This window comes from Diceros bicornis, chromosome 9, assembly GCF_020826845.1.
Source record: "Diceros bicornis minor isolate mBicDic1 chromosome 9, mDicBic1.mat.cur, whole genome shotgun sequence".
NCBI classification, from domain to species: Eukaryota; Metazoa; Chordata; class Mammalia; order Perissodactyla; family Rhinocerotidae; genus Diceros; species Diceros bicornis.
In genome coordinates this window covers 46,642,996-46,715,084 of record NC_080748.1, presented here as the reverse complement: position 1 = coordinate 46,715,084, position 72,089 = coordinate 46,642,996, and positions in this window count along the sequence as shown.

The window sequence follows — 72,089 nt, the reverse complement described above, 5'->3', positions numbered from 1 at the left end:
ATGTTAGCTCAGGGCTGATCTTCCTCACAAAAAAAAATAAAATAAGATAAATAAAAATTAAAAAAAAACCTCTCACCATAGAACACTGCAAAAAGTATATATTCAACTCCCATATTCAAGCAACTCTGTTCTCAAATTTGGACTTAAAATTTTATTCTCTTAGTTATGTAATTTTCCATTTCTGACCAACATTTTCCCCCATTAACAACCATTTTAGGTCAGCTGTTGAAATATAAATATTTTGTATTTTAAAAGACAAAATTTTCTAGAGGCTAAATTACCACTTGATCTTGAGCTTTCCCCTTCTCTGAAACAGAAGATATTTGTGTGTGTGTGTGTGTGTGTGTGTATGTGTGTGTGTGTGTGTGTGTGTGTGTGTTTTAAGCATGAAGCTGGTCTGAAGACTAGAAGAAAAATAATTGGCAATTATTCATTTTGAAAATTTGACACAAAAAGCAGAAATACTTCACTTCAGGAGAAATATATATTTTTTTTCCTGAGGCTATTTCAACTTCACTTAGTAAAGTTGCCATTGTATCTTTTCCTTAAACATAGTTCTCCTCAGAAAAGAATGTTTCATTCTTAGGAAAAAAAAATGGCTATGTAATTCAAATTAAAATATAGTAGACGTTCTAGATATAAGTGAAATTAAAAACATGTTCAAATATTACTGTCGAACTTTTATTTTAAATTCAAGATATACTTAATTTAAATACAAATTGAAATATAATTATAAACAAATAATAATAAAAACAAATGATATATAATATTTTCATAATGAAAAGAGTGTATTGTTATTTTTTGCGATAATTTGAAATCTTTAATGTAAACGTTTATAAACACGATTTTCCAAGGTTGGTTGCTTACCAGTCACCTAAATGCTTTAAAACTAGTATACAGCTTCCTGGGTCCCATTTTAGAGATTGTGATTCAATAGCTCTGAGATAAGGGCCTGGAATAAGTAATTTAAAAAAATATTACAGTTTTTCTGACTCAAATGGAACGCAAATTCATGTAGGGAATATTGTTCTTTCTACATGTTAGAGTTCATGAATAAATACTAACTCAGCTACTATATTTGAAAGGCAGAGGGAATGCTTAACTTGGGAAAGAGTTTGTTCAATCATGAGTTAGAATAATAAATATCACTGTCAAAGAGACTGTATTCAATTCCATTTTCACTGTATACACAGAGAGTACATGCATAATTGTATTCTAATCAAGTTTACATACCTATATGCCTATTGTAAAGTATCTGTGTATGTATACAAATATCTATATGCATATATGCAGACAGAGATCAAGATGTGCATGTATGTATACAATTAAAGTATATATAGATACCTGGTGATGTATCGTTAAAAATTAGGTTTGTTTTGTTTGTATGTGTGTTTTTTAATTTGCATAATTTGTATTGTGTTATTGTGTTCTCCACATTTTATTTTATATTTTTTGGCTGAGGAAGAGTCACCCTGAGTTAACATCTGTTGCCAGCCTTCTTCCATTTTGTATGTGGGTTGCCACCACAGCATGGCTGACAAGTGGTGTAGGTCCGTGCTCAGGATCCAGATCCATGAACCCAGGCCACTGAAATGGAGCACACCAAACTTAACCACTATTCCACGGGGCAAGCCCCCTGAAAATTTTATTTTTTAGATCAGTTAGTGGTACTCAATGGAGCCCTAACTCAGTCTGTCTGTCTGCTGCATAGATACCCATCACACACAGATACATAGTGTTCTTATCACTTATTGATGAAAACCTATATTATGTCCAACTCTTTGCTCTCATGTGTGTGATGGTGTGATGAGTCATTTTAAAAATCTGTTAGTTTCTCTCTGGTAAATACCTGAGAAGGAAATTGCTAGTATGTAGGGTATTTGGATCCATAACTTTACTAAATGGGGTTATATTACTCTTCAAAATTATATCACCCATTTAACTTCTGAAGTATATGCCCTCCCCAACTCTTAATCTTACTCCACATTCTAATTTCTTGCTAATCTAATTGTTGTAAAGTGGTGCCTTGGTGCTATTTTTAATTCAAATTTCTCTGAACACTTATAATTTTGTAATGTCCTAATGATTACATATGAAGCTCCCAAGTACATTTGTTTATAACTCTGAACTATATATTTTATTCAACTGATTCTGAGCCATACTAAATGACTGTTAATATGTCTCCATATATGATAAAGTGAACTTTTGTCATTTGCTATTCTTTTTCAAAATTGTATCAGCTCTTTATTGATCTTTATTACTTGATATAAATTTTAGAAGGAGCTTGTCTAGATTATCCAAAAATCTTGCTGTAATTCTGATATGGAATTAATTACCTTTATTGATTGATTTAGGAAAATTTGACACATTTACAATATTTAGTGATCCTATAACAATGTAGGTCTCCTCTGTTATTAAAATATTCCTTTTATACAAGAATAGAATTTTAAAATATTCTCTATAAAGATCAAATTTTAATATTTATTAGCATTTTAATGTTGTTACTGTAGCAAACATTGTGTTTTTTCTTTTATATTTTCTTATTGGTTATTTTTGATATAAATATCTTTGACTTCTTAGTACTGATCTTTTTTCAATCAAAATTGCTTAACTCTCTTATTAGTCTATTATTTGGTTCATTGATTCTCTTGAGTTTTCTATTTAAATCGTTGTCTCCAAATAATAAAGTTTTGACTTTTCACTTCCAGACATTATACTACTTACATTGTTTTGTTATTTTAGTGACATAATCAGTATATTTATTATATTTCTGTATATATCATCTACATTTCTAAACGTAGTACTGATAACGAATGTCCTTATTTTGTTCCAAACATTAAGCAGTGCTTATAAAACTGTTCCTCTTAAAATAGCATTGTGGTAGTTTTTGATAAATAACTTTCATCAGGTCAATAAAATCATCCTCTATTCCTGCTTCATTAGAGTCTTTGGCTCCAGAGACTATTAGCCATAGACATTGGCCAGTTTCTTTGTTGCTCTTTATTATGAATCCTCTAAAAATTTATCTTTGGATTATCTTTCTTCTTCATAAATGTCCCCCACATTTCTGGTTTTCCTGGCCACCTCTGTTCTTAGCTGAAGATCCCCACTCTCCAACTTGCCCAATCAAGAACTATCTACTTTCTATTATCTCTGATAATAAAAATTTATTATCAATTTTTTATTATTGTTGCTGTTGTTACTGTCATTTTCATTGAGGTTTATTATCAATTTATTGTGGTTGTCTCTATTGCTGCTTCATAAAAAAACACTCTGTCTCTTTCTCCTCTTCTATCTCTGTGGTTCGGTTCTAGGATTAATGCAGAGTCCTGGTTAATGAAACATCCTGTCCTAAACTGCACTTATATTTATAAATTAAATTTTAGAAGACTTAGATATCTCTTGATGCAAAACAGAGAAACAAAAAGTAAATGTGATGGTAAATTCTAGGTTCTGAACAGATCCTTGGCCATTACTAAGAAACAATCAAGGCTGGCTGCCTGCTGTTTCTCAGACACTGAGAGACATTCACTATAGTGCATTCAACACATGCTACCTGGAGAATTTTTTCTCCTGAATTTGGTTTTTGATATCAAAGATGTAGAAACATTTGCCTTGCTCAAAATGCTTTAACCTAAGGAATAATAGCTATTGGTCAATTTCTCTGTCAATCTTTACTAGAAACCCTGAAACAATTTACTTTTGAAGTATCTTTCTTATTCAAGAGTGTTCTTACTTTTGAAATATCTTTCTTATTCAAGAGTGTTCCAGATCAAGTTTTTTGTCTGCCCACAGAAGGGTTTGTCACATTTACTCATGAATAAATAAACCCTAGTTAAAGACGTGCAGTTTCCTGGAGATGTCTTTATTCTTCCTAGACAGTTACCTGATACAAGTTGCTTATATCTTTATTTTGTGTAATTGAGAATAGGACCATTTCATACATTGTCCTTTGTTCAAAAGGCATTCTGCAAGTCTGTGTTCATACTGACTAAAATTTAGTAACTCTGCTCAGTACACACTTACCTCAAAGACACCCAATTAACTTTCATTGTTAAAAAATGATACTGACACAGAATTTGAATAATAAATACAAGGCACAAGTTGTCTTTTGTGTATCTTCATATGCTTTTTAATATAATTACAGCTAGGTTCTTTGTATCAATTCAGTTCAATTACATTGAATTGAGACAATGTATATGTTGCGAGGCAGTAATGTTGGTTTGATAATTTGATTTGATTAAATTTGGTGGATAAACCTGCTGTAATGGAAAGGGCAAGACCCCAGTATAACAATCTTAATTCATTCTTTAATGCATTCAAAATGAACTACCTATATACTTACAATTTGGTATCAGCAACATATTAGCTCCTTTACTAAAGTGAAATAAGATAAATATTGGTCTCAAACATAAAATAATGAGAATTTTACAGTATAAACTTGGCTCTCCTGGTCATTCCTATTTATAGCTGGTAAACATTAATATAATTAATTGCAGTGTCTAGCATGTTTTTCTTAGTTCAATCATAGTCTCCCTCACCATATAAAATTAGAATCAGATATATCTGTGATTAGGTGCATGCAGTCCTCCCAAAGAAAAACAATGTATATTCATTAAAATAACCTTGAAACTAATTTGTATAGAAGAAAAAAATTCCCCAAACATGCTGACACGGTACTTAATAGCCAGAGAAAAACATGGATTATTCAAGTGTTAAACTGATACTCTTCACACAAGATAGATTTCATTATTCACAACAGTATGATAAAATTGTAAGTATATAGGATAAATTTGACAAAATGAGCATTGCTTCAGCAATGCATGTCAGTTTGTGGAAAGCTTAGAAGATTTGAAGTAACATTTTATGTTTCAGTGGCTTGGGCTATCAGCATCCACCTGCAAAGTCAGTTAATTAAGGATGTTGTTGTTTTCTCTGGTGCTTAATATGTCCTTTATTAATGAAACATACATACATACACACCCAGAGATGTCAATTTAATACTTAATAGGAGATTTTTACATCTTCTATTTTCAGTGTCTTAATATTAATGCAAATTTTTATAAAATCGCAAAAGTAAATTTATCTTGAGTAATTTCACCAAGCATCAGAATAAAACAAGATCATTGTCTCTTCCTATTTAGGTTGCAAGTGAGCCTTTAATGGAAAAAGACAGCAATAGCCTGGAGAGAAAATGATACTAGTATTTGTAAATAAGATATGAGTAGTAAACACAGACTTACCTATAAACAGGGTGACTTTGAGCTTTCTTTGATTTAGAATTATAACACCAAGTCCATAAAGAAAAGTTCCTGCATAAGTTAGTCAATACTATGGCTAGAGAATTTAGGATTTTAAAAAATGTAAGTTAGTTAATATACGATTAATTAGGTCTTAGCTAATATTTTGAATACGTACAATATTTAAATGGATACGCAAAACAAAGGATTGAATAAATGTGTATGTGTATATAAAAATCTTAGTAATTTCCTTTAGATATGTGTAACTTTAGCTACTGGTAAATTTGACCTTTTGCTTAAAATCATTACAGTAAGACAACATGTTAAGGAGTCATCTAATATATTTCCATAATGATAAGCCCCAAAGAATGATGATGCTTTTAATTTGCAGAAGCACTCTAATCAATGCTATAATAGAATGTAATTATAATTATCTTTCACATAAACCATTGTATCTTTGGTCCCTTGATATCACTTCATAACTGCTCCCTTCTTTTACCAAGTGTCTCTTACAGAAATATATTGGTAATCTATTACTAAAGAAAAAACTATAGAAACTGAATTGATTAATCTTAAATAAGGTCATAAGAAAGACATACAAACCATGTAGGTATTCATGCATTTAGTGTGAATTCTTGGAGGCAGGTAAACAATGTCATACATCACTATCCATTAAGATAAAGAAATTACTTCTATTCACTGAATACATTTAGTGAAATTTAAATAGCTAATGCAGATCTAACAGATGTGAGGCACTTGAGGATAGCAAGTGTCAGTGTAATGAAACATTAGAAAAATCTCTAATACTAACATCTTGTAGTGGAGTTGTAGAGTTAGAGGGAGACAGTGATTGTGAAAGAGAATTAGAGAATTATAGGGAAATGTTAAAAGAAATAACAACACAAATGATTCACCGTTTGAGAAATGTATGGTTTTTTGCAAGCGATTATTCTATGCTTTAGCTTTCCTATACGTAAATTGGCGATGATAATAACTATCTGATAGTTGTGTGTGTGTATGATGACTAATTGAGTTAACATATGTAAAGTGCTTAGAACAATGATCTCACGATCTTTTGCTAGAAGGGCACATAGGACAAGCATTTTATTAGGGTTCATAAATTTTGCCAAATGAAGTAACTTTAAAATCAAGTTTTTCAGTATTAGAATAATTTAACCAAGCAAGGAGTGGTGGGATGATGAGGCTGGGGAATTTCTTCTAGATGGAACTCAAAGCACACCTGAAATACAGGATGTGATGTGTTCAGAAAATGTTCATAGACAAAAGGGTGCTATTACTGAAGCACCTCCATTATTCTCAGGGAGGAGGTATAACACAGTGATTGAGTCACTAGCTCTGAGAGCTGGACTGCTTGCCTACTCTTGAATTTCTAAATAGAATCACTAAATAGAATAGAAGGTGTACCTTTTGGCACTTGGCAATTTCACTCAACATAGTGATTGTAAGATTCATGTACGTTACTGTGTAAGTAATTTTATTTGTTCTTGCTGCGCAATATTCCATTGTATGAATATACCAAATTTATTTATCACTAATGAACATCTAGATTGTTTACGATGTGTGGCATTTATGAAGAAAGCTGCTATAAATATTTTATGCAAATCTTTTTCTTGGCAAATGTTCTCAATTCTTTGGGGAACTGATGCCTAGGAATATACGCCCAAGGATAAAGGATAGACATATAATCAGCTTCAGTAGACCTTGTCAAACAGGTTTTCAAAATAGTTATGCCAATTTATACTGCCACCAGCAATGTGTGAAAGTTTAACTTCTTTGCTAATAATTGGTTTGGTAAGTTATTTTAGTTTTAGCCATTATGATGGGTTTATGGTTGTAGCCGACTTGGAATTGTGTCTATCAGATATCCTTCAAGAGAGAACCTTACACAAGGAATGTAGTAGGCTAATAGCCACCGGCAGTTGTCCATATTATTTGCCTTAGATTCCGAGCTGAGACCATGCACTTTTCCGGCACTGTCCAGACAATGACTGAGTAGAGCATTGCTACAAGGTCTTACCACTTATCTAAAGTGCAAGGTTTCTCTATGGGCAACATTTGCACTGGAGCTCCTCACTGAGGCTAAAACAGTCTCAGTGCTCCTCTGCCGTCTCATATTCTTCCTTCTCCATCCTCCATTTCTCCCCGTCTGCTTTCACCGACCTGCATTACAATCTTAAGGATTTTACTTGCTTCCTCTACACTTGATCTTTTACAAACATCATCCTGAACAAATTTCATACATCACTCCTCCTCCTGATGTCTGCTTTCCGGAGGAATCGATCAACACAGGAGTGATATTTCACACTGGCCATAATATTCATTTCCCTAATGAAAAAAGAGTTGATGACCGTGTCATATATCCATTAGCTATGTCAATATCTTCTTTTGTAATATGCCAGTTCAAGCCTCTTGCTGACATTGCCATTGGGATATTTGTCTTCTCTTATTGAGAAGGGCTTTGTATATTCTGGATAAGAGTCTTTTATCCAGTATAGTATTACAATTATATTTTACCAGTTTGTGAATTACTGAGTCACAATTTTAGTGTTTTTTGATGAACAGAGTTTCATAATTTTAGTAATGTAATTTTTTTCACACTTTATTATGGATAGTGGGTGTTTTCTCTTGTGTTTTGGTTCTTTTCCTTTTAATTATTTCTTCTTCAATAATATAATATCTTACTATTTTAGTTCCTTTACATTTCCAAATAAATTAACTACACTTACAAAATAAAGGAGAATAAAAACACATGATCCTTGTGTTAGATGCAAAAAAAGTATTTGGAGAAAATTCAACATGCATTTATGAAAAAAACTTCCAGAAAATTGTGAAAAGAAGAGCTCTCACTTAAACACAGAGCCAATGATTATAAAAAGTCTTCAGTGAATACTTCACTTACATGTTAAAATTAAACATTTCTCTCCTAAGTTTAGAACCAAAACAAAGATGTGTACCATCAGTAGTTCTACTAAACATTGAACTGACGATCCTAGGTAGTGCCATAATAGAAGACAAAGAAAGTGTATAATGTTTGAAGAAAAAGAAGTAAAACCATCATGATTTGCAAATTTTGTTATTTTATTTATATATATAGAAAAATACAATAGAATCTATGAATCTATGAACAGATGAATAGAATTAATAAATGAATAAATATATTGCTAGATACAAGGTAAATATATAAAAATCAGTATTATTTTACATATTAGCAATAAACCATCAAAATATGAAACTAAAAGTAATACTATTTTGGTATAAAATATAAAAATGTAAAATAATAGAATATCCAGGAATTTTTTTAAATATGCAACATATCCACACTGAAAAAATCCAAACATTGTTGCTAATGTGGTGCTTTATAAGATTTAAAGACTCTTTTGATAGCATGACACAACACACTGACACTTATATAGAAGAAAGGCAGAACTCTTTGTTATTTACAAGTAACAAAGAGAAGGCCACCAGGTAGGACCACACAGGGAGTCACACCTGGGGACAGGGTAATAGCAAGCTAGGACTGTCGGATGCAGTTTATGAATGGCGGGCAAGGTGAGGTTAGCTGGGTTTTTCAGGCTCACAGTCAATTGACTAATTTGAATAATTTCCCCGTGTTCCGGGGCAAAAGGGCTATCCCTAGTTGCCTGGTAGCTGGCCCAAAGGGCAATGAAGGAGGGTGCGTTATGACCCCTGATGGTGAGATCCTGATAAGGGAAATGGTTGGGGCGTGGACTTAATCAGTTGCTTAGGAAGGGGAAGTATCTAGACTGTACCCAGGCCTCAACACTGAGTCAAGAAACATTTCAAAACAAAACAAAACAAAATAAGAAAACTATATTATGTGTGGTAAATTACATTGATTAATTTTTAAAAAGTTAATCCAACCTTGCATTTCTGAAATATTTTTGGATATGAAGTAGTATTCTCTACATGTCACTAAATTCAATTTTGCTAGATTATGCTTAAGATGTTTGTATTTATAATCATAAAAGATATCGACCTATTATTTTCTTTTTTTGTAATACCCTTTTCAGGTTTTGATATCAGGGTTATATTAGCCTCATAAAATTGATTGGAAAATGCTCTGTCTTCTATTCTTTGAAGTATTTTATGGAATATTAGTATTACTTTTGTCTCAAATGCTTGGATGTGTTCCCCATGAAGGTATTTGGACCTGGCTTTTTCTTTGTGGGATAGTATTCTCTAAGATTTATGAGTCAAATTATTGTATATGTCTTTCATTTTTATTAATTTCAATTCATCTTATGATTTTAGTTGTGTGGATTGCTTTACATCATCAATTTTTCTATAATTTTTTTCTGTTTTCTTCTCAATCTACTGAAAGATGAAATTTATTTTCACCTTAGGATGCCCTTCTTGAACAGTTTTTTCTATAATTCATCTTGTTTGGGGCCTAACTGTCCAATAGTTTTTAAAAAAAGGCTTTTAATATATTGAAATGTTTCTTTCTCTCTCATCTCTAATATTTGATGATAGATGATATTATGCATTTTGATGTGTTTTGAAAAAACAGAACAAAGATCTAATTTATGAGTATCTAACTTATTTCACACATATTTCATATTTCACGTTGAGCATCATTCATTATATAATTCATTGAAAAATATTATTGGCAATAATAACTAATATTTAAAGAATATTTAAAATGTAAAGCATTGGTACCTCATTTAAATCTCATAACAGTTTTATTGCTATCTAGCTAATAACAATATTAGCTATTTTCATTTTACCAATAGGAAAATTGAGGTAAAGAAAGGTTTAATAATTGGTTCAAGACACATACCTAATAAGTGGACACTAGCAAATGACATATCAGGCATTGAAACAAAGCCTGTCTGAGTAAAAATCCCTGTGTTTATCTATTAAATTATTTGACTCCCATAAATGTTAATGTGATCTTTAATTGATTTTGCTTTTTTGAATTGCCTAAACTAATGGATATGCTCTTAATCAAGTTCTACAGCACTGGGCACCGTACTTGATGCTTTATCAAGCATAAACCTTCACCCAAAGAAAGCCAGTGCCTTGTAAAGGATAAAGGAAAATTACGCATGTGTATATGTGTCTACTTTATTTGGTAAAGAAGTAAAAGAGACTGAGAGAGATATTGATTTTGCCAAAAAATAAAATCTAATATCTACTCAAAGTTCCTTTGATATGCACCTCTTTCTGTTGAGAAGTAGAGATGCGGAGATGATTAGATGAGACCTTTATACATATTGGTGTTACTATGCTACAATAATTATATTTTAACCTAATCACAGAAACATCCAGTTCTCACACGTCGTCAGTTTGGTTGACACAGGGTTAGTCAACAATCTGAGACAAGGAGATCTTGATTTTATTATTTTGGATATTTTCACCATGGAATTCACTGTAGATCTAATTCCATTTTTCTAGCTACTTACGGTATACTTCTATGTGGCTGTCCTCATTTACTCTAAACTCATAATAGACAAATCTGGGGGACGTTTTGACTTTACTGAAACTACTTCTCATAGACATTCCCAGCTCTTGACATTTTGCTCACCAAATGTTTCTTCAAATGCCACTTCTAATCCTATATTCTTAAAGCAGTTTTTTCATTTCCCCACTATAAGAAGGAAACTACGTTCATCACTGATTACCATAGTTTCATGTCTCACTTTCTTAGTCGTCGTTCAAGTTTTACTGATAATCCGTCCCTCAGCATCAAAATAACTTTATTCCCATCCCCTAATCCAACATCTCATCCATTCTTACTATTCTCTATCTATAGTAAGGTAGTGCTGTTCACTCTTGGATAATCTCTGGATCATTTTTTTAAAGGAAAAATATGTTTTGAAAACTTGTCTGAAAAACTTTCATTAAAAACTTAAGTATTATACTCAACAAATATTTTACTTGTAAGGTATCACTTCAAAACAAATGGTTTATAATATGTATTCATATGTATATGAATATGAATATATAAAAAATGTATAGTGAATGTTTAGTAGAGCATGTATATATGTGTGTATGATATTTAGTGATCTACAAATTTCACTTTGATAAAACACAGCATCTGTTTCTTTGATTATGCCAACCCTAAATATGAAATTCTATCCTCTTGTAACCATATTTCACCATTTCTTTGAGTCTCAAATATGGAAGTTAAGAAACAATTTGCAGCCAGTCCAATTCCAATGATTTTTACTTTTTGCCCAAATTCCTATTTTTTTATAGCTAAAGAAACCCACTTAACACTTGGTTCTAAATTTAACTATACCACTTCTACTCACCAGGCAAGTAGAATTAGAATGAACCTTGCATTAACTTCTTACAGAATCTAAACTTGTGTACATTTGTACATTATAGTTTCTTAACGAGTATGTCTTCATTATGTGATGTATTGATAAACAAAAGTAGGATTTGAAAAAACATAATCAATCTTGTTTATGAATTAAATAACTTTAATTTCATTGTTCGTTTTGTTTCAAATTGTTTGTCTCGTGAATAACAGGTTTGCTGGATGAGGTGGAGTGTTAGAGAGATCTAAGGGTAATGTTAAATGAAAACACATTCTGGGGCAAAAAAAATTTTTTTAAAATGATGCTGATTGGAAAAATCACAATAAAATATATCAAAATAATTATGAGAAATCTAAAAATTTGTGTATGCATCAGCTGCAGAATCCAGTCCTGGATCTTTGTTTCTAGGTCTTTGCTGTGTATGCATGTGAATACTGTGCAAGATGTTTTTATCTGTTCTCCGTATTTCTATCTGAATTCTTTCCATGCTTTTTTTACAGTTTCCACTAAAACGTCATGCAGTATTAGTTCTCAAGTTCTCAATAGCTTTTAATTGATTGGACATAGAATCAAACAAAATGCTTTAGAACATAAATAAAATATGCTGAATTTATTTTACTTAACAATGAAGACTAATAGAAAGCATAGTATTGGTACACACATTGTGAGAAAGCAGAGATGTGGAAAAGGCTGTTTTAACCAATCCATACATTTGAAGCAGCTATAGGTAATCATTTCAAAATTGAAAATTACAGTCAATCAGATTGATGGTCCACTTTCTGTAAAAGGTACTGCTGAAATTTTAATAACACAAAAGATCAAAAAGCATCACCCTCTAAAATCTCATTTGAAAAAAAATTTATTAAAAATTTACTCCATTTTATAACATGCTTTAATGAAAGTTAATCTGGCTTATGTATTTTATATTGCAGTATTTTTTTAATAGTTCTTGAAAAATCAGGATAAAAATTATAATACTTGTATTTTCTGTGTTTTGTGCATTACCGTGTATTTACTTAGAGTTTTAACTTTTCTAATTTGATAGTTTATACAGTTTTGTTTAGTATAATGACATTCTACTTTTCAGCAAGATCTCCCCATATATTTTATCCAAATTTTAGTTGGAGATGTTAGAAAATATATTAGCTTTCATTAATAGCTCATACTTCTGTGGTATTTCAATGGTTAAAAAATACAGAAGTGAATATGAGAAAATTGGATGCCATTATGGTTTGTTTTTAAACGGAAATTTTCTCAAAGGTGAATCTTCTCTAAGGCGTTAAGACATTTTAACTTGTTTTGGCTCTGTGTCCCATTTTCTTTCCAATTGTTCTTGTACTCTTCACTGCTCCAACTGAAAGCCACGTCTCCATACATTTTAGTCGTTTTCTGTTGTAGAAATCCAGCAGAACAGCTGACCACACCACGCTATAAATACTCATTTCAATCAAAGCTTAAGTGAAAAGGTTGCATAGTTCCAAACTAAAAGAGGGTTTGAAGATATTTGCAGCTTTTAAATCTTTCTTACTATGTGGAGGCAGATTCTAATTTAAAAGGCAGTACTTCTACTCAAGCTGATATATGGTGTTGCCCTTAAAAGTGCAATTAAGCTCTGTTAGTGGAGAGGTCACGGTAGAAATTGTGGAAATTAAACATTTATAAGATTGGATCAAAAAAGATTTGTGCATCACATTGATGATCCTCCATTTATACAATTACCTTAGGCTGCTTGGGTCTCAAAACATAAAAACCATTAACAGAACAGAAATAAGTATGAAATGAGCATTAGATGCAGTTTCTAATGAAAAATGTATTAGTCCATGCTAATGCAAGCAAATAGAAGCTAAAAAGATCAGGGTAGGTATGATCAGCTGCAACAAACATAATTCATAATGCTCCCAGCAGGAGAAAAATCAATGTTTCCAAAGGCTTGGAAATATTAGCAAAGTGTGGAAGATCCATACTTTGCACTGGGGCACGCTTTTCTGTTCTGGACATCACATTTTAATAGGAATATTGATGAAATTTTACATATATCAAATAAATAACTCAAATATCTTTCAAGGGCCTCCTATGTGGCACTCTAGGGGTTGGGTAGTAAACCAAGAAAAAAATATAGTTCCTCTTTTAGGAACTCAGAGTCTAGTGAAAAGAGGCAGATAAAAATGAATAAATCACAGTGCAAGATTAAAAATTATAAATATATGTTTGTACAGAATCTTATAGAATATAGGTGAGAGGACGTCAAATCTGAATGAATGAAGGAAAGGGGAAAGCATTGAACCAAAGGATTGTATCAGGATAAAACGATAAAATTTTTGTTGAGGAGTGAGGTAGCAGCTGCCACCATACTCAACCCTCTGTAGAGTGTCTCATTGAAAGCAGAATAGGCCAGATAAAAGGACCAAAGTTTTGATTTTACAATGCAAGTTTGCTGGCTTTCTGACTCTTGAGACCATCTATACATAATTCTGAAACTAACCTTCTCGTCATGCATGTGGGAGACAATCAGCAGGTGCATCTGTTTGTTTTTCAAGGAGATAAGTGGAGTTTTAATTTTTTTTTTCTTCTACTATACTGTTTAAATTTGTGTGTTATCCCCTCCAGACTTGTAGTCACTTTTGTGCTAACTTACATGCATGCACATCAGATAATGTTTATTTAATGTTAAATTGTTTTCCATCTCTCTTCTATATTGGTGTGAAGGGGCCTTTCTGTTGGCAGGACTGTTTTTATTTTGCTAACACTGGATGATCGCCTATCAAGAATTTGGCAAAACATTTTCCTGCACTGAAAGGAAGATACTAAGTTCCCTTTTAATTGTAAGTTTTATTTTATGATTCTATTAGTTTCATTAAGGGCTCAATTAAGCAGAATATACTAGGGTAATACATTAATTTATTTACTAAAACTGTGAGACTTAAACATAATATTTTTTATTTTTTTACTTTTTTCAGTCAATGCATTATGATAATCAAAACCATCTGCAACCACAGAGCTCTCAGTTTCTACGGACGTGAATTTATTATTGCACTATCTTCATCAATATGACATTAAACTACTTCAGGAAACTCGTGATAAGGACATACACATTGCAAATAATTGCATTGTTTTGAAAAACCCATTTGAATACATATTAAACTTTTCCATCTTCAAAAGATAGCATCAAATGACTGTTGACTTCCCAAGACTTTTTGAAACACTCTTATCAAAACCCTGACTTTGCTGTGTTCACTAATGCTCAACTATTATATCATGATTAGTATCCAAAGTTAATCAAATCCTTGTGTATTGATGCATAGAATTAAAAGTACAATTTAGATAGTGCAAAAAACAAAGACTTCAATCCAGTTAAATAGAGGTTCATGAGTCCAAATTCAAGAACAAATTATGGCTTATGTTGACAGAGTAAAGCCCCCAAAATAAATTCTACTCATCACTGCTAAAAATTGAAAAGAAAATGAAATTTTAACTGATTTAAATCTGTATCTTTATATCTGTATCGATCTATCGACATCTATAGTTATCTATCTACATCTACAGTTATATTTATATATCACAATAGTCCAAGCAGCAAACGGATGAAAAACCATATCATTGCCTACTTTCCCAAGTAGATTTCCTAAGCAAGGAAAGGCAAAGAGAAATCTCAGGTCTTCATCTTGCGCACTCTCCCCTCACATGACCACGCAAAAAGTTCTATGAGAATGAGATATCAGAGGGAAAAAAATTAATGAGAGAGAAATCCTGAAATTTCTTTTCCTCCTAATGTGGAGTGAAGCAGATGGCTAAATTAAGCAGACATTTTGAGGATAGATACACAAATCTAAAACATCCTAATAACAGCATAGACTCATAAAGCTTGTGTTTCTCCAAGAGGCCTGGAAAACCAGTTTACTAAGCATTTTTGTGTGCTTGTGCCTATTGGGAGCATAACTGGAGAGCGAAGACTAAATTATCATAATCACCCAGAGCTAATTCTCTCCTTCAGTAAACAGGAATTTAGCAGAAAGGAAGTTAAATGAGAAAATAGATAAGCCAAAATACTCTAGGGGAGTACGAAGGCCAGGGAAATAAAGTACTCCAGGAACTCAGCTGAAAGTTTTCTCTCCGGCTGGACACTAACAATTTCATGGCCCCCAAACCCTGTGGTGCCAGCTGTTTCCTTCAAGGATGTGTAATGGAGTGGGAATGGCTGAGAATGAGTTTGTGAGGCGAGGTGGGGAAAGGAAACACTGTAGGACAAGTTGCCACTGTTGAAGTGAATCTTTAGGAGACCCTCAAAATGAGGAAAAGATAGATAGCTAAGTCGTGTGCTCCACATAAATGCAAGAGAGATTTTCCTGTGTGCCCAGGAGGAATGAACTAGATAAGGGCACTCACCACTTAAGAAGAGAACCAATTATTCACTAAATAGCCAAGGTAATAAGCTAGAAGTTTTGGAATAATTAATAAAGGAACATTGGTCCTGACATAAATTCCAAATGAGTTAAAAATTGTTCGTTTGTAACCTGTACCTTGGAACCATCTAGGAGCTCATATTTTGAAGGCATCTGTTGTGGGTGGGGAAGGGAGGTTGCAGATGTGACAGACAATACATGAGAAAACTTCAACAATGTCGAATTGGAATAATGTTTTGATAAGTTTGATGATTATTTTGGAGACTTCGGAATCATGAAATTAAAAAAACTATCATTTGAAGTATTATCTTTCATTGACTGCTGTTATTGTTGATGTTGAATTTACACAAAATTTCGAAGTTCGGTAACCACAGGATATGACGTGAATATTTTCTTTCTAAAAACAGCTGATTTTTGGGCTGGCCCCATGGCTTAGTCGTTAAGTGCTTGTGCTTCGCTACTGGTGGCCGGGGTTCGGATCCTGGGCGCGCACCAATGCATCGCTTCTCTGCTGAGGCCGCGTCCCACGTACAGCAACTAGAAGGATGTGCAACTCTGACATACAACTATCTACTGGGGCTTTGGGGAAATTAAAAAAAAGGAGGAGGATTGGCAATAGATGTTAGCTCAGGGCCGGTCTTCCTCAGCAAAAAGAGGAGGATTAGCATGGATGTTAGCTCAGGGCTGATCTTCCTCCCAAAAAAACCAGCTGATTTTTAAAAATAATCTGCATTTTAGCAAAATGATAGAAAACACTTCTTATTACTCAGAATTAAATGAAATACAAATTTATTGTGACTCATTATCTTCTTTAGGATAATTTCATAGAAAAGAACTACTGAAAATTTTCTTATCAAACTGAAATCATAACTCCAGACAAATATTACCAATACTTCCCAGGCATAAATAGACTGTACATATATTTAATACACTCTTAGCGACTCACAGGCATATAAACATCTTGAAAAATTTTCTGAGATCTGCTTCTCCACTGTACAGCACTCAATAAAAATATTACAGAATTTCTCTAAAGCCTCAATTCCTTTAAAATACTTAGTTTTTCTTAAGATCATTTTATAAATTAATATAAATTATAGACTCACAGACATGAATAAGCACCAAAAAAAAGAGCAAACAGATGTTTGAGTTGAAGTACACATCTGTTGGCAAGTGAAGAAATTTTATGTATGCTAAATTGCATCTGCCCCTTATTTTTCTCTTCGTGGTAAACTATAACTAAAAATGGTATTTTACCAATTAAAATAATGATCACCAGGAAGTAAATTTTCTACTTTTGTATGCTGAATGTTGCATTTATTCCAGAGTTTTATTTTATAGAAGAAATCTCTGACAAAAAGTATTTTGTGTATCAAAAGTGGGATTTACCTGTAAAGTCATCTTTGTAATGATTAATTGTAGCTGTATACTATTAGCAATTATTAGAATAACTGTGTTGGGATACATTATGTCATCAACAGACTATGTTTATTGTTAGTATCAAGCAAAATACTAATTAGAATCACTTTCTAATTACATATCTGCATATTTTATATTGATATAAATAGCTGCATTATTTTCTTGACACCATGAAGAATAAAAAAGAGTCATGATTTATGGCGAACTGTGGCAACCTGTGAAAATCAGTTAAGTAAAACTGAATGAGCAAACCCTAAACAATGGTGCACACATTTAAAAGGGGTGCAGTAAGATAAAGGATTAAGTGGGTGATATTTATGCAGCTGACATTTATTATATTTGCATATTGTTGTTTTATGGAAATATCTGAGAACATATTTAAGTTGATCACATAATTTATAAAAATAGCCTAATGGAAATTTTAAATTACAGTAAATAGGCAAAAATAATTTAAATGTTTTGCAGGAATACAATAGATGTCAAAATTATCCACAAGGAAAAAAGAGAAATCTCTTTTTATAAAAATGACAGTCTTCGTGGGCAATGTCCTTATTTTGTTTCAAGCACTTACATGTCAATATTTGATGGAGAATCCCAGCTTTCTCAGGTTTTCACCATACTTATCCCCAGTAGCTTCCTGTTCATTCAGCCATGGGATAAAGTCAAGAGTACTATATTTGGAATAAGAAAATTTAATTTCAAATATTGGAATTGGTACTTATTTTTGCATAAGTTGTAATTTTTGCATAACTCATGTGGTCTCCACAATTTTGTGTAAAACTGGCTTAATTTTTTTGCTATAGGAATTTAGGTAGTATAGAGGATTGTAGTGCATATTACACTACTCTAACTCAGTGTATTTAGGAAAAATTGCTTTTCTTTCCTGAGAGCTATTCAATCTCTCTAGATATATTTATTCTTAAAAGTCGAATTCAGAAGGTACCCATTAGTTTAATTTGTAATTAAGTGCCTTTACAAACCTATATTTCTCTTTGTAAGACTCAGTATCACACATTTCAAAATATATTTTAAATTAAAATGCAAATTACATATGTTAAATATATATTAGTAAAATATAGGCAGTATGTTCACTATATATTTACTTTAAGATCAAGGATTGTATTGGAAATAATAGTGTGGAATAAAAGTGTGTGATGGTTGTACATTTAATCTCAATAGTGTAGTTTTTAAAAAATAAGATTCTATTCCTAGATTTTCTTCCACCTAGTACTAGTTGGGGGCTTCTTGTATATAACAAAAGAGATTTTGAAAGCATTATTACTTAACATTTTACCTCTTCTATAAGAAAATGAGTTCTTTTTTTTTCCAGATGAAATCATATAAATCATGTATTTTGAAATTGAGAAGTCTCTTTCCCATGTTACCATCATCTGTCTAATACAGCTTCTAACAAGAACGTCCCTCCATCGAAGACTTTATTCACAATAGAAAGTACTTTATATTTGATGTCTGTCTCAAACGTATACATTTTCTTGGAAGGCTTTTTTTATATTCTAAAAGGAGGAGAAGTGCAAAGAATCTATTCATAATTTTAATATGGTTTCTATGTAGGGATACATTTATGTATGTCATATGCTCACTTAGTCAAGCATAGTGTTGATGTTTGGATTCTCAGGAAGCATATTCTGTGACAAGAGTTAAATGCGCAAATATTCTTTAAGATCAACATCTCCGGAAAGGAGGAGAAAAAGCAGGATTGGGCAGAGAGAGAAATTGAGCTGCATTGCAGGTGCAACAGCTTCTGCTGACCTCACATAAATTTGTTGAGGTAAAATGTCCCCTTAGTCTTTGGAAAGAAGAAAACCTTAAAAGGATGTGTTGTGGCCCTGGGTTCAGTGGCTTCTGCAATGGAGGCAATCCTTGAAGGGGCAGAAGGCTAAAAAATGTCTGCTGGCAATGATCTCAGCAATTAGGACAAGTCTTTCCTTGAAGGGGGATCTGGATAACGCATCTTCTTCTACACTACAAGAGTATTGCAAAGCACATAATAGAAAAGTTGGTATTGACATTTAGATGCTTCTACCATAGTGTAGATTGTACATGGGTGTATGAATGTATGTGGTGAGTGTGTCAAAGATTTTTCTATAAAAATGCTCTTCACTAAGTCCATTTTAGATACAACTATCTCAAGAAGATGAAAGATAAGTTTTAATAATTGATATATATACAATTTTCTGTTGATTAAATGTTAATATTTAAAATATTAAAAATATTTAATATTTTCTGTTGATTAAACGTTAATATTAATAATAGTTAAATCTTTTTTGTCTCGACTTTCCAATTTTTTTCTTTCAAAGTTTATGTAAAATTGGAATTGATTATTCACTATGTATTTAAAAGAACTCATCATTAAAACAGTGTGGTTGAAAATGCATTATCTTTAAAAATGCACTTTAAATTATTGATTCAATTTTTTAATGTTTATAGGAACATTTTAGTTTCTATTTTTTACTTCAGATTTGATCATTTACATTTTCTTAGGAATTTATTGATTCTACCTACATCTATAAATGCAATCACCTAAGTTGTTCACAATAGTCTATGATTATCTTTTACCTATGGGTATGCATTTGCTAGACTTAAAACTTGCTATTGCTTAGGACCCACAAATCTATAGTTTATGTTAACATATAAAAGACAAATATGTTAATTTTTTTTTTTTGTCCAGAAGAGATGCAAATAATTTCTGTAAAGCTAAAAAAAAAGAAACACATGCAAAGCTTTGCTTTTATTATGGATCTCAAAATTTACACCTTGGGGGCCCTGAGACTCTACTAGGTGGTCACAAAGTCACAACTTTTTAAACAGTAATACTAAAAATTACTTGCTTTTTTCATTGTGTTGATATTTTCACTGAATATGCAAAAGTTCTTGTGGGTACCTTTGTGGTAGCTTAGAAAATAAATATGTTTCATTTAAGAATCCTCTTTTTTTTTTTTTTTTTGGTGACAAAGATTAGCCCTGAGCTAACATCTGTTGCCAATCCTCCCCTCTTTGCTAAGGAATGTTGGCTCTGGGCTAACGCCCATGCCCATCTGCCTCTATTTTATATGTAGGATGCCTGCCACAGCATGGCTTGGTAAGTGGTGTGTAAGTTTGCCCCCAGGATCTGAACCTGCAAACCCCAGGCCACCGAAGTGGAGCACATGAACTTAACTACTACGCCACCGGGCTTAAGAATGTTCTTTTGAAGCAGAAACAAATATTATTTTAAAATGTCTATATTGAATATACATTTTTTATTAATTTCCTTAAATATCAAACTTTGAGTATCTTTTTATTTTCAGACATTCTGTGAGGAAATGTGCTTTTGCTGCACATCAAATTATGATAGTTCTTTCCAGGAAAAGTACATAAGACATTGTTTAAGTTGCAAGCTCACACATGTTTTTTCCCCCACTGCCAGCCATTTTATTTGAAAAAAAAAACTTGACAGAAAAACTATGGTTATTTATTTGGGGTATTTGGCAAACATTTTCTCGAAAGTGAACAAGGTGAAACTGTGACTTCATGGGAAACAACTGTCATCACCCAAGGGGGGTCTTCTGCCTGCCACAAGACATGCTAATAGTCAAGAGTCAAGGTGGTAGGAGAGAGAGAGAGCTCTATTACAGCTTGCTAGCAAGGGGGAAGATGGCTGACTAATGTCCAAAAGAACCACCTTAAGGGAGGCACAGACTCTTGAAGCAGTTATATAGGCCAGTTATAGGGGAGGGATTAGGAATGTTGACACCCCTGGTCTCCATCTGGTTTCCAAGTGGGGGCATCCATCTGATCTTTGGATGGAGGCAGACATCTGGTCTTTGTTCCTGATAGTCTTTGGTTTTACTGGATATGTATCAGAGATGGGAGCAATGCCCTATACCCTGATCTTTCATTTGTCATTGATGATGACTATCAGCATAGACTCTCAGCATAGAATGGTCATCACATTCCTAAGGAACTCAAAAGAACAAAGCTATCAACTTACAGCAGCCAGGAGGGGCCATAAAATATACAGAACATGTCTAGGTTAGTTAATCAGAGGTAATTACAATATGGTTTCCTTACTACAATATGGCTTCCCTTATGTCAACCTTGTGAAGAGCCAGTATCACAGTGTTTGTTGTCAATAAAAATATGTGAGCTTTCAAGCTTCTCAATACTTAAGAAAATTTTCTGATCTGATCAATAATGATATTAATAAATTTGATTTTTGATAATGTGTAAATATTTGGGGTATCTGCTAACTTGGCAAACCATCATTCTACCTCAACTTTGATAAAGCTAAAAATAGAATGTGAAATTGTAGTTGGAAATTATATAAGACATTTTTATTGGAAGTTGGAGAAATACATTAAAGGTTTGTAGCTTTCTAGCAATACCAATTTTTTCTTGAATAAAATGTAGAAATAGATTGTTAATATATTCCTCTAGAATGGAATATTAACTTGTGTAACAGACAATTGAAACTGAAATTAATGATAAGTTCCTATATGTAATTTACCTTTGCTTTATTTTTTTGAAAAAGATTAATTGATTAGAATCTAGGCTTGTTGGTGGGAAAAAAAATACTGTTGATATTTTAATTAATCAATCAACCGGATTTAATTGACATCTATAAACTACTTCATCCAGCAACAGCAGATTACACATTCTTCTCAATCTCACATGAAACATTCACCAAGATAGATCACATTTTGGGCCATAAAACATATTTTAACAAGTTTAAAAGAACAGAAATCATGCAATCTGCTCTTGGAGCACAATGCAATTAAATTAAAAATTGATAACCAAAAGATAACTGGAATCTTCCCAAATACTTGGAGATTAAAGCACACTTCTAAATAACATATGTGTTAAAAAAAAAAAAAAAGATAAATTTCAAGACAAAGTAAAACTGTTTTGAACTAAGTGAAAACAAAAATACAACTTATCAAAATTTGTGAGATTCAGTAAAAACAGTGCTAAGAAAGAAATTTATAGCATTGAACGCATATATTAGGAAATAAAGATGTAAAGATAATCTAAGCTTCTACTTATGTAAGCAGAAAAAGAACAATTTGCGTACAAAGTATTCAGAAGAAAAGAAATAATAAAATTAGAGCAGAAATCAATAAATATGAAAACAGGAAATCAATAGAGAAAGTCAATGAAACCAAAAGCTGGATCTTTGAAAAAATCAATAATATCAATAAGTCTCTATCCAGGCTAACTAAGAAAAAAAGACAGAAGATATAAATTACTAATATCAAAGATGAAGGAGGGGACATAACAACAGACCCCCTGGCTATGAAAAGGAAAATAAATGAATAGGAGGCCAGCACCATGGTGTAGCGGTTAAGTGCACGCGCTCTGCTGCTGGCAGCCGGGGTTCGGATCCCGGGTGCTCACCGAGGCACTGCTTGTCAGGCCATGCTGTGGCAGCGTCCCATATAAAGTGGAGGAAGATGGGCACAGATGTTAGCCCAGGGCCAGTCTTCCTCAGCAAAAAGAGGAGGATTGGCTTGGATGTTAGCTCAGGGCTGATCTTCCTCACAAAAAAAAAATAAATAAATAAAATAAATAAATGAATAGTATGAACAACTCTATGCACACAAATTTGATAATCCAGATGAAATGGACTAATTCCTTAAAATACACAATCTGCCCAAACACACACAAGAATAAATAGACAATTTAAATACATCTGAAATTGAATAGATAATTAATAACCTTCCAAAACAGAAGGCAGTAGGCCCAAATGGGTTCACCCATGAATTCTACCAAACATTTAAGGAACAAACTACACCAATTCTCTACAATCTCTTTCAGAAGGTAGAAGCAGAAGGAGTGTTTCCTAATTCGTTCTATGAGGTTAGCATTGTCTAAATACCAAAACCAGACAAATATATAACAAGAAAAGAAAACTGCAATCCACTATCTCTCATGAACATTGGTGCAAAAATCCTCATCAAAACATTAGCAAATTAAATCAAACATTGTATAAAAATAATTATTCACTCACATCTATCTTGATTTTTCCCAGGTACACAAGGCTAGTTCAATATTCAAAAATCAGGTAACATAATCCTTCACATCAAAGGTAAAAGAATAAAAATCACATGATCATATCAATAGAGGCAGAAAAAGTATTTGAATCGTTAAAGATAAAAATTCTTGGTAAACTAGGGGAACTTACTCAACTTAAAAGAATATCTATAAAAATCTACAGGCAATATTATACTTAGTGGTGAAAAGTCATAGCTTTCACGCTAAGATCAGGGAAAATGCAAGGACTTTTCCTTTCACCATTTTCTTTTTAACATCATACTAGAAGTCCTAGCTAATGCAATAAGAAAAGAAAATGTATACAGAATGGGAAGGAAGAAATAAAACTGTCTTTGTTTGTAGATGAAATGATTGTCTATGTAGAAAATCCAAGAGAATTGATTCAAATACTCCTGAAACTAATAAATGATTATAGCACACTTGCAGGATAGAATGTTCATATACAATGTCAATCACTTTCCTATATACCAGCAATCAACAAGTGGAATTTGAAATTGAAAACACAATAATACCACTTACAATAGCACTCCAAAAATGAAATACTTAGGTATACATCTAAAAAAATATGTACGAGATCTAAATGAGGAAAACTATAAAACTCTGATGAAGAAATCACAGAATTAGATGCAAAAAAACTCACAGATGCAAAATTAGATGCAAAAAAAAAAAAAAATCACAGAATTAGATCCAAAACAGAAAAATATAAAACTCCTAGAAGATAACACAGGAGAAAATCGAGATGACCTTGAGTTTGGTGTTGACTCTTAAACATAACACCAAAGGCTGATTCACGAAAGAAAAAATTTATAAATCTGACTTCATTAAAATTAAAATTTTTAGCTCTGTGAAAGATACTGTTAAGAGAATGAAAAGATAAGCCATACAGGGAGAAAATATTTACAAAATACATATCTGATAAACAACTCTTACCCCAAATATACAAAAACTCTTAAAACTACAATAAGAAAGCAAACAATCTAATTAAAAATGGGACAAAAACTTTGGGCCAAAACAGACACCTCACCAAAGAAGATATACAGATGGCAAATAATTATATATGCATAGGCATATGATAAGCATATCATATGTTATCAGAGAAATGAAAATCAAACCTACAAGCTACCACTACCACTATACCACCATTCATCTATTAGAATGATCACTGACAACACCAAATGCTGGTGAGAATATGGAGCAACAGAAACTCTCATTCAGCGCTGGTGGGAATGTAAAATGGCCACTTTGGAAGTAAATTTGACAGTTTCTTATAAAACTACAAATTCTCTTACCATACAATCCAGCAGTTACACTCCTTGGTTTTATGCAAAAGAGTTGAAAACTTATGTTCACACAAAAACCTGCACATGACTGTTCATAACAGCTTTATTCATAATTGCAAAATTTGGAAGCAACCAAGGTGTCCTTCATAGGTGAAGGTATAAATAGATTATGGTACATCCAGACAATGAAATATAATTCAGCACTAAAAAGAAATGAGCTGTCAAGCTATGACAAGACATGGAGGGATCTTAAATGCATGTTACTAAGTGAAGGAAGTCAATCTGAAAAATTTACATATTGTATGATTCCAACTATAAGACATTCTGGAAAAGGCAAAACTATAGAGGAAGTTAAAAGGTCAGTGGTTTCCAGGGGTTAGGGGAGAGGGAAAATGATTCCACAGAGCAGAGAGTATTTTTAGGGCAGTGAAACTACTCTGATACGTAATGGTGGATGCTTGCATTATGCACTTGTCCAAAATCAAAGAATGTACAACACTAAGAATGAACCCTAATGTAAGCTATGGACTCTGGGTGATGATTATTTGTCAATGTAGGTTCATCAATTATAACTAACGTACCACTCTAATAAGGGATGTTGATAATGGAGGAGGCTTATGCATGTGTGGGGGCAGGGAGTAAATGGAAAATCTCTACCTTCTTCACAATTTCACTATAAACCTAAAACTTCCCTAAAAAATAAAGTCTATTTAAAAAAACAGAGAATGAGAGTGAAAAGATTATATGACTTGGTCTATTTTCTCTCTCCATAATTCAGCTCCCATAGCGTCATTTGTGTATGTGAGTGTTCTTGTTTGTGTATGTGTATGCCTCTTTATATAAAATTTTTCTATTCTATGGTATCTTTCTTTTATTATTTACGTTTTTAACTCTCTATACCTACAGTATTTATCTTACAGATTAGCATATGATATATTTAATAAATACTTCAGTTCCTGATTTGGTGTTTTATGAGTGTTTTGTGATGAAAAAGTGATACACATGGACGATACACTGTGCCACAGAAGTCGATGTCTTTGGTCACCTGTGGAATCTTTGCCTCAGTTACATCTAGAGGCTTAAGTGGTCAATTAATGCCTATGGAGCTAAAGATCAACAGCAAATAAAAATAGTATCACAAGATGACGTGTTAAATCAAAATTATCGATAATTTGTTGGGGCCCGCCTGGTGGCACAAGCAGTTGGGTGCACGCACTATGCTGCGGTGGCCCAGGGTTTGCCGGTTGGGATCCCTGTCGTGCACCGCCACACCACTTGTGGAGCCATGCTGTGGCGGCATCCCATATAAAGTGGAGGAAGATGGGCATGGATGTTAGCCCAGGGCCAGTCTTCTTCAGCAAAAAGAGGAGGATTGGCAGATGTTAGCACAGGGCTGATGTCCTCACACGCACACACAAAAAAATTATAGATAATTTGAAATGATGTTTATTGCAAATCAAGACATAGAATTTAACAGGAAATGATCACAAAGGAAGGTTTGGGTTAGGAATTTAGAAGGCATTTTTTCAGTAATAAAAATGAAGAAAATAGTTAAAATATGTTTAATAGGTAGAAAACATATATATCTATCATTAGAAGAGTAGCAGTGGCTTATGGTAAGTATTAAAAAATTACTATAAAAATATTAAATTAAGAAAATATGACATGACACATTATTGCTTAGCAGTACTGATATAAAATATTTTAAAATTAAAAGCATCATTTCCTCCCTCTGTCTCTCCCTGCTTTCTTTCTTTTTTTTGCTTGCTTTCTCTCAAACTCTTATACCATGATCTCGCAAAGAAAGTATCTGTGTGCTCTACCACAAATCTTTATGTGTATATTCCAAGTGGAAAATATAAGAAATTGAGAATAATATACTTTGCCAGCAATATTATCTGTAAATATACAATATTATTTGTAAATATATGCAAACATAAAATTTATGCTACTTGTATATTTAAAATTGATAATATTACATATAAAGTAATTTGTTAAAGCATTATTTACTGTCTATAATTCAGAATCATAGTTATGCTAAAAGTATATTTAACTAATCCTATCTGAAGAGAAGATAATAGACAAAACAAATTCTTTAAATCACTTCCTAATCTATTATTCCATTTAAATATCACTCAATAAACTAAATTAAAATCAGCCCATTATCAGAATATCCAGTTATTTTTTCTTTCCCTAGGCACTGTAATTACCAATAAAACCAATATCTTTGATTGCTTTAAATACAAATTAAAACAATATGACTAAATATGATCATTAACTATACTTCAAAAAATGCATTTGCGGTATATTAAATTAAGTGATTTAAACAATGCAAAGGGATTTTTCTTTTCAGTTGACAAAAGATCAGATTATAACACAGGTGCTTAGAATTGTGTTGGATTTTAATTATCACTGTAACTACCATTAGTAGTTACGAAAGACCCTTTTCACTTCTTTAGCTGTCACAAGCCACACAACATCCTCAAACGGCACAAAAGCGAAATTGATTTTCTTAAGTTTCTATCATCTTCTACAACACAGCCATAATATAGAATGATTGATTTTTATTACATTAATTTAATGTAATGGCGTTAAAGTTAAATAAGCAGCCAGAATTAAAAAGGATAATTTCTAATTGTTTCCTATTAACTTCAAGTCCATCCTTTTTCTCTGTGATTGTTCCAGGTAAAACTGATGAAGGCATTGAAAAGATCCTCTCTCTAGGCAGACAATGAAGCACAACAATGTAACTTTGAGATATAAAAACTAGAAAGAGATTCTTCAAGGAAAAAAAATTGAGACAAATAGTAGGGTTTTAAAGTTTAATTTTAGGTACTGTGAATGAACCATATGTTCTCATCACCAGCATCTGTTAGTTATGGTGATCAGGTTAAGCATTTTTTCAATAAATGAAAATATTTTGAAGTGCTGCCTTTTTAAGTAGGTGGAGGCCATGCAATAAACTACATAGAATGTGTTTTTGTTTTTCTTTGAAGATCTTGGTTAGGGATTCATGAAATTTGCAATTAATAGCTCATCTTAAAAAACATTTAAGAATGCTCATAAACTTTGTATTTCTGAACGTTTTCTAACCTATTCTAAGGGATGTTAAGAAATGCTTATGTTTACAATACATACTTTGATTATGAACATTCAATGATCAAAATAATAGATGCTTTTGAGACAACATTTATCAACATGATTTAACATTATGGTAATTTGAGATTTCATACGGGTCATTCAAACTGCTAGGAGCTGGTGTGTCCACTCTCTGACTGTGTAACTAAGGAGTAATTAAGTTCCTTCTCTGGTGGTTGTAGGTTGATATTAACCATGAAGCAATTCTCCATTGATTTGTGGAACTAATGAATAAAGTGGGTCCTCTTGAATTCCCCACAGCTGACGACAAAATTTCAAGATGGTTGGAAACCCTCTGAAGCATTTAAAGATTCCAACGACTGGTAATTTACTAGCTTGTAGAGCACACGCTGGCGTCTGGAAGATTCTTAGAAAGGTTAGGAGAAAGCTCAGTGTAAATGAACAAGGATTGTGACGGTTGAAGAGATCTTGTTTTATGGAGAGTTAGTATTTACGATGAACTATGCTTTTTGCTTATGTGAATTCTTATATTCTTCAATATCAATTGTGTAGAACTAAATAAAATTTGGATTGATAGTGTCCTCAAAATTATATTTTTGGAAAACCTATGATTTTAAAATTTGCACCTACAAGCACCAAGAAATACAAATGCGTGGCAAAAAACAAATCTATTTAAACTACACCTATAGAACAAAGATGGCAAAATATTTATTTGTATGTTGCTTTACAGAGTAGTTATTTTTAAAACTAAATATATTGTTTATGATTACAATTTTGTGTGAGTAGAAGAGTATAGAAAATTGAGGTAATATTGCAGTATAATTATTTTAAGAAAAACTGAAGAAAGATACAACGATATAAACTCCAGACCTTTCTACCTTTATGGTACATCTGTTGGAAAAACTCGAATGCCCATAAACGCACCCATCTGCTTTTCTCCATGTTATCACCAAAACAGCTGAGCTGTAACAGAGAAAACTCCATAACAGAGCAAATGGGTTCTATTCTAAATTCATAATGACCTTTCTCAAAGGCTTCCTTATTATGGTCCAGAAATATCATGTACATTCCCACTTCCTGTGATGATTTTTTTATTGAAGTTTTAATAGTTTTTAACAGTGTGAAATTTTGGGTTGTACATTTTTGTTTGTCCGTCATCATATATATGACTCCTTTCACCCCTTGTGCCCACCCCCCACCCCCCCCGACCCCCTTTACCCCTGGTAACCACAATATAGTTTTCTCTGTCCATGTGTTGGTTTATATTCCACATATGAGTCAGATCATACAGTGTTTGTCTTTCTCCTTCTGGCTTACTTCACTTAACATAATACCCTCCAGGCCCATCCATGTTGTTGCAAATGAGACAATTTTGTCTTTTTTTATGGCTGAGTAGTATTCCATTGTATATATATACCACATTTTCTTGATCCAATCGTCAGTCAAGGGACACTTAGGTTGCTTCCACTTCTTGGCTATGGTGAATAATGCTGCAATGAACATAGGGGTGCATAAGCCTCTTTGGATTGTTGATTTCAGGTTCGTTGGATAGATTCCCAGTAGTGGGATGGCTGGATCATAGGGCATCTCTATTTTTAATTCTTTGAGGAATCTCCATACCGTTTTCCATAGAGACTGCACTAGTTTACATTCCCACCAGCTGTGTATCAGGGTTCCTGTTTCTCCACATCCTCTCCAACATTTGTTGTTTTTTGTCTTGGTGATTATAGCCATTCTAACAGGCATGAGGTAATATCTTAGTGTTGTTTTGATTTGCATTTCCCTGATGATTAGTGATGTTGAACATCTTTTCATGTGCCTATTGGCCATCTGTATATCTTCTTTGGAGAAGTGTCTATTCATTTCCTCTGCCCATTTTTTGATCGGGTGGTTTGTTTTTTTGTTGTTCAGTTGTGTGAGTTCTTTGTATATTATGGAGATCAACCCCTTGTCAGATGTATGTTTTGCAAATATTCTCTCCAAGCTGGTGGGTTGTCTGTTCATCTTGATTCTGGTTTCGTTTGTCTTATAGAAGCTCTTTGATCTGATAAAGTCCCGCTTGTCTATTTTTTCTTTAGTTTCCCTAGTCTGGGTATGCATGTCATCTGAAAAGATTCCTTTATGATCAATGTCAAATAGTGTGTTGCCTATATTTTCTTCTATGAGTTTTAAAATCTCACAGGGCCAGCCCTGTGGCTTAGCGGTTAAGTGCATGTGTTCCACTACTGGTGGCCTGGGGTCAGATCCCAGGCATGCACTGACGCACCGCTACTCTGGCCATGTTGAGGCCACGTCCCACATACAGCAACTAGAAGGATGTGCAACTATGACATACAACTATCTACTGGGGCTCTGGGGGAAAAAAAAACAGGAGGAGGATTGGCAATAGATGTTAGCTCAGAGCCGGTCTTCCTCAGGAAAAAAAAAAAGAGGAGCATTAGCATGGATGTTAGCTCAGGGCTGATCTGCCTCACACACACACACAAAATCTTCTTCACTTTTCTTACAAGTGCAGATGTATTACGTTTATTCGAAAAGATTAGAATGGCACAGAAACGTATAAGAAATAATAATTTAGCACTTATCCTATAGGCAAGATTGTGTCATAGGATTTATAGGATAGTAGGGGACACAAAACTATTACTTAAATAAATTTAAATTACAAATTATGATAAGCTTATTAAGGAGAGGTACTTAATACTATGAAACAGTTGGACTGAGCCTTGTTGGAGTTGCCAGGAAAACAGTCCTTAAGGAATGAATGGCCAGCTGAGATTTGAAAATAATGAATTAATTAGGTGAAGGGTTCTACGTGCAAATGGGCTGTGGGGTGTAAGAGAGAAGAACCTATTAGGAAACAATGTAATGAGGCCATTGGGGCTAAACTAGAGAAGGAACAGCTTCACGAAGTGGTAGTCCAGGGCCAGATGAATTTGTCTTCTCCAGATTGGTCTTGAACCTCTGGGAAAAGACAGAAAACTTCACGTGTTCTAAGTGGGGAAGGGGAATGCTTCATATTCTGTTCCGATGCAATCCTGTCGGACTCCTCAGCCCAACAAGGCTGCCCACTTCTGCTGGTGCTGTAGTCCCAGTGCCATCTTGGGCAAAGCCAGCTAGATTCGGATATCATCTAGTACGCTTTTCTTCATTCAAAAGTGGAAATTCCCCCCATTTCTGCCTGCTTTTGCTGACTCTCCCGTGCCTTTAGTTTGTTTTTGAAAATTTCCCCTCAGATTTTGTCATTTTTTCACTGGCAGGAAAGTAAGTGCAATAAAGGAGCAGATATATATAGAAAGAGACACAGATATAGATGTCTGTCTGTATCTCTCTCTATATCTATACCTCTGTCTCCATACATATCTTTTTTAAGTAAATTTTCCCTCTTCCTTTTGGCATTCTCTTCCAGTCCGTATAAATAACCAGACTCAAATTCAGATTTGAGAATACATAGCAACCAACAACATTTCAAAGTTTGTTTTTGAAATAATAAATTAGAATGTCCTCATGCTATTTGGATCACATAAAATCGAATATTATCTGGTAATGTATCTTCAGTGAGGTTGAATATATTAATTTCTGAAGTAAGTGGAAAGGGTAGGAAGTGGAATGTGAAACTAAAATAAGAGTAATTCTTCAACTGATGAGCAAAACACCACTTTGCCAAGTAGCAGTTCACTGTTTTTGTATTTTAAGCTTCTTTCTACTGGTTTTTGAAATTCCTTCTTACCCTTATTCAGTCAAATATATAAGAATTTAGTAAAAGGTGATTTACAAACGCATGAGTGGCTGAGTTCTTACCCTTTTCTGCTTCTGTGTATCTCATGTTTTGTGTATCTACTCAAAAGATAAGTTTTTGGTTTATATTTAAGGATTTTCATGTATTCCAGAAGAAATTTAGAGTAAACCTATACAGTCCACCAAACTGAAAAATCAGGTTTACTTATGTTCCAGATTTCTGACCCTTATTTCATGTAAGACTATCAATGAGAATGCTGTTTAAATTGCAGGAAAAATTACTTGTAAATCTCTATTTCTATTTTAGTCAGAGTTCTCAAAATGTCCCAGGGTCTTTATATTTTCATCAATTTTGATCTATTGCTGGATTGTCCTACTGTTGACCTTAAACAAATAGACAGCCAGTTATTTCTCCAGCAAAAAGGAGTTTATTTGGGATCAGCAAAGAATTGCAATTCAAAGTCTGCAATCATGGCGAGCCACATGCAAGTCCCCAGCAGCAAGGGAAAGAGGAACTGTTTTATAGCAGGGAAGAGGAAGTTGGGACTCTAGCTTAAACAAAGAGTTCAAGGTGTAGTGACTTCTCCTTGGCTGAATGGTGGCAGTCTCTTGTTGGCTGAGCTTCTTACTGGTCAAGAAGAGAAAGTCTTTCTTTTTCCTGTTGGGCTAAGAGGTGGTCTTTCTTCTTCCTGTTGGGCTCTGCTATCGACATAGGGCATAAGAGTTCCCTCTTTTGGCCTCTCGACTCCATTTTAAATGAGGTTTATGTTTATTAATTTCCACACTATTGAAGTCTCTGAGGTATGGATGATTTGCTCTATTAATATTTTCTTGTTTTTAAAGAGAGAATTGTGTTAGTTATCTTTGTTTTATAATAAAATATCACAAATTTTGTGGCTTAAAACAAGATCCAGATTCTGTAGGAGAGAAGCTTAGACATGGCTCAGCTGGCTCCTCTGTTCAAGATCTTCACAAGGCTTCAGTCAAGGCAGCAGCCAGGGCTGAAATCTCTTCTGAAGCTCAGGGTCCTCTTCCAAGTTCAACGATTATTGTAATTTCCTTAAAGTTGTAGAACTGAGGCCCTCAGCTTCTGGAAACCACCCATTATTCCATGTCCTCTTCACAACATGGCAGTTTGCTATCTCAAGGTCAAGAGAAGTGTTTACTACTGTTTCCTGTCTTTTGCCTCTAGTGCCTCTTTTATGAGGCTCACCTGATTACGTCACAACCACAACCAGGGATAATCTCCCTGTTGATCAATTCAAAGTCAAGTGATGAGAGACCTTAATTCCATCTGCAAAATCCATTCACCTATGGCACATAATGTGATTTAATCAAGAGAATGATGTGCCATTATATTCTCAGGTCCCATCTACACTCAATAGGAGGGAATTATACAGGGCATGTGCACCAGGGGCAGAAATCTTGTGGTCATCTTAGAATGCTTCGTACCACATGAGTTTAAAAGAAATTTCCAAAATGATATGTTTAGGATAATTATTTCTGGAAGGTAATTGTGCAAACCAAACAAAAATGTTTATTTTATGAATGATACACTGTGTGTTTCTTGAGTCTAGCAGCCAATTAAGCATTTAATATTTTTTGTGTGAAAATGATATGGAGTCCTTCAATAAGTAAATAAATTGCAACTTCAGGTAGAGAGAACAGAATTAAACCAAAACTCTGCTTTCTCACGTTTCGAACTGTTAACAATTTGCTAAGGATTTTTAAAGCTTCTACATGAAGAAGAAGGTATTTACTGAATGCAGTTGGAATTAAATGCAATTAAGTGGGCTCTGATTTGTAATGTTACCAAATTCTCTTTCATTTTCTAGTAAGGAAATGCCCTAAAGGTGGAAGGAGAATCTTGAATTAACTTTTCTGTCACATGAAGCACAGTTACTAGTCTCAATCTATTTAAACAATATGTAGGGAGCTCTATCATTTCTGCTTTTCACTAGTTGATCCTAAACTAAATAGCAACTAACTAAAATGGTCTATAATTTTCTGATTTATCATTGCCATTACCAAATTAAGTTTTCATTGGTTAAGTGTACTTGGATCTGTTTGATGGCATTTTAGAAAATGGTGATGTTTCTTATTACAGCATCCAGAAGGTCTTATATTATTTAAACTGTTTGTATGAAGACCATATTTTTTTTTTCAGAATTAAGAATAATGTTCTTAAAATTTTACAAAGATTAATGCAGACCCATTCTGCCATTGTCATTTATTTTTCTTAAAGACATCTTAATAGGTGGAAGAAAAAAAGGAAAATCGTGATATGAAACTGATCTCTGATAATATTCACTCCATTGTAAGAGTTCATCTTGCTAAGCAGCTTCTCATTAAGTAAATGAAGCATTTGGGGGCATCACTATAATTATATATTCTTTAATGTTAAATTTATTCAATATCTATTTTTCAATTAGCTAGATGGAATTTTTGTCTTCCAATATTTAACATGCATATGGTGCATACTGCTGTGTGAAACTTAAATCCTTCAGTTTTGCTTTACGTGATTAACGTTTCACCCAGCTTAATCTGTATATTTGATTTTAAACTTCTGGGATGGTCTGTGATGCATGCTTTGAATGAAAAAACAACAGCCTCAGCTCTGAGAAGATGATTTTGTTAGGGTCTTACTAGCAGCACTGATTCATCTGCTCTCAATTTCTTGCATTTTACAATTCATTTGTATGTGAGTATGTGTGTGTTTCATTCACATTTTGGCTAGTGCAAAAAGCTTTGGTTACCTTCCAAACACAATAAGAAATGCTGTCTGTTTATTCATCTGTTCCTTCATGAAGAGGATTGCGAAGGAGACTGGAGAAAGGAACTACAAATTTCTATTTCTGAAAACTTCCCACAACTGCACTGAATGAAACAACATCAAAATAAGCATAAAACAGCCTCAAGTGTGGTATTTTTGTTTGGAGGGGAAGCATACTACAGTTTACATAAGAGTTTGTTTTATAAAAATTTCAATATAGCTCAAACACCTGCTTGTCTTTGCATTTATTCTTTATCTCTTGTTTTCCGAGTATTATACACTATTGTAGTGTACCTGGTACCAGAATGTTCTATGCAATTTTTAAGCAAGAATAATCTTAAGCAACCAGACTTTTAATTTGATTTCTGATATCCTTCAACCAGCAAAAACCACAGGAGAATAGGGTCCACGTTTCCTTCGGTAAAATTTGTGCTATTCTTAGAGAAATCTTTTATATTCTCAATTCCCTGTATCAGTCACACCCTCCCAAATCCAGTTGCTAGTCTCTTTGAGAATACAGCATAAACTATCAACCTATATCCTTACAAAAAGCACGTGATAACTTCTCACTAACTTGAAAAACAGCACATAGTCTTATAACGCCTGATGCTGATATCAACTGTTACTTTCGTGGCATCCATTAAAAAGATTCCTGGAGGAGTGACGTCAGCATCATGGCGGAGTGAACTTGAACTCTTCCCCTGATAAGATACAACAAAAGGAACAATCACAGACCAACAACGGAATCCCAGACAGTGAAAAGCTAGAGCAGAGGGATACACACTGCCGCACATCTGAGAGCGGAACGTGCTGGGCCCCCGGAGGAAGTGGGAAGAGGTAAGGAGAACTCCTCTCCCTCCCCATCAGATCAGTGATCCCAGTCCGCGAGGCTCCCAGAGAGGGGGGAGGGGCGGCCCTCGGTGGGGAAACCGTGGCTCTTCGGACTCTCTCAGCCAGTGGGAAACTCCGGCACAGAGGACTCAGAGGAGCCACAGGGCTACCATCAACATCTGAGCACCCCAGAGAGCAGATAAAGAGGGACAAACGAGAAGCCTCCCCCATCAGGGACCCAGAGGGCAAAAGAGAGAGCTCCCCCCTCCCCGCAAACTGGACTCTTCAGCTCAATCGACCAGACCAGACCTAGCGATCCACAGCAGACCAGACCAAGTGATCCGCGACAGACCAGACCAAGCGATCTGCGGCAGACCTGATCAAACGACGGGACCCGTGGATCGCAGCAGGAAAAAAAGAAAACAAAACTGCCGATCGCAGCAGAAAAACCCGGGCAGAGCGCAGGGGGCTTAGACTACACAGCCCTTTACCACCAGACAGTAGCGGCAGGTGGAAATTGTAACCAGAGATTTCCAGGATGAGGAAAAACAAAACCAACACAGGAACCACAATGCAAAAATATATGAAATCACCAGACCAGAAACAAAATGAAAAACACCTAGAAATCAACTCCGAAGACACAGAAATCCATAAACTAAATGACAGAGATTTCAAAATAGCTATCATAAAAACGCTCAACGAAATACAAGACAACACAGACAAACAATTCAATGAGATTAGGAGTTTCTTCACAAAAGAGATTGAAATCATAAAGAAAAACCAATCAGTGCTGATGGAGATGAAGAACACAATGGAGGAGATAAAGGAGAATTTGTTCTAAAGAACAGAGCTGACAATATGGAGGAAAGAATTAGCACCTTAGAGGATAGGAATACAGATATACTCCAGATGGAAGAGGAGAGAGAACTAAGACTAAAAAGAAATGAAGAAAGATTCCGAGAAATATCTGACTCTATTAGAAAATGTAACATAAGAATTATAGGTATTCCTGAGGGAGAGGAGAGGGAAAGAGGAACAGAGAGCCTATTCAAGGAAATAATAGCTGAGAATTTCCCAAATCTGGGGAAGGAGCAGGAAATACCAGTAAGCGAAGCCAACAAGACACCTATATATATTAACAGACAAAGGCCTTCACCACGACACCTAGTGGTAAGGCTAGCCAGGGTCAACGACAAAGAAACCATATTAAGGGCAGCTAGACAAAAACAAAAAATAACGTACAAAGGAACTCCCATCAGGCTCTCAGCGGATTTCTCAACAGAAACTTTACAGGCTAGAAGAGACTGGAATGATATATTCAAAATACTGAAAGACAAAAACTTTCAGCCAAGAATACTCTATCCAGCAAAAATATCCTTCAAATATGATGGAGAAATAGTAACTCTCCCAGATAAAAAAAAGCTAAGGGAGTTCATGGCCACGAGACCCCCACTACAAGAAATACTCAAGAAGGCCCTCAGGCCTGAAAAAAAGAAGAGAAAGGGAACACAAAGCTTGGAGTAAGGAGAAAAGTAGGTAGACAAACTCAGAAAAATAGTAGATCTTTACCGGAATAGGTTAGTAACCACTTAAATACTAAATTCAAAGATCAAAGGAAGAAATTCACCAAAAATAAATTTAACCTCATCACTGTAAACACACCGCCACAACACAAGATAGAATAAGGTATAACAAGAAAAACTTAGAAGGGGAAGAGGAAAGCGACTGAATTGATTTAGTATAAGGAAATAGGAGGCCATCAGATACTGGACTATCTCATACACAAGATTTTTTGCCCAAACCTCAAGGTAACCACTAAACAAATAATCAAAACAAAACCACATATAATAAACAAAAAGAAAACTAGAAGAGTCATAAGACAGAACAACCAAACTGAATTGGCAGTCCAAAACAAATGGGACAAGAAACAAAGGAAATGCAAAAGAACCAGAAAATAAGTGACAAAACAGCAACATTAAGCCCTCATATATCAATAATTAACCTAAATGTAAATGGATTGAACTCTCCAATCAAAAGATACAGAGTGGCAGGACGGATTAAAAAGCAAGACCCAACAATATGCTGCCTTCAGGAAACACATCTTAGCACTAAAGACAAGCACAGGCTCAGAGTGAAAGGATGGAAGTCAATACTCCAAGCTAATGGCAAACAAAAGAAAGCAGGTGTTGCCATACTCATATCAGACAAAGTAGACTTCAAGATAAAACAGGTTAAGAAAGACAAAGAAGTGAAATATATAATGATAAAAGGGACACTCCATCAAGAAGACATATCACTTATAAATATATATGCACCCAACATAGGGGCACCAATGTACATAAAGCAACTATTAACAAACCTAAAAGGAGAAATCAATAACAACACAATAATAGTAGGGGATCTTAACACCCCACTTACAGCAATGGATAGATCATCCAGACAAAAAGTCAATAAAGAAATAGTAGACTTAAATGAAAAACTGGACGAGATGGACCTAGTAGACATATACAGAGCACTCCATCCAAAAACAGCTGACTACACATTCTTCTCAAGCGCGCATGGAACATTCTCTAGGATAGACCATATGTTGGGAAACAAAGCAAGCCTCAGTAAATTTAAGAAGATTCAAATCATAACAAGCATCTTTTCAGACCATAAGGCTATGAAACTGGAAATGAACCATGAAAAAAAAACTGGGAAAGTGACAAAAATGTGGAGATTAAACAACACGCTACTGAACAACCAATGGATCATTGATGAAATTAAAGGAGAAATCAAAAACTATCTGGAAACAAACGAAAATGATAATATGCCATATCAAACCATATGGGATGCAGCAAAAGCAGTCCTGAGAGGGAAACTCATAGCGATACAAGCCCACCTTAACAAACAAGAAAAAGCCCTAATAGGCAACCTTAAATTACACCTAACAGAACTAGAAAAAGAAGAACAAACAAAGCCCAAAGCCAGCAGAAAGAGAGAAATAATAAAAATCAGAGCAGAAATAAATGATATTGAGACCAAAAAAACAGTAGAAAGGATTAATGAAACAAAGAGTTGGTTCTTCGAGAAGATAAACAAAATCGACAAACCCTTAGCCAGGCTTACTAAGAAAAAAAGAGAAAAGGCTCAAGTAAATAAAATTAGAAATGAAAGAGGAGAAATTACAACGGATACCATGGAAATACAGAGGATTATAAGAGAATACTATGAGAAATTATACGCCAACAAATTGGACAATCTAGAAGAAATGGATAAATTCTTAGACTTATACAACCTCCCAAAATTGAACCAAGAAGAAATGGAGAATCTGAATAGACCAATAACAAGTAAAGAGATTGAAATAGTAATCAAAAACCTCCCAAAAAATAAAAGTCCAGGACCAGATGGCTTCTCCAGTGAATTTTACCAAACATTCAAAGAAGATTTAATACCCATCCTTCTCAAACTATTCCAAAAAATAGAGGAAGATGGAACACTTCCTAAATCATTCTACGAGGCCAACATCACCCTGATACCAAAACCAGACAAAGACAATACAAAGAAAGAAAATTACAGGCCAATATCGCTGATGAACATTGATGCAAAAATCCTCAACAAAATATTGGCAAACCGAATACAACAATACATTAAAAAGATCATACACCATGATCAAGTGGGATTTATACCAGAGACACAGGGATGGTTCAACATCCGCAAATCAATCAACGTGATACATCACATCAACAAAACAAAGAATAAAAACCACATGGTCATCTCAATAGACGCAGAGAAGGCATTTGACAAGATACAACATCCATTTATGATAAAAACTCTCAATAAAATGGGAATAGAAGGAAAGTACCTCAACATAATAAAGGCCATATATGACAAACCCACAGCCAACATCATACTCAACAGGGAAAGACTGAAAGCCATTCCTCTGAGAACAGGAACGAGGCAGGGCTGCCCACTCTCACCACTCCTGTTCAACATAGTACTGGAGGTTTTGGCCAGAGCAATTAGGCAAGAAAAAGGAATAAAAGGAATCCAAATAGGTAACGAAGAAGTGAAACTCTCACTATTTGCAGATGACATGATTGTATATGTAGAAAACCCTAAAGAATCTGTTGGAAAACTATTAGAAACAATCAACAACTACAGCAAAGTTGCAGGGTACAAAATCAATCTACAAAAATCAGTTGCATTTCTATATGCTAATAATGAACTAACAGAAAGAGAGCTCAAAAAGATAATACCATTTACAATTGCATCAAAAAGAATAAAATACCTAGGAATAAATCTTACCAAGGAGGTGAAGGACCTATACAATGAGAACTACAAGACATTATTGAAAGAAATCCATGATGACATAAAGAAATGGAAAGATATCCCATGCACGTGGATTGGAAGAATAAACATAGTTAAAATGTCTATATTACCTAAAGCAATCTACAGATTCAATGCAATCCCAATCAGAATCCCAATGACATTTTTCACAGAAATAGAAAAAAGAATACTAAAATTTATATGGGGCAACAAAAGACCCCGAATAGCTAAAGAAATACTAAAAAAAAAGAACAAAACAGGAGGCATCACAATCCCTGACTTCAAAACATACTACAAAGCAATAGTAATCAAAACAGCATGGTACTGGTACAAAAACAGACACACAGATCAATGGAACAGAATTGAAAGCCCAGAAATAAAACCACACATATACGGACAGCTAATTTTCGACAAAGGTGCTGAGAACATGCAATGGAGAAAGGAAAGTCTCTTCAATAAATGGTGTTGGGAAAACTGGACAGCCACATGCAAAAGAATGAAAGTGGACCATGTGCTATCGCCATTCACAAAAATTAACTCAAAATGGATCAAAGACCTGAAAGTGAGACCTGAAACTATAAAACTCATAGAAGAAAATATAGGCAACACACTATTTGACATTGGTTTTAAAGGAATCTTTTCGGATGACATGCCTACCCAGACTAGGGAAACTAAAGAAAAAATAAACAAGTGGGACTTTATCAGATTAAAGAGCTTTTATAAGACAAATGAAACCAGAATCAAGATGAACAGACAACCCACCAGCTGGGAGAGAATATTTGCAAAACATACATCTGACAAGGGGTTGATCTCCATAATATATAAAGAACTCACACAACTGAACAACAAAAAAACAAACAACCCGATCAAAAACTGGGCAGAGGAAATGAACAGACAATTCTCCAAGGAAGATATACAGATGGCCAATAGGCACATGAAAAGATGCTCAACATCACTAATCATCAGGGAAATGCAAATCAAAACAACACTAAGATACCACCTCATGCCTGTTAGAATGGCTATAATCACCAAGACAAAAAACAACAAATGTTGGAGAGGATGTGGAGAAACAGGAACCCTCATACACAGCTGGTGGGAATGCAAATTGGTGCAGCCTCTATGGAAAACGGTATGGAGCTTCCTCAAAGAATTAAAAATAGAGATGCCCTATGATCCAGCCATCCCACTACTGGGAATCTATCCAACCCACCTGAAATCAACAATCCAAAGAGGCTTATGCACCCCTATGTTCATTGCAGCATTATTCACCATAGCCAAGAAGTGGAAGCAACCTAAGTGTCCCTCGACGGACGATTGGATTAACAAAACGTGGTATATATATACAATGGAATACTACTCAGCCATAAAAAAAGACAAAATTGTCCCATTTGCAACAACATGGATGGGCCTGGAGTGTATTATGTTAAGTGAAATAAACCAGAAAGAGAAAGACAAACACTGTATGATCTCACTCATATGTGGAATATAAACCAACACATGGACAGAGAAAACTGGACTGTGGTTACCAGGGGCAGTGGGGGTGGGGGGTGGGGGTGGGGCACAAGGGATGAAGGGAGTCATATATATGGTGATGGACAAACAAAAATGTACAACCCAAAATTTCACAATGTTAGAAACCATTAAAACATCAATAAAAAAAAAAAAAAAAAAAAAGATTCCTGGTTTCTTCCGAACCAAGGCCATCTTCAAATGTGCATATAACATCACCACGGCTGATCTTGTAAGTATAAGATAGTATGTCTTGTTCATGGGCTAGAGGATTTATCATTCCTTTTAATAGATATGTATGCAACATCTACAATGTGTAAGGCACAGTGCTAGGGTCTGGAGTTAAAAAACAATGTTTAATGAAAATACGTTCAGGGCTGGCCCCGTGGCTCAGTGGTTAAGTGCGCGCGCTCGGCTACTGGCGGCCGGGGTTGGGATCCCGGCGCGCACTGATGCACCGTTTCTCTGGCCATGCTGAGGCCGCGTCCCACGTACAGCAACTAGAAGGATGTGCATCTATGACATACAACTATCTACTGGGGCACTGGGGGAAAAAATTAAATAAATAAAGTTATGGGGAAAAAAAAGAAAGCAGGTGGTGATAGGATCTAAAGTGCAGGTGAACTTAAAAAAAAAAGAAAAAGAAAATATGTTCAGCATCAATAGCCATTTTGGAAATGAAAATTGAAACCAAAATGAAATATCACTATTTACCTATCAAAATGGCTACAATAAAAAAACTGTGTTATCATACAATTGTCTTTTGAGCTTAAAGAGTCTGAGGCCCAGAAAACTAAAGTCAAAGCCTAAGCAGCCTACCACCCTTCAGAACCCTTCTCAGACTGTAGCAAAGTCATTCAAACCAGCAAGTGGCGCTTCTAAGGCAGCCTCAGGAAGAATTTAATCCAAAAGCACTCCTTTAATTTGAGAAAAAAATGAGTTACTTTTCATTGGAACATCAGTTTTTCTTCAGACATAAATATAAGTGGGGTTAACAGCAATATTAAGATGAGCTATAGATAACATCTGAATAAACATTTGGCATAATCCCAGTTGTAGTTTATCAATTTAAATCCCACCACTTCATTTTTAAATTATGTGCAAGAAAAAAAAATCCCAAAGGAAAGAAAATATCCATATACCACAGATTTATCAAAAGAATAGTGACATGTCTGCAGCAGAAATTTGGCATAGACTTGCTCTAAAGTGACTATTATTTTGTGATTGTGGTGTGTTATACTTCAATATAAGTTTATGAATATGTACTACCTCTTAATCTCACCCTGTTATTGAGTCTGACTTCTTCGTTAACTTTTGTGTTTAATTCACAGTGCAATACCAAATTACAGGTCAGTGTAATGAGTCCCAATCTTTTCATTCATTCTTACCAACAACAATTATGTTGTAAATATGATCACATAATAAATAGAATAGTGTTCTTTAGCACCATCTAGCTTACTTTTTGAGCAATTCACAGCAACAAAATTTATCTTTTATAAAAATTGGGTAATAATTTTATACAGTACAGCTATGACGGTCTACGAAGATAGGTCAAAATGACTAAAGGTATTAACGTCATTTAGAAATTTACTATGCGCACACTGTTGCTTTCTCATAGCATTAAGGGATTTGTCTTTTAGTGCTGTCACGATGTCTTAAGAAATCATTTTCTTTGTGCTAATTGCCCGAAATGTTTCATCTAAAATAGTGGGAACATTCGACTTAATTGATCTTCAGTTTCTGCTAATCTTTAGAACTAATGTATTCTTATCAATGAAGACTGAGAGCACTTTATAAAAATAATTTATTAATGCTCACTGTCTTTATATCATGAAATATAAGTTATTGACACTGTCCTGATAGAAAGAACTAAGTCATATAGAAAGTAGGGAAACAAAATTTAATGTAGTAACCTACGCTTAGTTGATAAAAAGTTAATCATGAGAAAATAACATCTATTGTTTACCAAATATCTTCTAGAAGAAGATATTTTGATCAATTTCTGATGATGATACACTAGGTTATTCTGATATTTCCTAGTAGTTTGCTTTTCTGTGTCACTATTTAAATTTATCTTTTCTGCTTGAGGTTGCCACTTTTCATTTTATTTTACAACAGCTGCATGTTACTATCTAATTTATGCCTGTTTCCAGCCCAGCAAATCTATTTAGAAGAAAGCATAGAACTCTGATAAATGCAAGATATGCACTAGGGTAAGGTATTGTGTAAGAACAGTTGAATGTTAGCTGAGAAAAATATTAAAGCAATAGGGATTTTGAAATCAACTAAGGTTATAAGATGCTAATAATATGGATATTCAAGAAAATATTAAAATATTTTGATATACTATATTTATGAGCATACAATTTGCTTACTTTACTTAATGTGAATACAATAAAATACGTTTAAGAATATCCATCAATATTAGAAGTTGTATAATATTTTGTTAAATGGGTACATTTTTCCAATTGAAAAAAAATTTATTCCAGATATGGATGGCTTGAGTTGAAACTTAGAATGACATTAAATGACATTAGTCTGGTTGTCAAAATTATATAAAGTTTTAAGATATTAGAATAATTAATCTCCGATTCTATTCACTCATTCATGTATCCAATGAATATTTATTGAATGAACATTATTTTCCAGTCATTGTTCTAAATGATCAGAATTCAATGGTACTCAAGGCAATTAAAATCCCTGATTTTAAAGAGCTTCTATGCTAATAGGCAGATACAGACAAATTCCTTTGTGTGTGTGTGTGTGTGTGTGTGTGCATGTATGACATACATGAGATCATGCTAAGTGCTGTGTAGGGAATTAAAGTATGTGATATGATAGTGACTTTTTATCTCCTTAGATTAGATGGGCAAAAGAATGAAATTTAAGAAGAAATTTGAAGGTTAAGGGGTCATCCATAGAAAGAGGAGAAGGAAGAATATTCCAGAAAATCAGAACACCTATTTCAGAGACTCTTAAGTGGCTAAGAGCTTGTCGTATTTCAAAAATTAAAATTACAGTGTGAATTTAACATAGTAGGCAAGGGGAAGAGTGATGAGATATATGGCTGAGGCTAGACCATGTAAGGCTTTTCATAAGCCAGGGGAAGGAGTTTCAATCTTTACTCCTTCCCTCCTTGCCTCCTCCCCTCCCTCCCTCCCTCCATCCCTCTCTCCCTTCCTTCCTTCCTTGCTTCCTTCCTTCCTCTCTTCCTTCCTTCCTTCCTCTCTTCCTTCCTTCCATCCTTTTTCTTTGTAATCCCAGTAAGAGGTGACAGCAGCTTTTATTAGTGTGGGAGGCAGACATATGTAAGGACATGGGCAGAGTCCATATATATTTGGAAGTAGTATAAATGAGATTTCTGATGAAATAAATTTCAGAGAGTGTAGTTGGGAAAGAGAAGTATCAAGAGTAACAATTATTTCAGGCTTGACAACATGGTGCTAGTGTTTCCTTGAACAATTGGATGTGAATCTTGCCTTTTACAAAAATTGAGAGACTGGTGGACATGCAATTTAAGTGATGGCAATATCAAGATTTCTGTTTTGGCTTTTTCAGTTTTGAGATGTTTGCCTTGTTGAGGCATCAAGTAAATAATTATTGATATGAATCTAATGTTTGGACTAGAACTAAGGGTAGAAAATATAGCTTTTAAAGTAATCTGCATGTAGATGGAATTTCTTTCTCCTAGAAACAAAACTATATTTCTACTTAAAATAGTTTCAATCAATGGTTTTATATGAGACGAGAAAGAAAAAATCCTATTATTTTATTTTATTTTTTTCCATTTAAAAATAGCATATTGAGGGGCCGGCCTGGTGGCACAAGCGGTTAAGTGCACGCGCTCCACTGCAGTGGCCCAGGGTTCGCCGGTTCGAATCCCGGGAGCGCACCGACGCACTGCTTGGCAAGCGGTGCTGTGGTACCGTCCCATGTAAAGCAGAGGAAGATGGGCATGGGTTTTAGCCCAGGGCAAGTCTTCCTCAGCAAAAAAAGAGGAGGATTGGCATTGGATGTTAGCTCAGGGCTGGTCTTCCTCAGCAAAAAAATAAATAAATAAATAAAAATAAAAATAGCATATTGATCATAGATGAAGTTTTAAAGCAAAGTAAAGAAAAAAGAACAGTCTCAGCACGAATGAACATAACAATTAGTATTTTGGTGTATTTATTTATAGATTTTCTATGTAGAAAACAAATGATAAAGGTGAGACTATTCACTGGGTAACATCATTGCAACTAAAATGTCACCAAACCTTTTTTGTTTAATTAGGAATTAATTTTCTCTTTAACTCTAATAATAGTTCTATTAAAGAGCACATCCTTACCCTATTCATCATTTCCAAAATTGCTGTCACCCATGCTATTTTCTTTATAGGACCTCAGACTCAACAGCCCAATAGATGATAGAAGCAGAAGTGAAATGTAGCTACAATGGATAACGTTTAGCTAGATGCAATGTACACGAAAAGCATCATACAGAGCAAAACATCCCAATCTGCTACCCCTACCCAAACATTTAGCGTTTTCTCTCCCTGCATGTTTTGCAGGATGCAGTCACTCTTCTGTACTTAATTTAATTTACAATATTTTGCTGATGGCCAGGATTCCATATTTCCCCACATTATCCTCTTAGCATCTGCCTTTTTCATTCCTCGATCATTGCCTATAAGATTAAAAAGTCTTTATTCTGGAGCAAAGCCTTGTTTTTACCCCATGCTCTGCCAACCTGGTAACGGCTCCAGAGTCTTATCTCATATTTATACAGAATACCAAATCCTGTTCCCTTAATTGTCTCAGCTGGGGAGCCAAGAGTGCATAAAACAGCTGGTGGCAAGTGTGTATATAGCAAATAGGTAGGGCAGACTCTCCTTCTGCAAAATGCAATGCTGTACTGAGAATCTTTGCAGTTAGGGGTTTTTCCCTCTGGAGGAAACCAACACAATTGGTTCTGTTAAAACTCATTTGCTATACACAACCACCTTCCAGATGGTAGCCTCTGACACCACAAAGTGCTCGAGGCAGAGTTGTGGCTGTAAAGATGTACATGTGAATGTGATAGGGTAAGGAATATTTTTTTAATAAGCAACTGAAAAAAGCACTTAGGAAATGGAGAATTTGTAACTCTGCTCTTCAGACTCAGTGTTTCATGCTGTCGTGCTTTGCAGTTAGCATAGAAACTGAGATACTATTTTGCTCATTTGTACATGTGTTAAAGATCTATTTTAGGCCTTCATTGTTTTTCTATGAATGTGCAACATGCTTTTTAAGACAAAAATGCTACAAAATTTTGCATATTTTGTTCATAATGCAGTCTTTTGTTTTGAGGAGATTTCTATTTCTAAACCTATGAATTTATATCACTTTGAAGTTCAAATTCTAGTAGAAAGCCATTATCAGCTTGTCTATTATCTTTGTTCTCATATTTCAGCCTTAGAGAACGAAAGGTCACATTTCCTGTGTACCTACAATGTTTTTGTTTATTCTTCTAAGTTCTATCCATGTATATTTTCTATTGATTTCAAAATTAGATCCAAACTTGGATGATTCATATGACACATAAAAAAGGGGTTTGAAATTAATGACTTAGTGGTGTATTCCATATTGGTAAACAAGATGATAATCACACTTAAGACATTTTTTCTTTATTTGGCATTATCTTGCTAGTGTTATTTTGAAATAAAACTGAATCTTAAAGTAAATAAGTTGCAGATTGATAATTGATACATAAAACATGATATAATCATTTCGATTTTTTTAAAGTATCTTCCCTCATCTGGAGAGAAAGTATTAAAAGTAGCAGAATGTATAAATTTTTAAGAAATTCAAAATAACTGTACTAGGAAAACTAAATTGTTAAAATTGATCTTCTGGTGTGTAGTCCAATTTTTTATAATGGATTGCTTTGATGCTTCTGGAATATCAGAGTGTGGAGATTAGGATTCAAGATTTTTTTGTGTGTGTGAGGAAGATCAGCCCTGAGCTAACATCCATGTCAATCCTCTTCTTTTTGCTAAGGAAGACTGGCCCTGAGCTAACATCCGTGCCGATCTTCCTCCACTTTTTACAGGATGCTGCCACAGCATGGCCTGACAAACGGTGCAACGATGTGCGCCTGGAATCAGAACCCAGGCCGCCAGCAGGAGAGCATGCGCACTTAACCACTATGCCACGGGGCCAGCTGGCCCCCAGGACTTCAAGATTTTTGATGGGAGATAAAAGTCAGTTTGTAATATAAGCAATTTGACAATTAGCTTTGTGTATAACTATGTCATTTATTCATGCATTAAATGTACTGATGGTCCACTATGCCAGACACTGTTGATATTGCAAGGGTACAGTGCTAAACCAACAAGCAAACAGGTAAAAGTTTAAAAATATGGCCCATGTGGCATAAGTTAAAAGTTGAATGAAATGACTGAAAATTAAAAAATGAAAAATAAAAAGGTTTCCTAACCTGCCTTTCACATAATGTGCATAATGGAGAAACAAGAGAAGCGATTCTACCATTTGCTAAAAATCTAACATTCAGGAAAGAGAAAAAAACTTATCAATATAAAATAATATAAACAGAAAAAATAACTATAGTAAAGTTCCTTCAATTCTTGGTGACAAATTCATTTGATTTTGAATTGCATAGAAAGTACACATCCATGAATTTTCTTTTATGCAGAGATTTTTCTGAGAGAGAGTTTGGTAGACTGTTGCTGTGGAAATCAGTTTTCAAAGTTGCAGATACCAAAGTGGCATTCTTGGAATTTGTTTTTAAGTAAATACCTTTGAGATGATAAAGAAATACACACTATATACCAACGAAAAGTTATTTTCAAATCAAATAATAAAATGTTTTTTCATATATATCGTATATCCCCACTTAATGATAAAATAATCTATATTTTCACAGATGTCTTTATTATATCAGTCCAGATTTTTCTATTTCTCATGTGAGATCAGCCCATTTCATACAGTACACATTGGGGAAATGATAGAGATAAGTGAAAAATTAGTATTTATGTTTGTGATAGTTCTTGCTAACAGGAGCTTGAGTAGACGTTTCTCCCATGTACTTTTCAGAGGGAACAGGTGGAGTTTTGGATATTCATTCATTTCTAGCCTATAAAATATATTCAACCATAGATAACGAAGGGTGTCATGAAATTTGGCACAGATAAAAAAGAAAAAACACGTCAGAGTATATGAATATAAATATAAATAGTAACATTTATGTGAAATTATAGATACTGTGATAAAATTGATTATTTTCTATGTATATAAATTTAAAATATTAATATACATAAAACGCTTTAATGCGTACACACTAATAATTAACTGTTTTTAATTAAATGTTGAACTTGTAAGGAATAGTATTGAAATAAATTTAAGATCAAAAAGAGAAATTGTGATTGGGGTGCTTACTTTTCAACAAAAAGAGCTCTGCTTCACTAAAGGCAAAAACAAATCTGTGCTTTAAAATATTCTTTCTGTATATATCAACATCTTGTTGTCTCTCTGTTTCTCTTTATAAATATAACCAATTAACTCAACATGATAAATAAGTAATTAGTAGATCGCTTTTAAGACAACCCAAATATAGATAATATTTATAACTGAAAAATTCTGATATTGGATGGGCTATATTTAAAAATAATATTTGTTCATCCTACAAATTATTACATTTACTTCTATTTTGTTTTTATTTTTTTAAGAATTCTCTTTGATAGTCTTTGATAAAATGACTCATGTAATAAGGTCTGGCATATTGATAATAGTATAAGTTTGAAAGCAAAAATGAAAGCACTAATACAATGAATAACTCTTTGTGGACCTTCAGCAAATTGATAACAGTGGTTTCCACGTTCGAAATACTGACAAATCATGAAAATTCCCTCCATCCAACTTATGATAGAACTATCAGTTTAAATTTAGCAGCATTATAACAAATACAAAAATAATTTGCCTATGCAAATAAACCACAATTTTCTAGTACTGATTAGTGTATTATGGGATAAAACTCATAGATGCATTTGTCATGCTTTAAAGGAGGATGCAGTAGAAATTTATGACAAAAAAATTGGCTTGATATATATTGAAGTCCTACAGATTGTCAGCCCCTTAATTAAATACTCACAACACAAAATAGACAAAACAATATCTTATGATCCTAAATCAATCACTTTAGAGATCACATGAATCAATTTTATCATTTCATAAAGAAACAAACCAAAATCCAGCAAGATTAGTGCCATGGATAAACTTGAGCACAGAAAGTTTGCAAACAAGTACAGGTTTCCCTCACTATCCAAAAGCAGAGTGTTCCTATGAAAACTTTTGTAAGCTGAAATGGCGTACATAAAGCAAAAAAGCAATCACCATTAATTCATATGGGAAAAATATTTAAGATTTCCAAGACTCAAAAAATAACCTACCAAATCATACCAAATAACGCATAAAACCTAAAATAACCTAACATATAGAAAAAGCAGGAATGATATGATAAATACACAGCCTATATGAAGTGTAATTTCACTTAGCAGAATTGAGAAGACAGTAAGCACACTGGAAGACTGAGAGGTGTTGATGGTGATGATGATGTGCTAGGCTGAGTTTTCATGGGAGTTTGAGTGGTGGCAGGTACAGGAGACTGGGGTATAGGAGAGAGAAGAGGAGTTATGTATTGACATCTCATCGCCATCTGAATCCATCAGGGCAGGCAGATCACTAACGTCTATACCTTCTTCTATGTCTGCCTGCCTTGATGTTGACGGTTGACATTTGTCATCTGTTGTGGCTGATGTAGAAGTCTTGATATATGATAGTATGCTTGACTGCTTAGCCTATATAACAGCTCAATGCAAAACAAACACTGAACACTATTTTCACTTTTCACTTTTTTTCCTAATAGCAAAAATCCTCTTTGGATTTCTTTCATTAGTGAAGACAGATATTAATGTAGGTCTTTTGTAAAAGTGAAGTGGCGTAAGGTGAACTTTTGGATATGGGGGATCCTGTATGGGGAAACCACAAGAGACGGTAACAGTTGGGGGAGATGTAGAACAGAGGATGAGCTGTCAGCATTATGAGGCCTGAAAGGGCAAGGAGAAGGAGTGGTTGATGAAACCTAGAGAGAAAGATGGGGAGGGTCATCCGGCATGAGCTATATGGCCTTCAGTCGAGGGACTCTGCTGATACAAGGTGAATCCAAAGAAAAGAAACTGGAGAAGTTAATAATACAGCCTCCCACTCCTCCTACTCTTTGATCTCCTGCTTGACCTCCAGTGTCACATGTTGGCTAAACCAGTTAGAAGCAAAGAGGCAATCAAATCAAATTATACACACTAAACAACATGCTGGGGCACTGCACAACATATAGCAGGCTCGGGAATGAATATCAACAGGTAAATGAATGATTTCCTTCTACCTTCAGCACCTCCTCCTTTTCTTTGTTCAGGTGAAATATTGTGTTCTGAGTACAGTCTCTCAACCTCTATTATATAATCATAAGTGGTGTTAATTTGATCATACTTCCACCTGAGCCCTAAAATATTAGCTTCCCAGGGTTCTTCATATAAGATAGTGAAACCTCTTAATTGCAGGTGGGGGCCTGAAGCGCTGTAAACTAATCACTGAGACACCAGTGCTTGGAGTTGGAGAAAGGTTTTATCAAATTGACCAAAATGAGAAGGTGGGAGAATAGTTTCTCTCAGTTCTGTCTTAACAAAAGAAGAAAGCAAGTGGTCTTTATAGGGCTGAGGGCCTTGGGAAGAGGAGTTTCGGGGAAACAAAGGGGAAGTCTGTGTTTCTTTCACTTCAGATAAGATCTTGAGCAACCAGACTTCCTGGCATCAGTGGCAGCTGAGGCCTGGTTATCCGGTGGTCATAACTTCTTTAAGGGCACTCTTTTTCCTCTGCAAAACAAGATCATAAGTCCTTGTGACCCTGAGTCACCTCTTTGGTTAGACAAGAAAACAACAAGTTAGCAAGCTATGATTATGCTCAGACTGTGAAGCAAGCATTTGGACTCAACAAATACATCTAACAGGGACTAAAGTTATTTATTAACTTCTTTTCATCTGTGTCTATGTTGGGAACAAAGTCAGAGGGTAGCCATGTTCTTACAAAATATTTAGAGTAACACTCAAGTACATAGCTTCAAGAGTGTTGATAAAATGAAATAATTCATTAACATAAAGCATATTGCCATAGTCCTCTCTTTTATATTTAGTCATATGGCCTAATACTGTAATCATATCCATCATCTTCCTCCTCCATGATCCCTTTAACTTCTGCCAGGATCTCAGCTGGACAGATTTTTTACCTAGTGGAGCAACCTAAATCTTCACTCCTAGATCATCTGAGTCCTTGCGGATTTTATCTTTATTGACTTGCATTTTGGGGGACTATTGAGGAGGGAGAATTAAATAGCACCTCAGTGAGTCACGTTGGTTGGGGAAAAAAATCTTCTTTGTCCCCACTGTGAGGCAGTGAGCCAATTTTTTCTAGGTATAATTAATATACAACCTTCTCTTCTGCTGTAGGTTTGTTGGATGAGGACCCCAAAATGTCCAGATATAGTCTCAGCTTCTATTTTATCAGAAATGTGACTTCTCTCAGAAAAGTATTAATCTTTTGGGCACAAGGACCTCCTAATTCATCAAGATTGTAGGGACAAAAGCAAAATTTCCTCCATTCAGTTGATAGTTTTTAATGAATTAATTAATTTGTTTATTTTGGTGAGGAAAATTGGCCCTGAGATAAGATCTGTTGCCAATCTTCCCCTTTTTGCTTGAGGAAGACTGTCACTGTGCTAGCATCTGTGCCAATCTTCCTCTATTTTGTATGTGGGACATTGTCACAGCATGGCTTGATGAGAGGTGTGTAGGTCCGTGCCCAGGATCCAAACCCACGAACCCCAGGTTGCTGAAGTGGAAAAGCATGAACTTAACCACTACACCACCGGACAAGCCCCCAGTTGATAGTTTTAATAGGTGAGCCACTGCCATTTCTTTTCCTTGGTTTCTATACATTCTGTCCGTGGAATAGATGTCAGCATAAAGAGACCTATGGTTTAAGAAATATACCCTGTCATATAAGACAGCAAGTTGGTTGTGTAGTTTCCTTAAATGAACTTTTATCTGGCCCTTTGACCAATGCCAGCTGCTTCTGGATGATGGAGAACAGTAAGACCAGTGAAATTGTGAGGCAATGAGCCTATTTTTCTTTTGTAGTTCAGTCATGTTTGGATAAAGTCACCTCTTTAAAACACAGATCTGATTCCTGTTTCAAAAGCATTCAATAACTTCTCATTTCCTCAAAAATAAAGCTTAAAACTTTTAATATAAAACATAAATTTAAGATTAAGCTTTAATTTTTCTTTTTTTTTGGTTGTCTACTAACAATTTCCAGATTCTCAAATTAAAACTAATTTGACTTTTTTACTTCTTCTAACTTTGTCTGTAGTTCTGCATTTCTGAAAATACCCTAATTCACCATTTTTCCTTATCCAACACTCATTATTAAAATTCAGCTCAAAGACTAACTCTTCTAAATTTGCTAGTCCCTGAGGGCAATTACAAATTTCTCTCCCTTCTGCACCTTGTTTTTTTCTGTTGAAATGCCTCTGAGAGTAGTCAATACATATATATACCGTACCTCTGTGTAACTCTGTTGTTCATTTCTGGTTTTAAGCTCTTTGAAGCCAGAGACTACATTATATAATTTTGTGAACCACGGTACTCAGCTTAACAGGTTTTCATCAGTTTTTCGTTGAATTTGAATTGCTGCAAATTTTTATGTTAAGAAGAGCATGAGAAAATCATAAAGATAATAAATCATACTCTATTATTAAATGTTATAATTTCTTTTTCACCTTTTTCTCAGGGCTCTAGGTCATAAACAGAGTACTTGAGTGGTCTTATTTGCATTCCTGATGTTTTGTAAGGCATATTTGATACTTCTCTGCTATCAACTTTTGCAGAAGTGGCTGCTCCAAGTAGAGAGGCAAAACATCTTCAAAATCTCCTGCTGACTTAGTGAATACTGAAAATACTTTTGAATAGGTTAGTGGTACTTAGAACTTATTTCTTATCAATGATGATTAAATCAGTAAACATTTATTAAAATGTGAATAACCCTACACGTTAATAAGATAATAGCATCTTAATGAAACAGTGTAGGATCACGGCTACTTTCAGTGACTAAAGAATGTGTAACCATTTAGTTTTATGATAACTTTTGCTAATTACAAAAGCGTGACAAGTGTTAAAAATATTATAAAACCTTAGATGATTGTGCAAAAATATTAATTTGTGTATATTTTCTCTGATTCTATTATACTGCAAAATGTTATGTTCACATAACCCTGTAGTTATGTGAAGACCAAAGCTGAAACTTCCAGTCTCAAAAATATTTTGAAAATTCTCAATTATTTCCACTAGATAATAATAATTTGCCAGGAAATGATGCAAAATAGGCAAGATATTATAATTTTTATTAGCAATACATGAGACTATATTGTTCACAAATTTAAAGTAAACCAAAATTTATTTAAGATAACATTATGCTTTTATGTGTAATTTTTATTGTATTTTGAATTTTAATAATGTTCTTTGCAATCATATTTTTGTATCGAATATGGAGTTGATGGTGAGTGTATTAAATTTTTGCTATAGATTCATTTTTGAAAACTTAATGAGCATAATTTTTAGTAAGTGTAAATGTGTTGGAAATTCGGAAGTTTGGCAATTCATATACATGTGTATATATAATGAATTTGCTCACTCATTTGTTTATTGATCAATCTTTTATTGGCTTTTTCATTCATTCAACAAATATTTAATATATGTTGACTATCCAGCATCATTGGAAGACTCTAAGAACACAATGATAAATAAAACAAATATAGACAAACACATTGTTTTGATGCTTAAAGTTAGTGAAGAATCTAGACAAATGACTACAGATTGATCACAACTACCTATATGGATGGATGCATGGATAGATAGATATGTAGTAAATAGATTAATTAAAATAAATTAATTAATGTGAAGAAAAGCTAAAGATAAATTTAAGTGACTATAACAGGAATACCTAATCGAGATTTGAGATTCAAATTAAGTCTATTTAAAAAATAAAATGCTATAGGAGGTAGACAAGTGAAGAACAGGGGAAGGACATTCCATAGAAAGGAAAGAATGTTTGGTTTCATGTGATTAATAGTTATTGTGTTCAAGAAATTGAAAAAAAAAGTCAATGGTAAGTAGAACTGGTAAGTGAAGGGCAAAGCAATAGCCAAAGAGACAAACTTGGTAAATTAGGCATAAATAGAAAATGGCACAGAAGCAGGGAGCAAACATGTAGGCTGTGTGAAGTAGCCTAATTACTACAGAAAATGACTGAATTGTTTGAATCATAGAAAGGTCGGAGTATTATGCTTGTTGAAAAATCACTCTACCTTATGGATAACAAATTGGAGGTGGGCTTTGGATCTAAAAGTGGAACAGGACAGACATGTTAGAGGCTTGAAGTAAGGCAAGACGATGGATGGTGGCTATACTAGAAAGGTGGCGAGTGTTATGGAGAACAGTGAATGTATACATATGTATGTATGTTAGATGTTAGACGTCTACCAATTGGTGATCTTTTAAAGTCCAAAGTAGGGAGACAATGGACAAATAAGATTATGTCAAAGATTATTTCTATCTTTTCGGAAGAACCACCTGTTAGACGAAACAATATTTATTAAAATGGAGAACACAGTGAGACTAAATTTCTTCACTAAGTTGGTAGAGGGCAGAGTGCAGAGTGGAGATGGGAAAGTGGTAGGATGTGAGGTACATCAGGTATTCAGTTCTAAGCAATGTTAATTTTAAGGTGGTTGAGAAATATATGTACAGTGTATGGTGATGGATTGTAATTAGTCTATGAGTGGTAACTATGATATAATCTACACATAAATTGAAATATAATGACGTACACCTGAAATTTATACGATGTTATAAACCAATGTTACCTCAAAAAATTAAAAAAAGAAATATATGTACAACTGGAATTATCAAGAATACAACTGAATATATGAGTCTTGATTTTTATAGATAAAAAAATAATTTTGAAAGATGATACCAGATGGTTTTAAAGACATGAAAATAAATGAATTCACCTAGAGAAAGTGGACATGAGGAAACAAGAGTCTAAGACATAGTCTTGAAAAATTCCAGTATTGACACATCAGTTTGAACAGAGTTATGAAAGAAAACTGAGAAGAAACATTTAATCTGAGAAGAGAATACTTCAAAATAAATGTTCATTCAAGTGTGTTGAATGCTGCTAAGATGCCGAACTAATTGGCTAAATTACACAAAGAAAATAATTTCAATATTAATATTACTGATTCCTTTCTTTATATTCCAGGCAAAGACATATAATTTGCCTGCATATGTCATGCCTAGAATTAAAACTAAGGATTTGAAATATTAATGAGTTACATTACGTCAATAGATTTTAAGATAAAACCCTTAGAGAAGAATAAAATTGCATATGTGTTTTCTTGTGAAATGAAATTGATTTATAGCATTAATTATATTTAGAAATTGTTTATATTTAATCAGTCTTTACAGAGCATTACAACATTGTGTGAACTTACAAAAAGGAAATAATGCAGGGGTTGTTATCAATTCTATTAAATAAGTGTGGTATAAATGTCTGTTAGCTTTTGATGATAATATTTAGAGATAGCAAATATGAAAGTTAATATCTTCATTAAATGATTTATAGCAGGTAAACTTCTGAAGTTCTTAAATTTCAGGAGATTAAAATCTCAAATGACATTCAGAACAAAGAGAAATATTCTTTTATCCATAACCATTCCCTGTTTTGCTTCAAATGCATTCATGTTTAATAGCAATTACTTGAATCAGAGCAAAATTAATCCTTGGTTCATCTGTAGTTAAAAAACACCAATGTGGCTTTCACAGGATTCAAAGGTAGAGATCTATGGGATTGTGTTTCCTACCTCCTCCATTAGTGCAGGATTCCCTAGAAACGCTTCAGTCTTACAAAAGCAGCTGCTCGTATTTAGGGATAATCCTCTGTACTATTAGTTTTGTCTTTTGAGATAGGAAATTGATTACCTGACCTTAACACAGTGAAGACTTTGTTTGTGTCTTGCCTTCTGCCTCAGACAGTAAATCAGTTATATAAATAGTGAAAAATAATTAAGAACATAATGATGTTTTAGGTTGATCAGGAAAACTTATGGAAAATGATAAAATAAGTCTTTCATTATATTTTCCATAACAAGTTACAAATTAAAATGCTATTGCCTTAAATAATTCATTTTATGTTGAGTTTATGACATTTTTAGTAAGCACACTCATAAACTTTTTAGCAGAGATAGCTGAGGGGGAAAGGAGTGACATTGAATAGAGTTATATATCATGACGTCTATGGATAGCCAATGGGAGAAGTGCTTTTCAGCTTGGATACTCATAGAATATGACACTATCCATTCATAACTTAACGAAAGAGATCAATTACAAACAACAGAGAACTGAACATTTTCTCTTAATCATACATGGTTAAAGTTTCACCAATCCGTTAGTAGTGAAGAATTAAAAATTAGTCTGAATGCTCCTCTGAATAACAAATATTTTAAAGTACTTGTAATTTTGATGTAATTATTTGCAAAACAAAATTTATATTGTTCTCAAATGTAGTGAATATTCAGCCATAATCAAGAAGTTCTTATGTTTCTTGTCCTTACAATAATTTCTTAGTGTCTCATAAAGTCTTATGTCACAGTGTAACATAGAAAAGCTGTATCACTCCAGAAAAGGTAGGTGTTTCCTTCTGCTAAGTACCCAGTGTTCTACCCACCGGGACAACAACTTTTTTTCCTGGATCACAACAGAAATGCAAATGCAAAAATGAAAACTTCATGGACAGTACCATGATTGTGAATTTTCAGGGTGTGTGTGCAAAACAGACACTGTGTTCTATATTATATATTTACATATATATTTATATTAAATATATAATGAATATAATATATATTCTATTAAATATATATAATGAATCTAATATATATTCTATTAAATATATTAAATAAATCAAATATATAATAAATAAAATAAATATATAAATATATTATGTATTAAATAACATATACATAGTATAAATAAATGTATATAGATATACTTACACAAACTGGTACAGAGCCAGTTTGTTTCAAAGTTTTTCTTTGAAAATGTGTCATTTGTTTCCTCCAAATTTACTTTTTCTTTAAAAATGCAACCTTCTAAACACCCTAGGTTTTTTTTTTTCTTTCTTAAGTCTTCACTCCTTACTGGTGAGGGCCAGAGGCTCTGCTAGCTCCTCCATCACTTAGCCATTAGAAACAGATGTTCTGCTTTCAAACAAATCATGTCCCTAGAGCTTGCTAACACTCTGGGTTCAGTAATTGCTTTATTTTACGTATTTGTAGATTCTTCTTACTTTCTAATTTGCTTAGATATGCACTTTAAAGGATGTTTGCCTCGTCCAGCATTTGCCTTACGCTAGCTAGCATTGGTAAGCATTTACGGTGGGGACGTTTTCAAATATGTAGTTTGTTATATTTTTTGAAGCAGAAGTCAAATTAAAATACCATTACTATATCTTGTTATTAGATATGGAAATTTTCCACATCATTTTTTTGGCTTACAAATGGTCTTGTTTCTCGGTGGCTTTTATTTCTTTTACTCATTTTTAAGATACATTTTTTTCTAAGTGTTGTGAAAAAAGGTGTTGGCGTTTTTACTGAATTTATTTTTAAATCATAGATTATTTGGATACATTGATCTGTTCATAATTGAATATTATCATCCATTAACATTGAAAATCTCACCATTAGTCAGCTTCTCCCCCCCCCCCCAAAGCCCCAGTAGATAGTTGTATGTCGTAGATGCACATCCTTCTAGTTGCTGTATGTGGGACGCGGCCTCAGCATGGCCGGAGAAGTGGTGCATCGGTGCGCGCCCGGGATCTGAACCCGGCCCCGAACCCGGGCCGCCAGCAGCGGAACATGAGCACTTAACTGCTAAGCCACGGGGCCAGCCCAGTCAGCTTCATTTTAAAGTGATATTTGTAATTTCTCCACCAATGTCTCCTAATTTGGCTTTTTCCTAAGTACTTTGTAGTTATTGTTGATGACAAATTTATTCTATTGTATTTTTTAATTAGTGATTGCAATTTTATAAATTCAATATTCATTTTTGTATACTTATTCTCTATGTATAAGTTTATTTTAAAATATTTTTTGATATACTATTTAGGCAATTTTATTTTCTGCAAGTGATATTTTCATTTCTTTCTTACCAATACTCATGATCCTGATTTTTTTTTTTCTTGCTTATGGAATTAGCTAAGATTTCCAGTGTAATGTGAAATGATTGGGATATAATAGTTTGTGTTTCCACTAAGTTGAATGTGAATGTTTCTCAAGTTTGACTAATGCGGATAATATTAACCCTAGGTTTTTTTTAGATTCCCATTACTAAGGTAAGAAGTTTCCTTTTATTCCTAGTTTTTTAAGATTTATTTATTTAAAAATCATGTATACATTTGAACTTCAATTTTTTTACCTTGATTTTTACCTTTATATGTTTTATATTTATTCAACTCATGTAGCAGATTTTATTAATAGATGTTCTAATGTTTATCTCTTCTTGCCTCCTTAGGAAGAGCACTGCTGAATTTGATATTGATGGATTCTTGTCCTTCATTTAAACAATTGGAAAAAATAATTTTGGTTGATAGATTAAGAATGCAGATCAAAGAAGATCAAAGTATCATTCATATTACTGATAAAGGCTGTGTAGGATACTGTGGCTTACTTTCTTACCCATGTGAACTTGCTAATTCTCCCAGACAAAATTAGACAAACTTCCTCTTGGGGTCATATACACTGCTGGAAGATTCCAAGTCTTCCATTCAGATTCTACTGCGGCAATCTTGATAATACTGAGGGGCTACTGTCTTTGGATTCCCTCTGATCTTTCATTAAATTTCTAATTTACTTTCTTACTTCTATTATTGTCAAGTTTATTTATGTATTTAAATATATAAATATATGTTTATGAGAATAGGAGTCTCTAATTTATCTGTAATGTAAATTTGCTTTATCTAACAGGTTTTAGTATGTAGTACTTCATCAAAGTCTAGTTCTAGGTGTTTCAAACTTATTCTAATTATTATTTTTGGCCATTTTATTTCAATTTAAATCATATGGAGATTTTTAGACTTGACTTTTTTGAGTCTATTTGTGTGTAGGTCAGATTATAGTGTTCTGGTAGTTAGTTAATTTTTTAAAAAATTATCTATTGTTGTGAAGAGTATTCGTTATTATTCATTATTATATTTGTTGTTACAGAGTTAACTCACTCATTCAATAAATATTTATATATCACCTACGATGTCCCAGGTACTTTTCTAAGAACGGAGAATACATCAGTGAATCAGACAGATGCAAATTCCTACTTTAATGGATTGCATATTCTAGGAAGGAATTTAGGGTTAAAAAAGCAATACGAAGAAGCAAAATATATTGTATGTAGGTTATAATAAATTCTAGGAGAAAGAAACACAGCAGGATAGAGAAAGGAATAGGTATGTCAAAAACTGTAAAGGATCTGAAATTTTACTCTACTTGCAAACCAACAGATTCACTCGCCACAACATAATGGATGTTGATTGAAGAGTTGAAACTCCTGCGTCAGAAGTAAATGACATTATTACTGATGGCGCAGCAAGAACCCTGAGCATTAACATATTTGCCTCAATTCTGCTTAATTGAAGTCCCACAGAGGCAACACTGCTCAGTCCAGATAGATTCCTGTACACACTGTTTGTTATGTTAATGAAGAGAAACACTGAGCATAAGGAGCCTGAATCTTTTATAATTAAGAGTAAGAAAACCAGTCATTTGTTCTGAAAGACACCTTGTCTATTTTCCATGACTGTTCATTATATAGACATACTAGAAAAGATACTCCAAAACAAAGAACAATTTGTGTCTTTGGTCACAAGACATGTAGAAGTTAAGTGACTCAAGTGTCTCCCCCAAATATTGACTCCTTCTTTCTACATCTTGGCTTCAGTCGAATTTTCTCATTTGTAAACTGCTCTTTGCCATTCTGAATAATATGACTAACAGAGGCTGAAATCAAATCTCTTCTATTTACCTCACATGGCACTTAAAGAAGGCTGCCATCTACAGGACTTCAACAGCAGGAGAACTTCCAAAGGACAATTCACCAAGGAACGAAGTTTAGCTTAATTTTGAAGAAATTGTCCTAGTCGTCTGAGGGCTCCATGATTTGCTGGTAATGTTTCCTTAAACATTTGTTAGTCTTTTATAATCATCTCTAAGGTACATGCCACCATGATTTTAGGAGGGAAATAAATTAATCCCTAGGGTTGTTTTCAGATAAGAGGCACAGTTCCAGAGGCCCATAGAAAGAAAGTGATTACAATTGTTGGGACACTGCAAGTTGTATCTACATCTGCTAAGAGGCACAAGGTGACAGTGCTTTCAACATGACATCTCAGATGACTGATAGGTCCTAGAGTTCCCAATTCAATTGAAAAATTGAATCTGGTTTTTGCTTTCGGAGGGATTACCTGAAGGTAGTTATTCCAACCTGCCCAACTTGCCCACACCAACAGCCAAATGGCGTTCATTCAGCCCATGAAAAAACTGAGAAAGAGGGGCCAGCCTGGGGTCTTAGTGGTTAGATTTGTGTGCTCCACTTCAGTGGCTTGGGGTGCGTGGGTTTGGATCCTGGGCATGGACCTACACACCCCTTATCAAACCATGCTGTAGCAGGCATCACACATATAAAGTAGAGGAAGATGGGCACGGATATTAGCCCAAGGCCAACCTTCCTCAGCAAAAAGAGGATTGGCAATGGATGTTAGCTCAGGGCTAATCTTCCTTACCAAACAAACAAACAAAAAACTGAGAGCCCAGGGGATGGTGTGGAAAAGACAACCTGAGGTGTTGACAAGCATTTTTTGCGGAAGGTGTGAGATCTGGAGCCATCCTTTTTTGTTTCCGATAGAATACTTCATAAAGCTAAGAAAAATGATGATCTGATTGTGGCAAGTTTTTCTTGACTGCCAGAAGGATTGAGCATTGTAAATATGCCCACATAGTCCCAAGAAACTTTATTTGGTGAGCAGGCCTCTGAATTTTGTCTGGTGAGGTTTGATAACAAGGCATCATGGCTGGTGTAACTGAGACTTCTGACTTGCCAACTAACAGGACATCATCTATATAGTAAGATCTCAGGACATCAGAGATAGAGGCACTCATGCTAAATCCTGAGTCACTCACTAGGGGAAATATTCCAAGGGAGTTTATCTCACTAACACTTCTCTACATGGAGCTTTTCATTATCAAGACAATATTATCTGGCACTTATGGTACAGTGAAGTACAAACATGTAACTCATTAATGTCTATTATGTACTCAAATGTAGAAGCAGCAATAGTATATTGATTTAGTGGAAAGGGCCTCACACACAAGGTCACATTGTGTCCCTTTCCCACTGTGAAATTTGCCCAAATTCCATCCATTGAATTTGGGCCCCCTTGTGCCATGGTACAAGATGCAATTGTGACTTTGGTGCCTGCATCTAACAGAGGCATAAAAGTTTCATTTTCTCCCTTCCTTGAAGTTACTCAGAATACACAGACAGGTGTGTATGGTTTTTAGTCCTCATTGTGGACAAGTCTTTGACCTACCCCTAATCATCTTTCTCTTTACAGCATGATAGATCAGGGTAGAGAGAGAAGAAGAGACCAGGGGTGCAAAGGAGAGTAGCTCCCTACCAGTAAACAAGGCTTTTGTGTTACAGTAGGATTCCAACCTTCTAGTAACAAAACCTAACAAAGAAAAATTGTTTATGGCTCTAGCTTCAGTATCACAAAGCATGGCAAAAATGATGGATTCGAAGCAAATAGAAACTAAACCAATAACTAGCATGGTCCAACTTTTTGGCTACTCACCTTCCATATGTACATTTCTTCCAACCTAACAAGATGCAGCTACTCCTCTTTCAAGTATAGATGATTTCACTGTCGCCCCAAAATGGAGGGGCAAACTGTCTCAATAGTAACTGTACTCATCACCGGTTATATTAATTACACAATTTCTGTCAAAGCATTACTTTAACAGAAATCTAGGAGTGATTAATAAAATTAAACTGTGAAGTTAATTTCTTACAAATGGTATATGAAATAAAAATATATGTTCACACACATATATACATATACATATACATATACACATACATATACATATACATATAACAAAGAGAAAATATACAAAGCTACTAAGGTCATCATTGTGAGGACATAGTTGATAGCTATTTCTTTCTTTCTTCTACCAGGCATTCTGTAGTTTCCTCGACCTTAGTATAACTGTCAGATGATCTGAGTTTCTTATCTTGTAGAGTTACATAAATCTTCATTTTTGAGTGGTATGGCTTCTCAAAGTTTCTGCCTTTTTTGAATGCTATAAGTTTTCCATTAATCTTTACTATTGGGAATAGAAGTACTAAGGTGTCCTCAGATAATCTTCTGCTCTCCACACGTTCTTTTTGTCTTTAATGCATAGCAGCAACTTAATTCTCTTGGGTAATCAGAATCAATCATTCCAACCAGTAGAGTAACACTTCTTTTTTTCTTTTTTCTTTTATTTTTTTCCTCCCCAAAGCCCCAGTACATAGTTGTATATATTCTAGTTGTAAGTCCTTCTATGTGAGCTGCCACCACAGCATGGCTACCGACAGACAAGTGGTGTGGTTCCATGCCTAGGAACTGAGCCCAGGTTGCCAAAGCAAAGTGTGCTGAACTTTAACCACTAGGCCATCAGGGCTGGTGCAGTAACCTTTTTTTCAACGTGTTAATTTAGTAGCGTTTGGATCCCAAAATGACTAGATGTTGGTCTCATCTTCCAGTTCAATGGAACCATTGCTGTGTACGTTAGTGGAAGTATTACCCAATAAGAGCTCCAAACTATCAGAGGTAAAAGTCATTTTTATAGGAAGAAAAACCTTTGTGAATGGGTTATTAGGAACAATAGAGGAGTCACACTCACTTCTATCCTTTAATTCCCAGACCTATGTATTCTGGCTATGGGGGAGACAGCACCATATTATGATCTTTTATTGAAGGCATATCCTTATCTCGTGAGTCAAAACCCCATCTATTCAGAATGTTGTGCCCTGATAGGTGCCATAACTGAGTCTTAAATAAGACATTCACTCAGATGGTTCTGAATAATGGGGCTTGTATTAAGACCAGTTAATTTAATGAGCGTAACTTCATTGCTATTCCTTTGCTGTGAAAGTAATTTATTAGTCAGAGACTGTGTTCTGTATAATTTCGTGATGATAGATAGGCATTTTGTATGTCCATACATGATGGTGCCAGCAGAAGCACTATAGGCAAAGTCAAAACAATATCCAGAATATGTGTCTATTCCAGTGAAGATATATCTTTTCCTCTCAATGATGAAAGCGATCCAATGTAATCAACTTTTCACTAGGTGGCTGGTTAGTTCTCCATATAATGGTTCCATATCATGGGGTCAATGTTGAACTCTGCTATTGGCACATCAGCAGCTGAACAGTAGTGGTAAGGGGAAGTCCATGTTGTTAAGCCCATTGATACACTCCTCTCTGCCATCATGGCCACTTCGTTTCTGGGCTAGTTGAACAAGTACTAAGATGTTTGAGGAAAGAGTATGACTCACATCCACAGAGCATACTTTTGTCTATTTGATTACTAAGACCTTCTGATTCAGTGGATGGCTTGAATGTGGGTATTCAAATATCTTTAAGGTCTGATCCTATTCTGAGAGGTTCATCCATATACCTATTCTCACGTTCAAATGTGGCATAGGTTGCCTTCAAAGTCCAAAAAGCCTTACCACACAGTATGCTACAAGGTACAGCAGCTTTTCTTCACCTAGAGGAAATGCCTTGGTATAATGCAGACCGCTGAACCCAGGAACTTCATTTAGATAAGAAGACCCTAAGGTTTTATCATGTTTATCTCCTACCCTCTATTTCAAGGGTTGGAAAACTTTTTCTGTAAAGGACAATGAAATAAATATTTTAGGATCTGTAGTAGATATGATGTCTGTTACAACTACTCTACCATTGCAGTATAAAAATAGCTGTAGGCAATATGTAAACAAAGGAGCATGGCTTTGTTCCAACAAAACTTTATTTACAAAAGATTTAGCTTGTCTGCTGTAGTTTGCCAATCTCCTCCCTAGTTGGCAGATGTTATACAAAGATCTTCAAGTACTACCTACTTCCTACTCCTTAGATCCAATCAAAATAATGCAATCAGTAATGAGCCCTATTTTTGTGATGTTTTGTGAAATGTGAAAAGGATCAAAGTGTTTGCAGACAATATTATGACGGAAAGCAGAACTGACATAGCCCTGAGACAAAACTATGACGCTGTACTCTTGGTCCTATTATGGAAAGGAAAATTGCTTCTAATAATCTTTGAATATTGATATAGAGAAAACAGTATTAGTCAAGCAATAGCTGCATATCAAGTGCCAGGGGCTGTGATGAAGATACTTTAGTGAAGATACTACATCAAAATAGCAGTTGCAACTGGAGTTAAAGCCAGATCGAGTTTGAAATAATCCAATTGTGATTCAAGTACCATCTAACTTTCCTTGCAGGCTAAACAAGTGACATAAATGGAATTTAGTAGATGTCACCATCAACAATTTTTTAAAATACATTTATCATGTCATTAACACCTGTAGTTCCACCAAGGATTCTATTTAACTATCTTGGTAGGGAGGGTGCATTACTATGAGTCTCATGATAATAGAAGGTGACTTTGGTAGGACTTGAGAAGAATGAGCATCCACTTGCAAGACATCTGCCCCAGTAAAACTTTTCACAGGGTTTTCAAGCATAGGAAGGTAAGCTGCTGAGAAGGAATGAGAGGTCGTGATATTTCTACTAGCAAGGAAGTCTCAAAGTACCACAGAGGCCCAAAATCCTCAGTTTCATCTGAGTCCAACGTTTCCATTGGACTCTCAGGCGCCCCTTTTTTCCTAATCCATACTCTATTTGTCACATAAGAAACTTGATGAGGCTGTGAATTCAGCTGATAATGTATTTCTGCTACATGCAATTAAATTTTGTGTTTATTTTTAACAATATTCTTTAGATCTGACATAGATTATTTTATGGCTGTCATGGAAACTCTTTAATTTTTAGATCATAATTTAAACTGAGAGTTAAAGACTTGAGTTTGTCATTTTCTTTCTGTAAGCTCAGCAGTGCATTCAAAGGAATCCGTGTAAAACCACAGTCAGGCAGTTGCCCATCATTACTTCTGGGACAGTCAATTAGCAGCCTCTTGGGCTCTTGAGGCACTTGTTTCATCAATTGCATGGGATAACTTGATAAACTAGAAGCCTCTGCATGCTATGGGGTACAAGCTTCCCAGTGACTGTTTGCAAGGGGCTCAGCACTGCACTGAAGCCCAACTGGACCCCATCTTAGAGAGGCTGTCTCCTGGGACCACTCCCAGCATCAATTCTATATCAATCAGATCCAATCAGGAGACAGAAAATGCTTGTAATTCGAAAAAGTAAATTTTAATGTGAAGAATATTTTATTAGGCAAAGGTTGTTGACTACTAAATGAGGTAAAAAAAATACTGGAAGAAATCTACATTTAGCAAATGCAAACATGAAGCTACTATCTGTAGACTAAGGGAGAGAGATGAAAAAAGGAGAAGACCCATACCCACAGACTGAGATTCACGTCTCTTTGAAGAAGGTTTGACCAAATAGGAAAACAAAACTCTATTGGTGATCAAAGTAAGTTGCTTGGGAGTAGAGGCAGGAGTTATGCTATAGGAGTCACCCACAGTTGTCACACAAGGTATGGGCAGGGAAGACCAATCCATAAAAGTGGTCACTGGGTTGGGGAGAGTTGATGGAGGGTACAGCCAGAGCTACTGTGGAAGTGGCTCCTTGGTAGAGAAACAGTTGAGTCAGGACACAGCCAGAGATGGCCTATAGAAGCAGTTGTTACACAGGGAAGTAGTTGTCTGTGTGGTGGTAGGAACTCGCTCATAGAAATAGCCTACTGACTGGGAGAGTGAGACCTGAGGTTGCAGGCAGGGGTGATCTCTGTGTAGGGTCTTAAGGATAAGGAGACAAGGGCCTGAGAACTTAACTGAAAACTGCCATAAAAGCATCCTCTGGGTTGGGTTGGGAGAGTCTGTGAGGTCCCCTAACATTGTTGGGGAAATATAATCGAAAACAAAAATCTCCTGCTACCTCAGAAAACCTCTGCGCAAAAGCAGAAGAGAAATAAAAACAATTTTATTATTGAAAAAGCACTAAACTAGAATGTGACGTGAATCACAGACAATCCCTAAAGAGATCACAAAGACATTAGGAAATCTTACCCTTTTATGTAGCTACGTGACACATTGTATGCATTTTTTTTCAAGATAAACAATATCTAGCCCTTGAGTAAGAGGACTCAACAGCACCATTTGCTACATACAGTTCATCCTAAATCACTTGGTAACTGGAGTAGCCACTTGTTTTGCTAAATGCTTTTAGATATAGAATAGATACAAGATATAAGAATTTCTTGTATCTTTATGACATGAAGGAGATTAGGTTTGCAATTTGGAGCCAGGCACCAGCTGAAGTTAGGCTCCCATCCTTCCAGGAAACTGGAGGATAGGGCCGGTAACTTGTTTGATGATTACGTTTCAAAGAGATGGCTTCCAGGCCTTGATCACATTCCCAAGTTTCTGGGTTACTCATTTACCCTTTTACAAGAGTTACATACATCTCAAAAAGGCAAAGAAAGAACTTTCAAGTTTTCTAAAGTAAATACTCTAAGAAAAAGAAGGGGGTGGAAGTCTCTTCTCTTATTTTCAACCAGGAGAATTAAGCGTCTTATTTTTAATTTGTGTTTGCTCTTGGAACATGAACATCAATGGACCTCAGCAACCACGCTTAATAAAAGGAAAAATAGAAGCATAACCAGAACTGGGAAAGGAAGTGACATTCTATCTCTGTCTCCTTACAGTGTCACTCTAGTGCCTTCTCTCGACAATACTGAACATTTTTGCTAACTGTAAAGAAGAAATTTTTAGAGGATATTGCTCCAGTATCAAAAAAACAGGACAAAGAAGGGCAGAGTAGGAACAGAGAGACAATAAAATGATACCTTGCACACTTACTGTAGTACACATTTACTCCACTTCTTATTTTTAAAATAATAAATCCTAGATATTACATCATAGAAGAATATAGACATACACGTTATTACTCTTTACAGTTGCAAAGTCTCCATTGTGGGTTGATATCATAGTTTATTCAATCTATTGATGGACAATAAGTTGTATGCAAAATGCTGTTTAAATTTGCAAACACTACTGCAACAGATATACTTGTGTATATGTATTTTTGGATTTTTGCCAGTGTATTTTAGGATAGATTTCTTGAAATGATATATCGGTGTAAAAGGGGAAATGCATATGTAATTTGCCAAGTTCCATCTAATAAGGTTGTACCGTTTTGCTTTCACAACAAAAATGTATGAGTTCTTGCTTCCTTATAGCCTTGGCAACAAAGCAGTTTTGCAAAATTGGATGTTTGCCAATCTTATAGATAAGATATAGTATATAAGCAAAGGTTTAATTTGTATTTGATTATATTGTTTAATTCTCTCTTTTAGAGAATTTATTGTTTTTACTTGCAATAAGTAAAAGAGGCGAACTTAAAATTTAAGTTTGGTGTGCCACACTAAGCAGGCTTCTTTTATTCTCATGGACATATGTTTTTTTTTTTATATTTATTTAAGTACAACAACGCACCTATTAACGAGTAAGATGTATTTCAGAAAAACACATTGTTCTCGGAAACATAGTTATTAGATAAAGAGTTAATGTTAGAAATATTAAAATGTATTAAATTTAGGGGGTTCGCAAAGCAAGCTGAGAACTCTATATAAAAATAAAAATATAAATACTAGAAAAGTTATCTGAGATATGTAGAAAAACAAAAAATAATATCTGTGAGTCTCAGGAAGAAAAAAATGTTAAGTTCAAATGAGAAGTCAGAGGAGGCAGAGTAGCATTGCTGGTTAGATCTATCTTAAGGTAAGATGCGAAAGAAAAAGTAGGAGAGGGCAAGATAAAAATTCTTCTTCAAAAAGTATCTCTTTACAATAAGCTTCAACAATTATATTTCTATTTAGGAGTAGAAATTAAGGACAATTTTTAAAGGAGAAAACAAAACACAATAAAAACAGAACTGTCCATTTTAAGCATATCTGTCTTATGCCACCTAATCAAAACTGAACTTTTTGGACTAGATGCTTTTTGGCACGATTAAGTCAACAGTCTGTTTCTTCTTCCACATTTGCCCCCAAAAGATTACTGGTTTTGAAACTTAATTTTACTAGGGTATGTATATTTCGTTTACTTTTTAGAAAAACTGGCTTTGACTGCAAATATTCACCATATCATTATGATGGCAAACTCACTGATATCAAATTTAGTTCACGTGAACTTATATTTGTTCACCTGATTACCAAACTGACACGGGTAATATCCAGTCTGACTTTTATTTGTAGGGAATGTACAGTATATGTATGAGTGAAATAGTGTGGGTCAGAAAGGTGTTTCTGAATGTAGCAACAAAAAATAAAGAAAAGAAAATTTAGTAATATTTAATAGAAGCTGGTTTTATTCCCATCATTTTTTATGTGGGTAAGACTCTCAAACATCTCTGAAAGTATTGTATCTTTTCCAAATTCATTCACCTCAGTCTCAGCTGCATAATTTAAATGAAAATACATAAAGTATAAAAATAGTGTCTTTTATATTTATAAATAAGTGAATTTTAAAGACACTTACATGCCTGGAGTCATCACCTTTCCAACCCAATTTTAATTTTCATTTGATGTAGGTACAAATTTTTCAGAGAGTTTCGGAAACATCAAATACATATATACAGAAAAGAAAATCTGACTTGATTTCTTTATGTGAAAAAAATTGAGGTTTTATTTAAAACAAACAGTATGAATCATCAGTGTAATTCAACGGCTTTTAAAAAGCGGATGTAATCTTCGGCTTAAGTTATACAAGAATAGAAGATAGATGTAGGGAGGAAATAGCCTTGCTATATAATTTGATGGTTAGAATGTATCTAAAGATGATGCAGAAGAGCCCACATGCAGTCTCGTTATACTCCTCCATGCAAAGAGTTCATTAACTCTTGGTTTGAGATGGTGAGGAGACAAAAATGCTTTTCCCTGTGATATCAAATACTCAATCCAAATCAGATATCAATAAACATAGACAGGTCTCAAAGATTATGAGCAGAACGTAAGAGGCTCCAAAAGTTCACAAACACTGATGAAATGAATGAATTAATAAGGTTTTGCACTTAAGGTGTGACAACTGAGAGGTTTATCATCTCAAATGGTATTAGAAAAAAACGATTTCTACCTGATATAAACTTTTTCTAACATATAAAACAATATTAGATGGGGCTAATCTTAGTGACAGACTGTGTTTAAATGTGAGTGGATTGGCAATCCCATTTCTTCATTCTTTCTTCTAACCAACAGGTGGATGATCATTTGCTTAAGGTAGAGAATGCAAGGATCTGCAAGACACAGTTCCCGCTCCCAAGTTTACATTGATCCATTTTTGTTGAAAGCATTTCAGTACATTTTTGGTAAGTTAACCAGAATACTTTTATTATTTCTTTTTAAGACTATCCCTTTCCCAACACGTATATACACACACAGGCCCATGCACACACACACAGAGCAATGAGCTTGTAATTGTTACCTTTTTTGACACGTAGCATATATTTCACCCGGATAACATAAATTTAGATTGAGTTTCAGGTGTAGAGTTTGTTTGATATATAAGCCTTTTTATTTTCCTTATTTTTACCTTGTTCCTTAAAAAGTATGCCAAATTTCATCTAAATAGATTTTATCCACATTCAAACTCTACTGGCATGGCTTAGACATACTAACTTCCTTTATCACTTTACAAGTTCTGCTGTGTGTTTGTTTTTTTATTGGTAGTTTATCTGTGGAGATACAGATAACATTTATGATCTTTATTTGCTCATATGAGAATTGCTGCTGTTAAAATACCCTGAAAACAGCATTTCAAATTAAGCCAAAAATGATTTGCCCCATGCTGTTGTCATCTTGTGTGAGACTTAAACAAGAAACAACTGTGAAATAAAAGCTACTAGTAATGCCCAGAAAACTGAAGCGAAACAGAGAAACTCAACCATGACTGGATAGTACATTTTATTTCCCCATGCTTCTACTAAATGAAAAGAAGATGATAATATGTGACATAAAATTGCTAGAGATCACGAAACAGACAGATTTTAATTCTAAATATAGTAAGAATTTATGAAATGGCTCATTTCTCTGGTATTTTGGTCTTTATGTAATTGAGCAATGATGCACTAATGGTGTATTAAATGGCAACCCATTGAATGTGATATTCTTTAAAATTAAAAGAAACACTTTCTGAAAAATTGAATTTTTTATAATATATGAGTGTCAATATTAGAAGAATGGTTTCATATTTTGCATGCTTCTATCAAAATTATTATATATTTATTGCTGGATTAAGGACACTAATTTTTAAAATAATATTTTTCCAAAACTTTTACTGCTATAGGGGCCATTTTCTTGACAAGTTTTGCTCTATTTTCCAGGTTTTAAAACTAGACCTGTTAATGCAGCACCTGATGGAGTAGAAAGAAACTGATCATATCTCAAATCAACCACACTTCAGTTCAGGGTTCCCTTAAGTTATGTGAAGCACTATGAAAATCATTAATTTATGTAAAATTATTAGTTCCATTTCCAACATTATTCTATTTAATAGAATCAAACAAAATTTATAATTAAAATGGTACCATCAATGAAGGTGTCGTTTGGAAGGGTGATTATTAGCCACTAAAAAGTGAAAAGATCTATTTGTTTTCACAGCTGATCTCCCATGTGGGCATTTTGGGGAGTGTGATAGTATTTGAAGCCATGTTTCAATGCAGAATTCATATATTAATAATTATATGCTATAAAAACAATTCAGAGTAGTTTCATAAAAATCGATTTACATTTAAATTTATATTTAATATTCATTATGTGATTTTTCTCTTATGGAGTTTTTAGGAAATCCAACTCAAGTTGCACTTTGCCTAATGAAGAGTGAGGCACACATACACCTCTCTTTGTACTTAGCTTATTATCATGTGAACCATGAACTTTTAAATTACTAGTCTTAATATCTAACACTTTAGTATATAATGGACTGAAAATAAATGGATATTTTATGAGTTTTTTTGGTTGTTTTTAAACATGCTTTAGCATGTGATTGATTTTGAAACTAATTTATGCTATTTTTTTTTACAATTAATGTAATATGACATAGGAACTATACTTTCAAAGCTTGTCAGATGTCATTAAACTATTTTATCAAATGCACTTTATATACACACATATTATGGAGTTTTATCCTCATAAAAACTTTATTAAATTAGTACTACATATTCGGAGAGGAGACACACAGAGGAAAACTTGTCTGAGATCTGACTGTTAGTAAGTCACAAAGCCAGGATTATAAAGTAGGCTTGTCTGGCGTCAAATGCTTTATTCTTTGCACTACCAGGCATATTTATTATTTAAGTTTGACTTAGGAATCTTATATAACATTTAATCAATTAAATCGAAATTAGTAGGGCAATGTGTAAAATACATAATAGCAGGAGCATTTAGTCTAACCGAAGCGGAAAAGGGGAAAGTTCTGGCAACGTCCACATATTTACAAACACAATAGCCTCACATAATCTTTAACTAGTCTTAAAATTTCCTTCTTATTTATATATTTCTCTTCCCTTGTATTCTGATACTACAACAGGTATAGATTACCAGAACTTTTTTTTCCAAATTATGTTTACAAATTGGTTGCAATAATTAATTTAATAATTTTAATATATTTATGTGTTAATGTGTGTGTTAACCTACTTCTTTCTAAGACCAGTAA